The sequence below is a fragment of the Pleuronectes platessa genome, chromosome 13, assembly GCF_947347685.1.
Source record: "Pleuronectes platessa chromosome 13, fPlePla1.1, whole genome shotgun sequence".
NCBI lineage: Eukaryota > Metazoa > Chordata > Actinopteri > Pleuronectiformes > Pleuronectidae > Pleuronectes > Pleuronectes platessa.
In genome coordinates, this window is record NC_070638.1 from 23,184,621 (window position 1) to 23,256,709 (window position 72,089).

General features: G+C 40.1%; 1 protein-coding gene across 1 annotated transcript; it reads right to left on the reverse strand.

The window, feature by feature from the left end:
• Positions 1-6,769: 6,769 nt before the first annotated feature.
• On the reverse strand, positions 6,770-60,212 carry LOC128455201 (cadherin-12). Its single transcript, XM_053438883.1, has 12 exons — positions 59,898-60,212; positions 47,233-47,357; positions 42,639-42,808; positions 36,837-36,956; positions 35,457-35,624; positions 35,157-35,344; positions 23,289-23,542; positions 20,643-20,776; positions 19,342-19,463; positions 18,946-19,060; positions 14,303-14,554; positions 6,770-7,383 (listed from the first exon to the last, which is right to left on the reverse strand). The coding sequence occupies exons 1-12, from the start codon at positions 60,192-60,194 to the stop codon at positions 6,770-6,772; spliced, it is 2,559 nt and encodes an 852-aa protein (XP_053294858.1). The 5' UTR covers positions 60,195-60,212.
• Positions 60,213-72,089: the final 11,877 nt, after the last annotated feature.

Here is a 72,089-nt window from a genome sequence, read left to right on the forward strand (position 1 = left end):
GATGAGTCCGCCTACAGGTGGGAGATTGACCATCTGGTGACCTGGTGCATTACATTGCATATTGCAATCGGACACTGTTTACTGTTTTGCATTTTGCATATCACTTTTTACATCTTTTATCTTTTATATATTTTTACACAGAAATGTTTATGTCGAAATAAATGTTACTTTGTATAGATATTGGAAAAAAGTGAGTAAATAAGAAGTAAACAAAGAGTCAATATATACTGGTTTTCTATTTTTCATTGCTTTCTTATGTATGTTGTATTTATTGCGTTTTTATGTTTCTATGTTAATTGTTAGCACCAATTACCAGAGCAAATTCCTTGTAGGTGTAAACCTACTTGGCAATAAAATACCTCTGATTCTGATTCTGATTCTGATCCTTTGATCCTTTGTCTGTGGTTGTGTGTAGATTCTCCCGGTCGCACTCAGCTTCTGTTTGCGTCAGTGACTCCTCAGAGGACTAGGAACTTCTGAACACTGCTGTTTGTGAAAAACTGCGTGTATTGTTGAAGTCTTTCAGTTTATTTAAAGCTGAGGCTATTTTTGTGCAGTGAACCTCTGCCGCACCGTCTCACTCCACGAGAGAAATTACTCAATAAGCTGAAATCTGAATGCTTGGGAACTTTTTTCAGATCACTTTTTTTTCAGTACCAGAAAACTCACACTTGCATCGACAATACTGCAGTGGTTGTTCTTCGTCATCCACATTTTCCTCCAAGTGCAGCTCAGTGCACTGTGCTTTAGCTGGTTCTCTATTAAGTCAGAAGGGAAATAGATTTGACCATCTTCAATATAAATCCAAAGGCACTTCACACCCCATATATCAATCTTTTCCCCATCCCGGCATGTTCTGATTGGAACGATCATACTGGGGCTATAATTTACCTTCCAAATCAAAATGAGCTCAGGAGTGAATTGACGCCATCCTGCCAAGCTGACTGTTATCCATTGTCACAGCTGAGATCGAGGCTTGATAAAGTGAAGGTCATCCCCACTGTCTGAGGCTATCAGTTACGCCGTAGCAATCAACAAAATCTATTTTCCATCACAGCGGCTGCAGAGGGGAAGATGGATTCGATGCACATAGACAGATATTGATTTGGCAATTTCCAAGGGACAAACAAAATGGCCTCCCAACTGTTTAACTGTTTTCATTTGCCTCAGAGTAATGCCTCGGCCCAGGTGGGAGTTTCATACACTCTTTAATCACAAATTAGTCTTTTGTATGGATTTAGGTTAAATGACAGCGTCAGAGACTGTCAGCTGTAAATTGAGAGACAGGTGATGTCCTGCTGTCGAATCTCTGCAGTCCATATCAGACACAGAGAGTCAGCTACTATATCCTAAGCTTAAAACCGGTAGTTAAACACCAGCTGTCCTTCTTTAAGCTGTATTCCATTTAAGCTTTAGACACCTTTCTACCAATTTAATTTAATAAATTCAACACATCAATACTGTTTATAGCACGTTGCTTTTCTCGATAACCCATCTACAATGTTATCTAGGTGCTGTTTTCCTATTCACTATGAGTGTATGTTGAGTTTGTATTAACAGTAGTAAATGTAATGCATTAAGTTAAACAAGAGCAGTTTAACATGAGTCCTCTGATGTAGAGTTTTGAGTGTATCATATATGATGTTGAGAGAGAAGCTGACTCAGACTTCCTAATGATGATGGAAAACAAAATTCCCTACTTTACCAAATATAAAACACTTTCAATCACTTTGCATGATGGCTGCTGGAAGTCATGTCTGGTTTAGACAGTAGGGGATTCCTGACCATACTGTGCAGTATGGTCAGAATGCCACAGTCGTAGGGGAAGTCATTAGGTCTGAGAGGACATCAATTAAGACATAAAATTGCCTGAGCTCAAGTTTAATACCTTATGAAAAGTGCAGTGATATTAGTTTATCAGTTAAATTAAGTGTGTGGACAGTACACAGTTTTGCATGAGGTAAGAAATGTGTGTGTGTGTGAGTGTGTGTTAATGTGCACGTCTGTGGGAGTAGTAGGGGGTTCATTAGGTTCACCTGTTATCCTATTCAAAGCAAAACGTTACCATTAGCCAGGCTTTAATTCCTAGCTCTTTCTTCTCCCCTGTCAACTCCTTCTTATCGCTTCTTTTTCTAAAGTCTGAATAATTTGCATTTCTAATCTTAATGTTGTTTATATTCTATTCGGCTTAGTTACCATCTGTGACCTCAGCACGCCCTACAAATGTAAAATTAAAAGCTTAAAGGGATCAGTAGAGATAATGTCTGTTGAGTTGTTGGGAGGCTTTCAATGTGAAAATATCAGTACAGCATGTGTTGAGATTCACTTGTAGTAGTTTAACTATTTTAATAATGTCCAAGAAAGCAAGTGCAAATTTAAGCTACAAGCACCTTTGCACACATACACACAATTCAGAACCTTAATTATATCAGAAATCACATGTAGTGTTCACTGATAAATCGTCTTTACAGACAGTGAACTTGCACCATAGTCACAAAGCAAATGACTGGTAGAAATGTAATGCAAAGACCTCAGGGTTTAAAGACTGTGAGGCTAAAACTGATAATCTCCATACTTACTTGCTCTTCTCCCCAGCTGTCTTTGTCTCTTACACACACTCATTTCATAAAATTCTACCACCTAAAGAAAGTACAAGTACAGACTTCTGAGAACCACTGCACAGGTCAGAGGTCAAGAATGAAGAGATGGAGTGTCAGGCACTTCACCATTGAAAGTAGAGATCTGTTGCGTTGAGAAAGAGCCAACGATCATAGAGAATCTGGAGACCTAAAGAGGTTGCAGAAGTGCAGCAACCCTGAAACCCTCAGCGCCACAAAGATTGCAACTCAAGTGACCAACACACACCTCCACATAGATACAAGGCACTGCAGAGGTTCAGGAGGGAGCTACAGGCCACCATGAGATCAGCCAGAAGTATGAAGCTGGCATCATTCCAGTGGGGCAGCAGGCTGACAACCTGAAGTGTCAGCTTGAGAAAGAAGTCAAGTCTCACGCAGAGTATCACAGGACAGGCTCTTGATGCAAATCTTCACAAAAGGCTGCTGAGCAGGAAATGTCTCTGTAGAGATGTGGAGGAGCTGACAACTTGACTCAACATTCGGCTCTCTCTCAAGGATGAGAGAGAGGGCAATTGAGCCGCCTGACGGGAAGTCGCAAAACAACCAGCAGTATTATCCTGACATAAAGCTCTCCCTGCCTCTGAAACTATTGCGACTGAGGTGCCTGAGAAGATCGCCCAGGGCTCAAAAGTTCTGTGTGTAGTGCCGGTTCTAAACCTGCCTGTTTGGGATGGACTGTTTGCTTGGCCTGTGATATCGCTCTGGGGCTATTTTCGAGTTATTTCTTGTCATTAGTGAGCCCTCCTCAAACAGTTCAACAATATACTCGCACTTTTTATTGTTTGTGTGTTGGACGTTGTGTGCAGAGTCTATGGTGCAGAGTAAAGGTAAAGCAATTCTTGTTATTCCTACCTGGTTTATCTGCAGTTACGATTTTGTACTCGTTGTTTTCCATAAAATGAAACAAATGTCTGTTCACATGTGTGGTTAATGTATCAATGATTTACTTCAGAACTTTTCTAATTAAAAGCTCTGTTATTCAGTTCAATATAAAGCAAGGCAGCAACAAAACAAATTATTTTACTTTGAAGATAAATTGCCCCAACAGAAATTGGTTCTGTAAATATTTTTGTCATGATGAAATTCACCACAACATTGGCAAACGTCGTTGGTGTGCGTTTGCTGAAATGAAAAAAAAAAACGACAGAGACTTTTTTCAGAATATATAGGTGGATATAACCGTTAATAGTTCTAGAGCCACAGTCTAAAGCTCTCATTGAACACAAAGTTAATCCCCATCTTATGATAAATGATACAAAGAAATCTGAAAAATACTTAATTTTAGGTATCTCAACAAATTAATTCATTCACTTACCATTTGCAGAGTGAATTACTCTTAAAAGTAATCTTTAGCTGTAGGTGAAATCTTTTGATACAGTGAGACTTTGGTACAGTAATACTCCTAAATTGCTCAGCCCCACCCATTTTATACTGCTCTATTGCTTAGTGATCATTAAGTGAGTGTAGCTGATCAGGATGCAGCTTGACTGGGGATGGTTGGCAGGGACGTCCTAACTGGCCATAAGAAGGTCATCAATATTTACAAACTGTTAGCCAAAAGATGGATTTTCTTTTCAATTAACCAGTTGTGCTTCTTGCAAGCCTCATGGTCCTCTCTCCCCCAACAAGACTGCTTAAAATAGGAATATTCTCAAAATTCTAATTGTTGGATGAAAAAAGTTACATATTTAGAAAAGTAAAAAAGTTTCTCTTTTTATTCCAATTCACCTTTTATAATGTAAACCTTAGTTGAGAAACCTTTTTACCATATACATTGTTTTTCTCTACTGATAGGGGCCCACTGAATAAACAGGTGCCCTAAATATTGTTACACATCTGCCTCTCAGACAGCCTGAGCCCGCCACTGACCCTAGGTCTGGTTTAAACTGGCAATTGGGGCCTCATTTTTATGATGCATAGAATGGAAGACATTTAAATGGTAATTGTGCATAGACTGTATATATAAATGGACGGAGGGTTCGTGACGTCACCCGTTAATATCTGCAGAGTGAGAATGAGGCTAGTAGGAGGCGTTCCCCGGCTTGGATTCCAGTTGTGTCTCATGTTGGACATTCTAGAGGGACATTCAACACAAATACACAGATATGTAAAGTCATACATGTGCCAGGTTAACTCCTTAATAGACTTTAACATGGTAAAAATAAAAGTGTATTACTTCAAAGTTCATCAGATCATAATCATTTCATCTTAGGAAATATGTGGTGGACATCAGCCTCAGGTTCTCTATGAGACTGTCTATTCTAGTAAAGTTACACTTCCTATAATGTATTTATATTTAACAAAATAATTCAGAGAAGTCTGCCTGAGATTAACGATGTAAAAACTCAAGGTAGCAGACAAGTTTAGTTTTCACTGTAACACGTTACAACACATCGACACCAATACTCTGAATAAAGAGCGTTAGGAGACGTAATGCTACTTTAAACAGCTGCTCTTACAATGCAGATATGACTTTAAATACTCAGGTTTCAGTTGACCACAGTAAATCTGTTTCTGCAGAATAATAATCTGTGTAAAGTGTCAAGTCAAATGGTTCGGCGAGTGAAACATCTTTACATAACATTAGATATCTTACGTGGCGGAGCTTATTCTCCGGACACACACAGTCGCCTGTCTCAGTTTAAAAGATTCATCATGAAACTCAAACGCTTCTCTCTGCTGGGCGACCGGCTCATGTCGGTTCATGTCGGTGTGTGTCGGTAATAACTCCTGTTCGCATCGCAATTACTGCTGGTATCTTGCCTCCAGGCTAGCGGTACAGAGACACCGATACCTGCGAATCACTTCTAACACATCTAAATAAAATACTAAACTTGACTTACCACAGAAACGGCAGCGCAGACGTCTTTAACTTGTCCGTCAGGAGAACAAGCAGAACATCAAACCGTGTTATTCATCCGATGTGTGAGTGGAACCGCTCAACGGTCTCAGGTGGTGTTCACTGACCGGGGATTAGCCTGTTAGCTCAGGTGAAGCCGAGCAGGCAGGAGGCTAGGAGTTGCAGTCGTCGCGCTGACTGTGACGTCACGTGAATTTCAAACCTCTATATCGCTTAAACGGGGAAGTTACAAAAAAATTCACCCCCCTCAGAGTTGTCATGAAGGAGGAACCTCGCGATTGAGACTAAAACCACATTTTGAACCATGCTGTAAACAGGTTTAATTCTGCTCTAAAGTCAGCCTTTTTAACATGGGCGTCTATGAGACTTTCTGTTTCTTGGAGCCGGCCCTCTTTGGCCACCCAGTGAACTGCAGCTTTTTTACACTTCCTTATCGGCCTCATCGCTCAGCCCAGGATGTTGCCCCTTGTAATTGTGTTCATTCTGTCATTGAAACCAATAAATATCTGATTGTTTAATTGATATTCTCCAAAGCCTGGGGTCGTAGATTCATTCTTATCTAACACTTGGCTCAACATCTACATGTGACCTGTAACAGAAAAAGAATTCTCCTCTTCCATCCTAATGCGAAGTGAAGTCATTTCCCCAGACTGATGACTCAGAGTTCTTCAAATGCACTCTAGCTCAGATATTTTGAGTTCTGTTTAAATTATCATTCTTTTTTGTCTCGCTTTGCCTCGTGGCTGCCATTTCAAAATATATCCTGAAGAGTCATTGCGACTGTAGAGAAAAGGAAATGAAAAAAGATGGTTCACAAAAGTGGCATGGTTTAAAAAGTAGAATGTATTAAATATGTAATACCGCACCTCAAATAAGAAGATTCATTAAAATAAATAAAATGGTCGACCGCCCAATTGATCAACTGACACTGACACATTAACTGACCTGAGCACAGCCTAAAAAATTTAAACATCAGTTCATGATGTTTTTTATTAAGTAACATGAATCAAAAGACATGTAAACATACAGTACCTCAGGCACTTCGAGGAGCTATCAAGTTCACCTTTTTCATTCACCTGTAGCTAGACTCTCTGCTCTTGAGCAAACTGGCGCTGCCATAATTCTACCTCACATGAACAGTTTTCTATCAGCTCAACATCACCTCAAATCATTCTAGCCAGTGCCTGTCAAAGTAAAAAAAAAACATGTCTAAAAAAGTAAGCTAATTCCCACATGGCTGCTCAGTGTCTCTCCGTTCGTCAACTTCCTCTCAGCTCTCCTTAGACAGAGTGGGCGGCTGTCTGTCCAGGATGCTAGCCAGTGTTTTGAACGGTTGTCCCCAGTCACCAAGATAACTAAAATCCCCTGAACTGTCAATTACCCAAGACTCATCTATGGAGCTGAGTGAACCCGCCACGGAGCCATCGCCCTCGAAGGCGTAGGTTGCTAATGAATCATAGGGCGGAGCGGCATAACCCTTGTGGCTCTCCTCCAACCGGTGTTCGATAAACTCCCGGATCTTCTCCGCATCGCCCTCAGTCACTCTGCCACAGGAAGAGAGCGGGGTCTTTTCATTCACGGCAACAATAACGCTGGCTGTTTGACGATGGATGTCAGGTGACCTGACATCGTCGTTGCGGCTGGTGAGATGCAGCAGAACCCCGTCCCCATAGCCATTTTTTTCTATCTTGGAGACGGCACTGTGGGCTTTGGCTTGCTGTGAGTGTGTGTTGCGCAGGGTGCCCATGTCGAAGGCATGAGTGTCCGCCTCGCCGCCGCCCTCATCGTCGTAGTGAATGACATTGTCACGTATGTCTTCTTTTGATGTCATCAGAGTCTCTTTCTCTTTTTTGCGCCTCTGGCTCATGTACAGCGCTGCCATAACTGCAAGGTACAAATAGAACAAGGTGATGGGTTAGTTCAAAATGATCAGTGCTAGTCTTTTTGTGTTCATTGAGTTCAAATAGATCTTTCAGTCTCCTCAAGCGGTTTTAAGGTGTCAGCACTTGACAACTAGTATGTCCGTTAACAATTTATCTTTGAAACAAACTTTCCCAAATCCAGCTGTTCCATCTTGCATTTTATAAGCTGATGGATCACAGTTGTAAGTTTCCTGATGGCAGGGTCTAATAGGGTTACACTTCACTCCCAGGTCAGATCCAGGGTAATTTGCTCTGCTCTCAGTTGGTGTCTGCATGGGCACATGATGTGAGGGATACAAACTGCCAAAACTGAGCACTAGCAGCTTTGAAGATAGCGAGAGGAGGAAGCCCTGCTGCTCCCACAAATCTCACAACTCCTCTTCCGGGCACAAAACATTGATTACACTCACTCTTGTGTCCTGGACTGCTCTTGGAAGTTCTGCTGTGTTTACTTATCAACCAAAGTACTCTTCCACTTTCTGACATTAGCACACCACATTACAGATAATGTACAACAAAGATTTGTGAGTAACTATCGCTACTTATTCATCTTGTGACTTTAATTCTTCACATAACAATGACTGGCGATCAAAGGAAATACCACTACACCAACATGTTCTCTAGTAGAGGACAATGTTGTTTTGTTTTAGTGTAGTGCTGGGTTAAACAAATGGCAACATTTGTGCCATTGTTTCACAATAGTATGTTGTAGACAGGCAGTGTGAGGAGGAGTATAATGCAATAATGATGCAAGTGATTTTTCAATTTTGGTTTTTTTATTAAACATTTTTTTGCACCCTTTAATCCGTTTATTTTACTCAGAGTGGGTGTGAGGTCAAGGTCAACTGAGTAAGCATGAAGTTGAAAGCACTAGAAAAGATGGTAATTGAACCTTGATTTTAGAATATTTTTGTCAAGCTTTCCCAAATGTCTCTTCTACGTGTCAGGATATTAACTGTCTGTGGTCTATGGTGCAATAAATATTCATTTCATGTTGAATTTCAGCAACATGCCTTCAAAATAAGACAAAAACCTCCACAAACTTAATTACTAATTCTCTCTCTCTCTCTCTCTCTCTCTGCTGCAATTGTCGGATGACGTGTGAATCCTCTTATTGTCCTGTTGCCAGTTTTATATATCAAAGCTATGGTTATGAAAACATGTTTTGTACTTTTTTTTAATGTTTCACCCACACTAATCCATTATTGGTTGACAGATGACACTGGCTTATCGACCTTCAGTCACATAAGAATCAGGTATCACTCTGTCACCTGACATTAAATATTTCAAACAAATTTATTCATAATTTTAGTATTAATAGTAAGATCCAATCAAATAGGTGCCGTTTCCTATCTGGGACGTCTGCTCACCCACTCATCCTTTCCTCACTTTTGATATCAGGAATGTTTGCTCATCCACTGTGTTCCCTTTCATCAGCTTTATGATAGACAAGAAGATATGTGAGTTAAAACTGTGCTGTGAGTCCTCCTCTGCCTGGAAAACGCCACCACTGCTGCTGCTGCTGACTGTCGAGCCTAACTATGCATCACAAGTAAGACAGCCAGCAAGGTGGGTGTCACATATTCAATCTTACACCTGATTGAGAGCTTATATAACTGTTCTCTCTTTGTAACAGTCAAGTGGGCGGCTATGGCACAGGAGGTGGAGAGGGTCATCAACTAACCTGAAGGTCGCTGTTTTGATCCCGGTAAACATATTGAAGTGATGCATGAATGTGTATGTGATTGTTACTAAGTGTCTTGAGTGGTCCAGAAGACTGAAAAATGGCTATATGAATGCAGTCTATTTACATCATGCTATGAACACGGACGCCAAAAGGTATACATACATTTGTGTATAAGAACGGAAAGCTATATTCTGTCATAGCTTGACCTCTCTCCACACTGATCAAGCACAAATATTGATACGATCATCTAATCAAAGACCTCATGATCCATATTTGAGATATTTTCTCTATTTGCCACTAAAAGTCGTCATTGAAAATTACATGCAGATGTGGTGTCACACACCTACACCCCAGCCCCACTACACCCTATTAGAAAAACAATTGTCGGCTCCTTGAGGCACATGAGTGCACACAGAAGGAAAAACAACAACATTCCCTTGGGGTACTGTGCGTGCTATAGAAACTAAACAAGGTCATAGTGTAGACTAGGGGCTGGGCTGATGGGAGCTGCTGACATACACTTGAGTATATTGATGTTTCAGCATGTTCGGCTCTTTGGGAGACTTGATAGAAATAGTCTCATTTCTGCATCGGGTATGCTTCTGGAGAAAACATTATGGTAGAGCTGTGGGTTGTGACACAGCACAGTGATAAGAGTGACACTACAGTCGGAGGGGGCTTTGAATTTGAGGACACACTGTCTGCAACTTCTCTTTGAAACATCCAGCCACTGGAAGCCAAGAGCTCTTTATTGGCTTCTTTTGTGATTCAAGTCAAAACTGAAACACTGATTCCTGGTCCGTCTCATGAGGCAGCTTGGCAAGAGCATGAAAGTAGCACAAAAGTGTCAATATAGGGAAACACACAATCAAATACACAGTACAATAGAAAGAGCAGAATAATGTAAAATCATACAGGGGTGATTCAGCAGGATCAGCAGCAGTGGTGTATTGGGCTGCAGGTGGGAGAATAACACTTTGTTAGCATTACAGGGGGATTTATTTAGTGTTGGGAGAAGAGGAGATGGAGTTGTTGGCCTGTTAAATTACTGAAATCTTTCCAGGGTGTTTTGTAGCAGAGAGCTGTTTTCTGACCTGAGAGACAAACAAACAGCAACCATAGCCCAAATATGTAAATATAGTGTGTTCAAAATTGTCTTTATTGTGACTACATAGAACGACCAAAGTTGATGATTTCACTATCAAAATAGAGAAATGGCATTTTTGTTTAGCAGCTGACTAAGGATTTATTCACACATTTTTTACTCTTATTAAATGCAGTTAAGTTGAAACATTTCACGCATTGCTCAAAATAAAGCCTATGAGCAGCGTGACATACAGAATTCCTCCAATCAAATGACAGGATCTAACTTTCAAAAGTTTTCCTAAAAAAGTGTACTAAGGAATATAAAGAAATCAACACATCTGAACGACGAAGTGTTAGAATGTGTCACAGCACAAGCTGCCGGTTCAACTTGAAATGCCGCAAAAGCTGCTAACTGCATGCGTCAGTGCTATTGTCAGCTTAAATTGTTAAGAGGAAGAAAAACCAACATTCAGAAGAATAGGGTTCGCAAACCAAAAGTTAGATTCACCAAAGGGAAAACAGGTTTACTTGTGCCATTTAGGATTTATTTGGGGTTTAATCAAATAAAGCAGTTTAGATGTTGGTCTGAGGGCTGCTCCTTTCTTGAACTAGATCTCAGAAAAGAATTTGAGTACAAGGTCATAAATGATAGGAATGATGTTAACAAAATTAAAAAATATATACCTGTTGAGGTAAAAAGCTGAACTTTGCCTAAAAAACGTCAAGTCCCATAATGCACCACCAGCAGGCCAGGTCCGGCTGCTCATTACGACTTGAGATGGAACACCTGGGAATGGAAGGTCACTCTCAGCAAACGTCTCAGCAGAGAGAGAGATGCAGGAGAGAGGATTCAACTCATGGTACAACCAAAGAAGCCACTGGTTCTGTAACAAGACTTTTATTTTGATGATTATTTAATATTGGATGTGCTTCTAGCGTCATTAATGTAAGGACGTCCTGTTTGAAGAATTGTAAAATAATAGCCAAGCAGCACATAGCATATCGGCAGCATATCGGCAGCATATCAGTTTGGCTTTTTGTTTAAGTGTAGATAGTTTTTTGTTCAATTTATATTGATGTTTGAATACTGTGCATTCATTCGTTTACGTACACTGTAAAAAACTTATTTACTTGATTCCTTGGATTGAAGTTGTTTGAAATATTTACATATTTGTATAGCTTCTAGTTCTTTTTGTGTTTTGAAGGTTTTCAACCTGATGAACCAACCAGCACACTAATAATTAAGGAAAAATACAGATTGAGTTGTGTTGGAAAGAGTTGTCCCGTGCGTCATTTGGGGTTCATGTACCAGGCCATTGCAAGTTGGGCAGGAGTTGAAGAAAAAACTATGAACTTGACAGAGCCTAAGCTGTAATGACTGATTACCTTCACAGATCTTCAAATATCAGTCTAACGGTGGAAGCACTGGTGAGTTATAGCACCTGCTGATGTCAATCCAGTTAAACGGGACTCGTTTGGGAATGAATAGCCTTTCGAGAAGGTGGTTTTGATCCAGCCCCAAAGAGGAGGTTCTGGTGGGAACAAGACCCGACTTGATCTGACCGAACAACCAGATGTACTCTGCAAATTGACATCAAACAAAGGCTCTGGCAAGATGTGCCTCGATTCTGGGATGGGGCAGATATGGCAGCGTTAAAGCAGATCACAGAATCAGCCAAGGTCTCACTCTGATTTACGTCGATCAAGGGACTGTTCTCCCTTTTTCTACTTTCTTGCTCCCACTCTAGACACAGCAACATTCTCAAGAGGTTAGTGGTGGTGCATTTTGGTCGATGTTTACTCAACACGACTTTGTCGTTCAGTTTGGTGTGAAATCAAACAAGGGGGAAAAGTTGACAGTTCACAAACTGATTATAAGTCATTAAGTTATTAAGTCATATTACATCCAACTAATGCAGATTATAAAACATCTTAGTCTCGTCTGTGTCAATCCTGATGAGGTCATGTGTAACAGCTATTATGTGCAACGCAGTTCCTTACACTTGGGTCCTTATATAATTCAAACAGCTGCTGCAGAAAGAGCTGAGATTTAAACCAAGAAACAGGGTTTTAACCACATTGGCCTCCTGACAACTTAAGCTCTGGTTTTATTGTCTTGCTTTTAGTCCTTGAAAAGCAACGCTTTAGCCACAGAGTTTTAGACCTTTTGAGCCTTTATATGCCTGAAATTCTTGGAGAACATCTTTTCAAGCTGTGTCAGAATTCTGACAGAATATAAAAGGTGAATTAATAAGTGATTTCTTCAGAGCTGCTCTGCTATTACTGCCCCGCTTCAGGAGTCGGGCATCTTTTTGAAAAACCTTTTTTCAATTTCTTTTCTGTCATATTTGGTTTTATTTGTGAACAAGAAGCTCCAGCAATTCCTAAATTGGAAACAAATACCAATTGTCTCAACTTTGGTCTGGTGCTAGAATGAGTTGAACAGATCAAATGACTGAAAGAAAATAAATCAATTGAATAAAAGTTGAAAAATCATTTGTTATTTTACTAAGACACATTGAAAACCCTAGTTTTGTTTACTAGACAAAACAAGCAATTAAGGAGTGATCCGTACATTCATAAATCCTGATCCCAGTTATCATTTGGCGAAAGACTGGTGTTAAATATGGAATTATGATGAGGAATTTTTTAATACTCTGCACATAAATTAGGTAAGCGATATTGCCATTTTCCGACAGATCTTAAATATTCGCTTCGTGGCTTTCTACTTTTTACTTTCTGGTTCTTGTTTTTTTCAAGGTTACTGGCCAGTTTGTTAATTTCATTTTTGGCATATTCCTCCCAAGCTTGCTTGCAGCTGTTGTGCTTCTGCCCTGGAGGTAACAAACCCGAACAGGAACTTAATAAAACAGTAGGAGAAGCCAAGTCAAAGACCATTCCCCAGGGAGGACACAGAGCTGTGTTAATCCTCTGCCATTGTTGTGTTGGTTACCAGCACCAGGAGTTGCTACTTCGCCTTTGTATCTATCAAAGGCAAACCCCTGTCTTTTAAACATGCAATATAAAGATGGTAGCACTTTATAAATTAACTCTCAGTATGGCTTCCTTAACACCTCCCTTCCTCTTCAAAGTGTGATATTACTGCCAGGAAATATACGAGGACATTCCTTCTTTCGGACAGGAGAGAGGAGTGGATATAATGTGTTATCCTCCCTTCCCCTTCTTTGTGTCCTCTTTCAGTCATCCTCTCTCCACAGAGGACACCAATAAAGAAGGCACAATACCCTCAGGAGGCTGCGATTCTTCTCTGACATGCCATTAGTCAGTCCACACACACACACAGAAAGAGAGATATAGGGTGAATCCGATATAAAGGCGGGATAAAGAGCTGCTTTCACACACCTTTCTTTTCATTTCTGCTTTCTGAGTAATGTCTTAATAAAAATACATGCGTACAGACACACACACACACAATGAGAGCTGTCCATGTGTGTTTCTGCTCTGGTTTGACAGGTGGTTATATAAATCTCTGCAACAGACTCAAAAATTAAAGGAGATGATGGAAAAAGGACAAAAAAGCAGTAAATGAGGAATAATTTAGGTCCTCTTAAAACAAACATACCTGATAATTAGAGCTTGTTGTGGGTTGTTGGCACCCTCTAGTGTTACAGCGGGTGCACCAATTCATTGATGTTAAAACACTTGAAAGTACTCTGGATATAAAACATGGTTCTTTACATACCACTAAACTGACAAACATTGTTAAAATACTCATTAAAAAAAGCTTTAGACTATGAACCTTCTAATACAATATTTAAAGTGGTGGGAACAACACAAGAAAAGATCTAAATAAAATGCATTAGTAAAACTCCCAGTTAAGGGACAAATAAAGTCATTTCATTAATTGTTTTTGGGGCCATATGGGGGCAGAAAACAATCCAGAACAAATTACAAGAACCAGGTATTCTCCGATACACTGATATAATCTTAATTTAGTTTTAGCTCCGTTTTGGTCTCCACCACTACTCAAAATGGCTTTTTAGCACCTAAATGCACAATGTTCTGCCAAGCTTGTCTCTGGTTCATATTTGGCTTATGTGTGTGTATGTTGGTGTTTGCATATCCCTGTGTTGTAGGAGGAGCTTACCAATCAACAGAGCTACACACAGCAGAATAGCCATCAGGGCTCCGGTGCTGAGGCCCACAGGCAAGAAGATGGCCTCTGCTGAACAGGTCAGCAGAGAGCCCCCCATCTCGCAGGAGCACACTCGGATGGTGAGGGTGGCTGTGCTGCTCTGAGCAGGGTAACCGCTGTCTTCGACCACCACAGGAAGAACGTAGAAGTCCTGCAGCCGCCGCTGAAAGCCTGAGCGTCTGGTCACAATACCGGCAGTGTTGTCTGGAAGCCAACAGAGGATAATGTCACAACAATATCCTTGATATTTAGTGTTCACTGGCTGGCAGTCATCACACCACCTTCTGAGAATTCTGATCTAACTTGAAGGATTACACGCACAGACGGATGAATGCAAGGTGGCTGCAATGTTTGCCTTGTAGGATATGGCTGGTGTTATTCTATATGTTTTACATTGTCTCAAAATTGGATGAAAAATCTAACCAACAATGTGTTGGTCCCTCTGTTGTTTCCCTGCTCTGCCTAGGTGTGAGTACATGCTACTAGGCTGTTGGTTTCTACTGAAGAAAACAGCCCCCGATCTAACACTAACCCTTACCCTAACTCTTTTTTAAATTTCTATGGTCATTTTTTTAAAGCAGTTGGCCACTTTAGTTTTAAACAAGCATTACTCAAATGAATTAGACACACAAAACTGTTCCATGTGCTCATTTCAGAAGTTGATTAATCCATATTTGGTGCATTAGTGAGTACTAGTTTCTACGGTGTTGTGTGTACAGGTCACCAAGTAGAGCTGTGGCTCACTGATGTGTTTTAATAGTTTTTGGCCAATAGCGATGTTCTATTTCATAGAGATATAAGTATATTAGTCTTATAATATAAATGTAATACCTGTCAGCAGGAAACATTCATTGTTTCCTTGGCTCTGCCACCAGACATATCCTTTAAAACAAATGCTACACGACACAGACTCTAAAGTAAAAAACAGTCATTTCTCTCAGAGGAGAATCTCAAAAAAGAAGAAAAAGAAACTGCATCATTTCAAACCTCAGCAGAGACTTCCTGTAGTCTGTGCCTCCAAATAGTAATGACATTTTTAGATGCACCACATAGCACGGGAGGAGGCTCTGCCACTTCAACCCTGTGCCAGAAATGATATTTCTATACAACTGACCTGCAGCAGGAAAGTTGTACAAAATATAATTAAGTTCAGAGGCAACATTTGTTTGGGTGGATGGTGTGCTCTATATATATATATAAACAGCAGCATGAGGTAACATGTGGTAGTTAGGACGGATGGTGGACATGCAGAGTGCACAACTGTCACACCAGAGACCAGGGCTCGTTCTCTTCTTATCGGGTTAAATCACCATGGTTACTTATGCTGAACAACCAACCTGCTCCAGATCAATTCCTTTGAAACATGACATCAGCGTTCTTAGAGGATCCCGTGGAGCTCAGGGTCAGATTGTTAGAGGGTCTTTGAGGAGGACTTTCAGAGACCCACAAAATCCTTTGACCTACTCTGATGACTATCTTTATGAGAAATATAGATTTTCGTCAGAGGGAATGAAAAACCTTTGTCAGCTGTTGGATCCGAACATAACCAACCTGACACTGAAGGATTAATGTGCTCACATATACAGGTCTTGTTAGTATTATCTCATTCCCACAGGTTATTTTGTTGTGGTCATAAAATATATATTATTTCCAAATGTCATCGGGGGCTCAGTAACCAACACATTCGCACAATTGGAGATTTTTAATGCAAAATACAGCAGTAAATTAGAACTGACGCTACTCTTATGCAGTCATGCAAGTTCAAACTCTGACGTGTGTTTGTATAGGTTTAACTCAGTAAGCAAATCATCTTTGAACAAAATCCAGTTAATAATTGTGATTTTCTTTGAAACATAATCGGGGAAAAATAATGATCCCTATGAAAACAAAACATCGAAGAGTATATGTATATGGTTTGAAGTTAAAATGATTTTTCGGTTGGTAAGTTTTTGTCCCAAACAAGTGGTTTTCAGAGCTGAAGGTCACTGTATCCCAAACTCTCGCACACTGTCACTTACTTTCCACTGGGCTACTTCAGTGTCCGACAACGGCTTTCTCTGTATCTACTCAGCCCAATGCCTTCCCAGCATGCACCACAGCCTCGCTATTTAGGCTAAAGCAGGGTATTTAGATGTCAAGACATGCACTGAGAAAGTGAACTGAACAAAGTGTGGTTAAAAGTTTCGAGGCAAAGTGCTTTTTAAAAATATAATAACACTAAATAACACACTCTCGTTACAGGAGATACAGGGAAACACGAGAGAGAATCATTTGTATTTATTATGATTAAATGTTATTTTCTGAACATGATAGTACTGCAAAGATTTGTGAAAAAAACAGACAGATGATTACATTAAACAAAACCTTTAAACTGCTACACACATAAATATTTTATTTTAGTGATTCCGATATTTTTGGTGCTGCTGATACAGTTTGAAGAAATTAAATCCAGTTTTCAAGGAAAATCTGAAATTGTTTCTCAATTGTAAGAATATGTCTTCAAATTTACTGCAGGGCGGAGACAACCAATAATAAGAGGTAATGGGATCATTTATTTCTTGAACAATTTTTGTGAAATGTATTTTGATGAAAATATTCAAAACAAATAGGTTTGCAGCTGATGTGTGTGTGTGTGTGTGTGTGTGTGCGCATGTTTGTGCGTGTGTTTTTGTGTGTCAGGAAAGATCTGTTCTCCCCTCAGTGGACAGAGATGTAGCTTGACAAGGTAGAGACCATTAAGGCACCTTGTTCCTGTTACACACACACAGACCCCCCCCCCCGCCCCCCCAAACACACACACATGCTCCAGTTCCCCTCTGTGGCTGCAGGCCTGTGTGTCCGACTCTATAAGACGTGATGCTGACAGTATAGGTACAAATATACAAAAAAATACAGCAGTGCGTGTTTGCTTGTTGCTGAGGTGTTGCAGGGGGAAACAGGAAACGTCAGGGGAGAACTTGAGAGGCCAACACCCTCTTCACTCAACAGGGAAGGAAATATATAAAATAGCTTGTTGAAAAGCTGCAATGAAAACTCTGTTAAAAGATTATTAAATCAGAAATAAGCTTATTTTATCCTTCAAGCTGACGTTACGATTCTTTGAGTGGGAAGCCTACCAAAGCGGTGATCCTTGATGCTGCATCAGTGCCTCCTACTGGTTTGTGGTGACTCTTGCACATTAATGAACTGAACTCTGTTAAGCTATTGACTTAAACACTTGTCATTGACAGGTGAGAATGAAAGTGTGTCTCAGAGGAAGCACACATGCGTCTGCAATTAGCCGTGACACTGACTGCAGCACATATGGAAATTGTTATTCCACACCGGGGAAGCAATGGGAGGTTTTGATGAAAATGTGTACAGTGAAGAAGGAGAAAGGGAAGGGGAATTACTGTGTGCACATAATTCTGGGTCTCTGTGCCTACCGGTCCATAAAGTGTGACGTGACAGAGTCTGTATGTTGTGGGATGCTTATATGTTAGAAAACATTGTTTCACATTGACATTTGTCTTCCCATTCAAACATGTTACTCTTGTTTACACTAACCAACACAAAACACAACATCCGACCTCAACCCCCTTGTCTGTGCCAACCACTTAGTGATTGACCGCCTAACCAGCCTGGGTCATTACCACATCGGACTGGCTGCAAAACGTCCATCCATGTAAATTGTTCAGAGGAAAACTGCAGACCAGGTAGGTGTCAGAATAAAAAAAGAGAATGACTTTCCTTTGCTGATTAGCACTATGTTGTCATACTCCAACTGTTTGTAAGGTCTACTCCATCTTATCAACACTCCTTGGAGATGATTGTACAGAAAATGTAGCCCTCTAAATTATATGACATTATTGTCTTTAGCAGAGGAATTATGTCAATGTAAAAACATTTTAAATGTCAGGCAGGTACAGTAGACGGCAGGAAAAACTGTTACATTGAAAGGAAGATGTTTGCTAATCCTTTTAAGATCAGTAATGTTGCTGTTACGACAACAATTGGTGTAGTGTAGAATACGGGGCGGTAAATATACACTATCCATCTATAAGCTATATATCTATCTGAAATAAAACACTTAATCCCCATTGGGATCTCTTTACAATATGACAATTTCTGTGGGGGGTTCTCTGATGTCAGTCAAGGTAACTGCATCTTAGGATGTTACTATGTTAAGTGGTTTCACTGCTTCTTATTCTATATTGCTTGTGTGTTGCCTAAAAAATTAATACAAATACATATGAATGTATTAAACTGTAGATATAGACGTTGCTATTTGAGTTGATGAGGAAACATTTCCAGCTGTTACGGACCAAAATGAACATTCATTTGGAGTTTCAGATTTACTGGTAAATTTGAGTCCAATACTAAAAATGTCTGTAGTTCTAGTTGTTGTTGTCTAACTCCTGAGGGAAATACAGGCCTTTTAAGTTGTTATGTTATAATTTGTCCAGCTGCTTATCACAAAAACTGCACAGTGGGGTTTAAGAATAGGAATAGTATAGTAATAGTAGTAATAGTATAGAAAAGTTGTGGGAATATAATTCTAAGTTGGCAAACCCTCTCACATTGTCATTTCATACTTGCTTCTTCCTCTTACTCACTTCCAAAATCTCGAACAGTGAAGTTTCTGTTGCGGAGCTCTTTGGGGCTCTTGAAGAAGAACCTCTGGCCGACAGGAGGAAGATCCTTGTCCACAGCACTGACAGTCTGGATCACCTGGTCACAGAGCCGACAGAGAGAGAACAATGACTCAGGGAACCCTCGAGAGAAGAGCTGGCAGCTCGTACAGAGAAAATTGCTTGTTCAAGTCAGTTGGCTGGAAGGGAAAATGTCAGGAGGGAAAGTCTTTTCTCTTGTTATGTGACAAACCACTTGGCTAAAAATTATTTCTGTCCTCACTGGTGTTGTACGTAGCTGTGCTTATTATTTAGCAATTGAAATTGTTTCGTATGTTAGGACATGAGACAGACAGACAGAGGCAGCACAGTTCAGTTCACCTGTCCGATTCGGGAGTTCTCACACACAAAGGATTCTGAAGGAACAGCCAGCTCAGGAGGGAACTCGTTCACATCCAGGATGTTGACTGTCACTGACACTTTGGTGGACAGCAGTGGGTTGTCTGTGAGGTGAAGAGAAATCATATATGAATGTAGTGACACACACAGATTCATCGGACACCCCAACAGAAGTGTAATGTGAAACACGTATTCCTAAAGAAGCAACGTTCAGGCTGAGGTAAGGAAACATCCAAAGGTATAATTTATTAATACTTACTTGTAAATCTTAATGGTTGCAAAATTAGTTAATCTTCTTCATAAGGACAATATGGGCGTCTTTTTTACCTAAACTTCACTGTCAGTAACTCCTCCACTTCTTATAGGTCCTTTCCCTGTGTTCCTGGCCTCAGCCGTCACAGAAGCAGCTCTGGCTCAAATGTGCACAGAGGCATTGACTCAGAGTGAATCTGCCTGATCATACTGACACAGAATACCAGCTGAGACCTGCTGCTGCCTCTGAACATGAAGTCAGAGCATCCCTGTATAAATTTTAGCACACATAACTTTATACTTTCACTTTTTATTAGAAATTCATTCATTCATTTGGCCAATAGCACAAAGCTAGCCATTGATGGAAATAATGGAAACTGACAATTGAGTTCATTCCGGTACTTTTTTCTTTTTTTATGTGACTCTTTACATCCATCTGTCAATGGGAGCACATGTCTCTGCATTAAAACAGGCTGTGTTCCTCAGTCTCAAGTACAAATATCCCTGAAACATAAATATCAAAAACAACTTACTGTTTGGCAATAAAACATGTATCAAACACTTATCTAATCAGAGATATGTCTGAAATATTTTCAACAGGTGACATTGTCACAATAAGATACAAACTGTAGAGAAACTAACACTTACTAATCTTACTTGTCATTATTTATCCAAACCCAAATCATGTTGCAGGGTTGGCCACTAGATGGAGTCAGACACATTGGTCTCTCTCTCTCTCTCTCTCTCTCTCTCTCTCTCTCTCTCTCTCTCTCTCTCTCTCTCTCTCTCTCTCTCTCTCTCTCTCTCTCTCTATCTCTCTCTCTCTCTCTCTCTCTCTCTCTCTCTCTCTCTCTCTCTCTCTCTCTCTCTCACTAAGTTTAGTATCCACCACAGTCGCTGCAGCTGCACTCAAAATCACACTGGCCACCATGAAAGAGACATTCTACGGCTACTGTCAAAAAAAAAACAGCCTGAAAATACTATTAAAATCTATAAACTACAAAATCTATAATAATCTATAAAATACTTACTGACTTTGGTTGCCACCACATTGATCTTGTGCTGTACAGCTGTCTCTCTGTCCAGGTATTCATTAGTGGAAATAGTTCCCTCAACAGTGTCAATGTCAAAACAGCTGTCAGCCTCGTTCCATTCCAGCGAGTACCTGCGGAGATGAAAGCAGTCCACATGAGAGGGGAACAGGGTAAAGTGGTGAGCAGGGTGCAAGGTTCTCAAAGGAGTCGCAGAAAACTTCTCATGTAGCAGAGAAAAGTTTTGTCACAGGAGAAACCATTAAAAACCAAAAATATTTTGCTGTTTGACAGAGACATTGAAAGAGAGACAGGAAACAGAGTTATAGAACTGAACAATAACGAGCAGCTTGAGGGGCAATTCGGGGTACAGTATTTTGCTAATGTTTATCAAGTTCTTAACAATGACACCACAGAAGTGTCACTTGAGTGCCAACACAAGAGCACAAACGTTCTAAGAAATGTCCCTCAGAACATTTCCTCCTTTGCTTGCTGAAAGAGTTTTTTTGGGGGGGTGTCGGACCTTGTTAAGCCCTTTGAGACAAACTGCAATTTGTGAATGAGCTATTCAATTATGCAGTGATTTATCCCTCTCATTCCCTCTGGAAAAAAAAGAATTAATAAGGCGCACACCTCACATTAAGATCTTGTCATCATCTTTGACCCTGTGGTGACTCTCAACAAATATACAATCATATATAACACTCTCGCCAAAGGTTGTTACTTTCAACAAAGGAATATTGCAGAGCTTAAACCCTTCCTGTCTTTCAATGACTTCAAGATTGTTTTTAATGCTTTAATCTCAATGAAAATGGATTATTGAAGTGGAGCGACTAGACTTTCTCATATTGGAGGCCCCCTTAGAAATGAGGCTGACGAATGCATCCTTTCAGCCCGACCACCAAGTGGATCCTGCCCGGCCCAACAAATCCCATGATTCACTGGAACTGTTTTTCAAAGACGTAATGGTCGCAGCAAGCGAGATGAAGGTGTCAGATACATTTATTTTAAAATGTACCAAATTAGCAGTTAATGGTACACATGTTTAAAAAACAAATCGTTTGGACGTTTTTAATCAACCGAATGAGTTTTAGTAGATAGTTCAGCCGATGAGGTCTACGCAGCCGAAGAGAATACAGTCTACGATTGTTTTAATTGTTTATAAAGTTTTAAATGGCCTCCATAAATGTACTTTTTGCACTGAAGACCTTCATGATCTCTGAAGCTTTTAACCGTCCTTATTTTGCTCTGTTTTTCACTTGGTCACTTGATCACTTTGGTCAACTATAAGTTTATAAGTTGGCTTTATAAATAAACTGGACTCCAGTTGATAATTACAAGGGTGACATGTTTTATTTCAGGATCTGTCCAGTATTTTTCGTTAGGAAAAAGAAAACATTTTTACTGTTCAGCGATACACTTCAAAACTGGCCAGACAATCAATGCAAAAATAAAAACCCAACACCATAGGAAGTTTAATTAGCACATACATCAACTACCTGGTACAATTACAAAATATGCTCAGGTGAGCAGCATCCACCCTTTAAATCGAGCCACTGTGCAGAGAACAGAGCCCATGCTTCATCAAACATATCCTCCCTTCCGGCCACTCTATAAATAACCCACTCATTTTACTTAACAACACTTTTCATTCGTTAAAGGGGGAGTAGGTGGCAAATTTCCAGAAGCACCCAGTTATCCTGCATCCTGCAGACAGAGCTAAAATGCACCATGGTACAAGTCCAAAGAAATGTACCATGAGATTTTTGACCAAGAAGATAATTATTCTACATAACTTATGCACTACAGTTCCCACCTTCCTGTTACATCTCCAACACATCAATATTTCTCTCTCTTTCTCTATAACCTGGAGGGAATCCAGTGCGATCTATTTTAAATTGAGGAATGAGCGAGAACAACATAATATGAAGAGTTCTTCTAACTTTACTTTTGGAATTTCCTGATCCAGTTGCTTTCCTCAGCTCATTTTTAATATCCAATCTTATTTGGAAGTTCCTGAATCCAAATTGTACCTTGAAACATTTTTTTTACTTGAAACATATCAGAATCTAACTAATATAATTATCCATAATTCTGAGTTACTTAAATAATACATATTATAAACCATTTTATGTCCCTGAACGCATCCTGAGCAAAAACCATCCTGAGGTTTTGGCAACTGTCTGTTGACAAAACCAATATCACCACGTGATCCCTTTAACTGTCCTGGATTTAGATTCTGTGCTCTAACAGCAGGGTGATTATCATCTCTATCACAGGATCACATCTAGCCAAATACAACAGGGCTCTCAGACTAACTACACATGTGTGCTGCTAAATTATTGGTCACATTTATCCATTTTTAAAGATGCCTTACAGCAGCTCATGTTAAATTCATACTTGTGAAATCAAAACTATTGACTTGGTAGAACAATAACATTCCTGGAAGGATTCATAACCTTCCAAAATTGTCTGGAAGTTAAACGCTGGCATCCTTGATCAGTACAGTCACAAAGATTATTGTATGAGGCTGTGAATAAAAGCTGTTAAATATTAACACCAAATCAGCATCAAACTGAGTTGTGTTGTCATGCAGTGCAGGGTGCTGATAATATTATTCCCACAAAATAATGAGGAGTTTACTACCTAACAGCGCTGCTGCTGGCATCCAGGTCATGGGCGGTTACCGAGCCAATGATGGTCCCTAGAGGAGTGTCCTCATACACATCCATGGAGTAAAACGGCTTGGTGAAGACAGGAGGCTCCGCCATGTCCAGGACGGTCACCTTCACCGTCGCAGAGTCCTTGAAGGGCCCTAGGTGGAGAAAACGGGGGTCCAGTTGTGCGTTGGATACCTCGACCTTGAAAATGTATGATTTTTTGGTTTCATAGTCGAGGGTCTGCAGAAACACAAGAAGATAAGAAATGGGTGGACGGAGACAGATCAAGTATTATTATTGTAATATAGCTCAGACTAGTATTCTTATTACCATGTGTACTAGTTAAATTATACATTTTTGTCTCACTTTGATTTAAAATTGTCTACAAAAATAAAAACAATCCTTGTTTTCAAGAATAACTTCAAAAAATTGTCTTTAAAGTTTTTGTAATTCTGCCAATAATTTAGTCTCAAACTTTTAACAAGTTGAATATGTTGAAATCAACATTTACAGAGTTTTTCAATCAATTTCCTAAAGACAGAATACGTCTGTACTTTGAAACAGCAAACTTCTCAGCTCACTGCAAAAGAATACAAATAGAAGATATTTGAAAGTCAATAGTAAGAATCTTGCAAAGAAACGTGGGAATATCTGTTGCTGTCAAAAGTGACTGCAAAACAACTTAAACCCAGCTGTTTCCATAGTTTCCAATGAGGTGGCACACACAGGAACTTATCTCAAGCAGTGTTTTGACTGAATGCTAAAATGTCTTTTTGAATCTAAAATCACCAATGAAAACCAAATACTGTAAAAAAATATATATATCTTTCGTTGAGCTGCTCACTGCACAATTGCCCATATCAAAATAAATTAGGTGTAAGCATAGAACTCAATTAAGATGGTGATCTCAAGATGTGTTTTTCGAAGTGAGATTCACTACCACAGCTGATGCTGTTCAAAGTACAATTACAAGATAAGCTTATCATTATCTTAACACAATTAAAAGATAATAATTATTTTTTCAATTATGCACTTTTATCCACTACAAAACAGTCACAAGGCAAACCAAAATTATGTCTGCAGCAGCTGTAGTCCACATACAGTTAGGTCCATAAGTATTTGGACATTGACACAATATTCATCATTTTGGCTCTGTAAACCACCACAATGGATTTGAAATGAAACAATGATGTGCGTTAAGTGCAGACTTTCAGCTTTAATTTGATGGTATTTATATCCAAATCAGGTGAACGGTATAGGAATTACAACACATTTTATATGTGGCACCCCCTTTTTAAGGGACCAAAAGTTATCGGACAAACTAATATAATCATAAATGTAATTGTCATTTTTAATACTTGGTTGCAAATCCTTTGCAGTCAATGACAGCCTGAAGTCTGGAACCCATAGACATCACCAGACGCTGGGTTTCGTCCCTGGTGATACTCTGCCACTACTGCAACTTTCTTCAGTTCCTGCTTGTTCTTGGGGCATTTTCCCTTCAGTTTTGTCTTCAGCAAGTGAAATGCATGCTCAATTGGATTCAGGTCAGGTGATTGACTTGGCCATTGCAGAACATTCTACTTCTTTTCCTTAAAAAACTCTTTGGTTGCTTTCGCAGTATGCTTTGGGTCATTGTCCATCTGCACTGTGAAGCGACGTCCAATGAGTTCTGAAGCATTTGGCTGAATATGAGCAGATAATATTTCCCGAAACACTTCAGAATTCATCCTACTGCTTTTGTCAGCAGTCACATCATCAATAAATACAAGGGAACCAGTTCCATTGGCAGCCATACATGCCCACGCCATAACACTACCTCTACCATGCTTCACTGATGAGATGGTATGCTTTGGATCATGAGCAGTTACTTCCCTTCTCCATACTCTTCTCTTCCCATCATTCTGGTACAAATTGATCTTTGTCTCATCTGTCCATAGGATGTTGTTCCAGAACTGTACAGGCTCTTTTAGATGTTTTTTGGCAAACTATAATCTGGTCTTCCTGTTTTTGAGGCTCACCAATGGTTTACATCTTGAGGTGAACCCTCTGTATTTACTCTGGTGAAGTCTTCTCTTGATTGTTGACTTTGACACAGACACACCTACCTCCTGGAGAGTGTTCTTGATCTGGCCAACTGTTGTGAAGGGGTTTTTCTTCACCAGGGAAATAATTCTTCTGTCATCCACCACAGTTGTTTTCCGTGGTCTTCCGGGTCTTTTGGTGTTGCTGAGCTCACCAGTGCGTTCTTTCTTTTTAAGAATGTACCAAACAGTTGATTTGGCCAAACTTAATGTTTTTGCTATCTCTCTGATGGGTTTGTTTAGATTTTTCAGCCTAATGATGGCTTGCTTCACTGATAGTGACAGCTCTTTGGACTTCATATTAAGAGTTTACAGCAACAGATTCCAAACACAAATACCTCACTTGAAATGAACTCTGGACCTTTTATCTGCTCCTTGTCAATGAAATAACGAGGGAATAACACACACCTGGCCATGGAACAGCTGGGCAGCCAATTGTCCAATTACTTTTGGTCCCTTAAAAAGGGGGGTGCCACATATAAAATGTGTTGTAATTCCTACACCGTTCACCTGATTTGGATGTAAATACCCTCAAATTAAAGCCGAAAGTCTGCACTTAAAGTAAATCTTGATTGTTTCATTCAAAATCCATTGTGGTGGTGTACAGAGCCAAAATGATGAAAATGTTGTCAATGTCCAAATATTTATGGACCTAACTGTAGATTGAGTTAGACCAACATACATTGCAGCCTGTGTCAAGAGCTGTCAGAGCTCAAGAAGAAGAAGAAGAAGAAGAAGAAGAAGCATCTCCATTAGATATGACAATGAGAGACAGTTCATAGTCATGTTTGTGTCAACGCACTTAGACATGTATGGGCTGTAAATGTAATGTGGCCACCTGGCTGCTACTATTAAATAAACTAGCTTCACCAACCCAACACTTAAGCTGCTAACACGAGCTGCTAGTTAACCTTCTTGAGTGTCTGGTGAGGAGGGTACTACCCAGACATCTCCTCTGCATAAGCAGCAGGATTTCAGAAGCAGACCAATGCAGCTGTATTGGAACCACATTTGAGGGACTTGGTGATATATTACATTGATAAGTAATACTTTTACATCAAGGAAATATGAGCACATGAGCTGTAAAAGCTATCTTCATGTATTTTTCGAAGATTATCTATAAGTGTAACATTAAAGTACTATAAATGTATCATCAACCTGTCTGCACTTATCCCCTAAAGAATTATATTGAGAAAACAGCATATATTGAGTGACAATGTAAGGACACACACACACACAAACATACACAAACACACACACACAGAGCTCAATATATTCCCTTTCATTTTGAGAATGATGCCCGGATGCCCTGCCTTATTGTTGCATAGTAACCATGACTGCATCTTTATACATTAATTCCTCATAGTGGGGACTTCAAAGAGCAGCATGCTTGGTTACCGATGTCCAATCACTCCGATAAATGCCCCACCAACTGATTGATTTGGACACAGAGAAGGGTCGATTTCCGTTCTTCCCCCCACACCTATCTGTTTGTGAACGCACAGGAGAGCGATGCAGGAGACAGACACTTTGATATGGAAATGTAGCCGCAAACTGTACCAAGACAAATTCATATTCATATCAAACTCAGTTTGTCTCATGATGCTGAATCTCAAAGCAGAGAGTAAAGCGTCTTTCAACACACTCGGAGATCCAAACATGTGAACATAATCTCCAACCCACACAAACACACATTTAACTCCTTTGCTTTTATCCATGCACTCCCGCTGACCTTGTGAGAAACAAATATACTGTTGTTTCCCATGAATATTCCTCCATTGATAGATAATGTTGAGATGACATACATGTGTGGATGTGCCTCCTAGTGAGAACATATGTGTGGAAACCCTGAGCACCTGTCTGAACACAACATAAGAGAAAATAATTCAAAAGAAAGTCAATATACAATGGCAATTACACCTTCACATATTCAAACAGCGGCCTGAAAAGAGTTTTCAAGCTGTTGGTGTCGAACTACTCAACATCGAGTGTAACAAATGTAACAATTAATTTCATTTTTTTATGTTGAGTGTTCCTTGTTTATAAATGCAATGACATTAAAAAAAAGCTTAAACTTGCAGGTGGTTTGTGAGCTAAGACACAGCACATGAGCCGTTTTCAGAAGAAGAACTGGGTCCGGACTTTCTCCACAGTCTACTTTTCACACATGCACCTTGAGTTGAAGGTTCTCTACTCTGACAAGTTCAGAGCAGCAACAAATCCTCTGCAGAATTCAGGTGCAGGTTGGCGCAGCCAGGTGCAGCAGGCGGAAGCGTGAAGTAACGTATCAATTCTGCTGCAGAGATCATGTTATTTTTTCATGCACAAACATTTTTGACGGAATCTACCACAAGTATGCCACTGCTTTTTCATCTTGAGATATTTATATTCTTTTTATTCATTCGTTTTTTGGGGATCTGTTGTGTTTGAGAACTTATTTTGAGCTTGAATTCAGTATTGAGCTAGTTTGAAACAGGTTAGCAGACTGCTAATTTAGTTAAGCAATAGCAAAGAGTTATCCAGTGGACAATTTCTTTATATAGATATATTTATGTGGCTTTCTTGTCTTAGAGTAAGATTTTCTGATGTTTTTTTCTTCCACTTTAAAAGCTGAAGTGACTTAACACTGTTAACTGACTTGTCTAACACTGTTATTGTTTTTTTTACAAACTTTGTACATACGTAATGTAGTCACATGATAAGTCAACGTCAACAAATCAGACAAATTTGACTTGGTTTTCTCTGCTCACACTAATTTCTGATAAATAACCTGTTCTCGACAACATTGGCAGAAAGAGAGAAGGACAATACAATTTCCCAAATCTAGTTTTTTTTGTAGTAGATGATCTCTGTATCTGTGACCTGCTGAAGTCATGAAACCATGAACAATAACTGCAATTACAAAAGATATTTAAGATCATATTACTGAGGGTTAAAAATGGTGGATTTCAGGGAGAATTGGACATGGCACACACGCTGATGACTGATGTAGTAGGCTGCCTTTGTGATGAATAAATATTGTTGAAAGGCTGAAACACCCGATGATACAATGGTACATAATTGATGTGTGTTTCTAACATCATGTCCTTTGTTTCTGATTCTGATGGATTCTGGTTCAACAGAGGCCACGTATCAATTTTTTTCCCACAACATACATACAATTTTTGGATTGTTTCTCCTGCTCTGATGTGGTTCACCTGTGCCCAGTTATACCTGCCTCTCTTGTGTATCTAGTCTCTGTGCTCCACAGTCTTATTTGTCAGCACGTCTTTTGTTTCCTCTCCATGTTCCTGAGTTTCTCCTCTGTTTTGCTGCATGAGTTTTGGATATCCTGAGTTTCTTCGTGCCTTCGTTCGTTCTTTATTAGATATTCTTCGTGCACCTACCTACCTTGTCTGACGTCTGCTTTTTGGGTTACAATAAACTACAGCAATTCCCAACTAAAAGAGAGCATGTGAATTTGCGGAGCAACAAGCCACAGTTTGCCAAAATGAAGAGCCCTTTTCCACTTTCACTGATTAGTAAGAAGGGATGACTGTGAACAAAGTGCAGCAACTGCTGAATCAGCATCACTTAAGAAATGATGTATAAGTGATTGTGTTCATTCCCTGTTACCTGACCTACAGTGGAGCACATCCACATTATAGTGACGAGACCTGCATCAAAGGGAGTAGAGGTGAGCAAGAGGAGGGCAAAACAAGTTCTCACGTCAATGAAATTCTCAAATAGCCGAGCTACAGAGGAATTAAGGGTCTCCTTACTGATCTGAATTTGTCTAGTGTCCACCAGCAAGATGATTAAAAAAAGGAAGGGAGAGTTAAAACCTCTCCTGGATCAATAAAGTTCATTGTGTTTCATCGGGCTGACACACAGACTAGTAGGGTTAAGTGAGGGGGAAAAGAAGTGGGCTGATTGGCAGTAAGGGAGCCTGGGAGGATTAAAGTGATTGGAGTCTTTCCACAGAGAGTAGAAAGAAACAGAGCGGAGAGAAGAGAGGTTAGGGTATGATAAAGATGTAATATGCTACTTTCCCCATCAAAGTAATTATATCAGTGTGTCTGCAACCTGTGGGACCTGGTGTCAATTTTCTCTGAATTGTCTGAAGCTCTCTTTTCAGCGGTTTAACAATGTGCCCTCTGCATGGTGCATGGATATGGCCGTTCTTTAACAGAAACATCTCAACAACAAATTGAGGGAGTGAATTTGCTGTGTTTATTACCTTTTAACAACCGATGTGGTTTTAGCGATTCTATCCAATCTTAACCCTAAAAACATAATTTGGTTTTATGATCACAAGTGGGTAACAGGAGAACCACTCTAATGCACAACTGTGAGATGAAGAACCGGCGCTCTCATCAGTTGAAAGGCATGTTAATACCAGGTGTAGGCCGATCCTCTGACTAATCCCTAAATGCCAAACTGTGTTCTCAGGTGATGGCGCATCACAGCTACAGCTAGAAAGAGAGATTATTTTAGTTTATTCCATTTCTTTCTTACATGAGTCATACTTCATTGTAGTATATAGTACATGTATAGAGGGAAATTATAGATTGGGTCGACATTGAAGACAATCTCTCTCTGTGTGGCAGGAGATAACATTCAGTGTGAAAATGCATTGTCATATGCAGTGAACAGGATTGACAGGTCATTCCTAGAGTCCACTTCTGACCCTGACAGAAACACTATATATGTGCAAACTACTAAATACTACTAAATAGGGAAAAGATGCTATTTTGTATCTTTATTGATTGAAATGTATTCCTGAGTAATTGATTGTATTTATATTTATTTTCTAAAGATATCGGAACAAATTGCAAGATAAAGTAAAACCCACAGGAGAATACTGTTGCTCTGTTTCTTTAACATACATTGTTTTAAATTATGAATTACGATTGTTGTCATAGTTTTTTCAAACAGTAACAACAAACATGAAAAGAAAAACAGGGGATACGTAGCTGGAGATTGAATGTCTGAAAAAGTTTGGGAATCACTGACCTAGAGCAATGGCTCTTCTCTGACCTTTTCTCCTGATTTCCAAACCACTCACCCTATCTCTTAGGCTGAGTCCAGCTACCCCACGGGAAAAACTCAGTCTGGTCTCTTTTCTATACGATCTTGTTCTTTCAAAACATGTACGACTGTAGAAAACAATGCAAAACACCAAGCTAACATGTGTCTCGCCTCACTGAACCTCTTTTAACAGTGACTAACCTTTTCCTTCTCAGTTCAAGTTCCTAGGTTTTATATGCACTGAATTTTTTATAAAAAATTTCGGTGCACATAAAACCTTCATGTCCTCATAATGTCACCCCATTGAACTGTAGGCTGGGATAAAGTGTCTTAGGGGGTTCCTTAGATACTGTATGTCCTAAGAACACCTGAATGCTGTGGCTCATTACTGAACCAGTAGGCGGGCACTGAGGGCTAAATCTGATTTGTAAAACAATGAGTGCAGGAGATTAGGGGAAGAAGTCACAGTTATTGCTAGTTGGACATGTGAGGGTATTAGAGATGTTAGGAGAGGAGCTGAATCAGAAGACTTGAGTCTTCCAGAGGTTCTTAAAGATATAAAGAGGACGCTTCTGATCTGATCGCATTTTCAGATTATTTCTTCTACAAGAAACCAAAAACCAGAGCAGACTGGGCTGTGATGGACTTTTGTGCAAGAATGACAGTGTAGGACCGAATCTGAGTCTCTCTTGATATGTTGTTTCCCACATAATATGAATAATTGTAATTGAAATATCCAAGCTGAAACATTTCCTTAAGCTTTATTCACATACATATCTATCTATCTATCTATCTATCTATTAATATTATAGCTTTTAGGGACATCGTTCATGTATCTTACCGCTGTGGCTGAAAGACCTCACCACACTGCAAATAGAGAAACTTGAATATAGAAAATAAAATTGAATACTAAAAATAGTGACGAACTCAGCTGGGACATGCTCATTGGTCAATTTGTGACTTTTGTTGCTGTAAATTAAGCTCAAATCTAAAGCTGTTTCATTTTGACCCCGGCAATTTAACCTCCATAATTATAAACAAAATTGTTATCCAAGTTGCACTTTATATTTCTTTGTTGACTATTTAAATAGCCCTTTAAATAAAACATGACACCAGTTTGACCCCATGAAAACAAAACACAATACAATGTTGTGAATTTCAAAACTATCATCGTCAGAACAACACATAACAGCCCCTTATTTAAAAAAAAAAGAGGTACATTTGAGCATTGGTCGGGTGCAACCAAGTCTTTCCAACTTTACCAATACATGCTCCTCTCCTCTACATTGGTCATTCCGATGCTGAACTGATTTGAAGTGCTCAAATGCTCTGGCATTTGATTGACAGTGTGTCTGGTGGTGCCTGGAACCATTTTGAGGACAATTGCAGGACTATAGCTGTGTCTCAATTCACGGTCTAGAGTGCGTCTGCCAAAACAAAGTGAGATGGTCGGGTCTTTCTTAGTCATAGCCATTGCCTAGCAATAAAGCTGCGGACGAAAACGTTTTACAGTTAAAATGTTGAGATGTAGATTTAAAATAAATCTCCTGATGTTTTCATCTCACTTTTTGACTCCATTACTTCTTAGAAAAACGGTTAGTCACTGAAGTACAATGAATCATGGGATATTGTGGGCCGGGAAGGATCAAATTGACCCCAAAGACCACTGCCTTCAGGACATACAAAATAAATAATCATGTAAACTTGATGTTTACCCAATTGTCCCAATTAACTTAGGAAAAGTCATCAAATCTGAAGCAAAAACCCCACCACAAAACAAAGACTTCTCTCATGCGGGCCATACAAAAACAAACTACGCCATTGCAAATATCAGGGATGTACGGTAAATCGGACTGTGACAACACTCACAAATTTAAACCTTTCTCTATTCTCACAATAATTCCAATATTTTTGATAAGGAGGGAAAGAGTGAACAGAGCAAGATACTAAGTCTCTTGTCTTCATTTTTTGTCCTGTAGACACCGCAAGCACAATAGTTGATGGTATATATTGCTCAGTAAGTGACCATCGGCATACTCATTTTCTCGATGCACTGCGGGATACAATGCTAAGTGGGATAAGGGATATGTATTTGCAGAATTTGTGTTATCTTTGCATTTTTCAGTTCAAATGTTTTTTTTTGCAAAATATCTTTTATATCACTCAATGCTTACACTACGGCACTTAAATTCACCACACTTGTAGAGTGTTCTTGTCTGTATCTTTCTTTTTTCATAAAACATCTGTAGAGCTAATGTTTGCTTACTGAAGAACTGAACTTGAACTGCCACCAGCTGTCTATCACCTTAACAGTATGAAACCAATAGCAAGCCCTGGCATAGCAATCTATCCAATTTGTATTTATAAAATATCATGTTTCCTCAACCAGTCTTTTTTTCATCTGATGTGTTATATATATATTTGGGTCTATAATGTATGCAATTTAAAAAGCCTTTGGAAAGAGTACTCCTCTCTTCCACAGAAAACACTGCTCCTTAAGCCTCATCAGCAGTAATCTGGCACACCACTAACAAAGCCATGTGAAGGGAGAGCGGAGATTGACATTTCCTACAAGCACTGGAATGGTATAGAACAATCACAACACAGTTGGCCATCTGGCCAATTAGAGAAGACTGGGCTTTATTAGTAGAGGGACTTAAAGAGACAGGGGCAAAAACCCAGCATTTCAGACAGAGGCTGAAAAGAGGATCTGCTGCAATAGACAGAATGAGGAAAGTGATAAGCTTTCTGAGCAATAGAGCCTCTTTTCAAGTGATTACCAAAACATAAATAATTAACCTGATAATGAACATAATATATCTCCTTTAAAAATACATTTTTAAATAACTAGTTCATTCTCCTCTTGCGCTTCTGATTCTTTTAAAGGGAGGGATTGGATTACTTCAACCTCTGGAATGTGATCTAAACCAGGGCCAGCATTAAAACAATAACTGATTAAGATGATCCTCTGGTGCCATTTATCCTCGTCTGTGATACGTGACAGGAAGTCAACGTATACTTCAGACCTTGTACTGCTGTAGGTGTGCAATTCAAATCACTGCAAAAAAGTGTCATGCAAACTGTTTCATACGGGTGACTCAGCTTCTTTGAATGCACGACAACTGCATGAAAAGATGAACCTGTAACAAAATGTTGGCACTGAGACACACTGATTTATGTCTTTGTTTATTTCTAAAATAAAAGTCATAGGTGGGAAATGTTATTGCTCAGAAAGAGGCTGTCATGACTGTTGACATTTAGAGGACAGTCTGAAATAACCCCTGTGATGCTAAACTTTTGATGTGATATGACACGGGTGCTGTGTGCTCCTGAGTGTCTTTTCTATGCGTGTGGTTGTTTATGGGAGGGTGACATGAGGTGGTCTCTATGTCTCTAGATGCAGCATTGAACGAATTTAAATTTTTTGAGTCCTTAGATGAGTCCTTTTTAGAAGAGGTTCTCCTCGTCATCTGACTTTATGCCAAAACCTTCATGAAGAGTTGAAATCTAAAACTGAATGCTGTGGTCCGGCAAGAGGAAGTGTCATGTTTTCTAATTAATGTTTTTTGTAAAAAGTCAACTGTTCGACATTGTACCTAAAACGATCCTAAAAGAACACCACCCCCTCATGATTTTATCTATCATCTTGCCTCCTCTTCTTTACCATATCTTCTGCCCGTTACTTTCCATTCTTCCTTTCCTCTCTTATCTCCCATCAGGAGGGGAACCGCATGGCTGACACTGCAAAGTGAAGGGTGTTTTGTGTGCAGCAGTGTGTTAGCATGCCTGTGTGTAAAAGGCATTATCTAGCCTAATAAGCTGGTTCAGTGGAAGGTTAAGAGGCAGATTGATTGGGATCACAGCCCGATCAGCACATTCCTTCCACGCTTGGATCGCTGACAGCACATCACCGGTGAAATGCTGATGACTGTGAAATTTGCCTTTGCTTTTAAAGTATTTTTTATCATGGGGTTGATAGAGTCACAAACTGTACTGTATGCTTATTATTAGCTATTTTACCTGTATGTGTCTGTGTGTCTATGTACAAATTTGGTCCTTGAGACATCATTTGTCTGACTGAAACTCTTTCTGTACATTTTAGTTTTAGTCCAGCTATAGACATTTTGATTTGTTGATGCTGTTTGCTGGATTCAACAGCATCTCCCAGTTGGTAGGTGAGACCAGGCATACTTATTTAGTACAGAAATTAGAAAAATACACACACACACACACACACACACACACACATCTATCAAATTTCATGTAACATTAGCAAAATCTTTATATTTTTCTGTTTAATTAGTCATACTTTAGGCTTGAGCACTGTTAAACGTCACACATTACACTTTAAATACAAACTCACCGCCTATAACCATTTCAAATTAAAAGCTGTCTTGACTGACAGGGCTTTTGTTGTGAAAAATCTGATGGCATAATATATAAAACAACAGATGTGTGGGGTTAAAGAACACATAGCAAAGTGCACCCATACACCCACAGTTGTGGAAATGGGAAAACAAATATTAGAAGAGCAAAGTGTTGAAAACACCCAGATCAATTAATTAATTAAACGGTTAGACATGTACATCTCTCTTAACCAATATTTAGAGACGTTTAGCAGGATTTTATCCACACCCAGGGTTTTTTTCAGTGCCAATTATATCCTTATGCTTTATAGGAGAATCAGCTTTTTATTTTATGGACAATAGGTAATGTATGTCGGCTATCATAAGTGTGTGGGTTGTTGTAAGTGTAGTTACCCTTTTCAAGACTATGACTCCCTCTTGAGTTTGGCCATCAGAGATGATTTCAAACATGTTGCCCTCATCTCCTGGAACAATGTTATAATCCACCTCTGCATTGCTGCCAACATCCAAATCATGTGCCCGAATCCGACCCACCGCCGAGCCAACTGGCGCAGACTCTGGCACCCGTAGGTGGAATATACCTGAGCACATGAGAGACATTATTCATCCATTTCAACAGACAACGCAATCAATGAGCCATCAACCACTCCTAACAATCCAACCAATCAAATGTTACTGCTGAGACGATCTTACTCTTAGCAAAGCGGGGCGGGTTGTCGTTGACATCTCTGAGGGTGATGTTGATGGTGGTGGTGGACGCCAGCCCCCCCAGCTGACCTCCCATGTCTTTGGCCTGGAGAAGAACCTGGTACTCCTCTTTCACCTCACGGTCCATGTTGGCCAGTGCTGTCCTGATAACTCCTAAAGGAGGTGGAGTAGCAGAGACCAGTAGAGACATGGTTTAAAAAGATATTTATCTGAATTTATATAACTTATATGAGGATGACTCTAGTGTTGCAGTCCCAAATTTCTATAGTGTGGACACTAGAAACACACACGTGACAGAATAATTACTCCAAGGCATCACCAACTCATCAGTCAGTGAACCTCAGTGGTGCTGTTGACAGTATTTGTTACAATCTGTTTAGCAGTAGTTTGAGCATATTTGCATTTAAATGTGTTAAACATCAATGTCTGTATAAACACAGTTTATACAGATTTTTGCATATATCATTGTGGCACTATGGCAATCCAGTAAATGCTGCCTTCTTATCAATATTAGTAGCAGTCTGTAAGAAGACTTTCTAGAAAGTATGTTATCAGGGTATTTTCATCTTACTTTGTGCACAATGATGTTCATAACCACTGGTTTTGTTTTGTTGAGTTGTAGATCTACAATCTGAGCTGTGTTGTTGGGCTACCCAATACTATACATGTTGGTGTCCTATGCATGTACAGTTTTTAAGTTTATTCATGAAAACTACTGTTGGGCCGCCCTCTGCTCTACTCAGAATGGGTCAACATGGCATTATAGTTATTGTAGTTTCCATCCATTTACTACATCTTAATGAAGCAATTATTATTTTAATGCCTCTCTGGTGCGAAACAAACATTAAAGTGGACAAGATTCATGGCTTGTTAAGGTCCCAACTGTAAAGGGAAACTGGTCCCAGTGGCTGATGTCTCTGTAGATTATTTTCCAAGTTTGAAACTTTTCCCAGTGACACCACCTTTGTTTGAAGACTCTGGGGTTGATGCAGCCTGCGTATATGAAGAGACTTGATAGAAATGCATGCTGCTCCTCAGGGGGAAAATCAAACATGACAGTCCATGTTCAGAGCAATTACTGCTCCACTGAGATTTCTGTTAAAGGACTGAAAATGTCCCTTTCAATCCCTCTTTTAGAGACCAGCAGCATGGACCAGAGAGGAGCTAACTCTCAGAACCACTCACTGTGTCCTGACCGGTTGAATTTCATGCTTTTGTTAGGAGGGAGCACAGCTGGGGGTCTGAGCGGTAGGTTCATGGAGAAGTCACAGATCTGTTATACAACTGGGTGAGTAACTTTTGGTTTATTTTGGAAGTTTTAATGGAAAAGTTATAAAACGGTTGATGTGATGCTGCTGTCCTCACCTGTCTTAGGGTCCACAGAGAAGTAGGGCTGTCCGTGAAGGATACTGTAGACGATGCGTGCGCTGTTGCCATATGTGGGATCGTCTGCATCTGTGGCAGTCACCTGTGTCACATAGGTTCCTAGACAAAAACACACACAAATGTTCCCATTTATTGTCTTCAGCAATCATCTTATTACAAAACAATTGGAGCAAAGGAGTAGGTCAGGTGACATAGCATAAAGAGCAACAAAATCTGTGTCAAGAGATACAAGATACATTTATTGACACACACACGACATGCAAGGAGGGAAATTTGTTTTCTGTTATGATCCATCTGATGTACACAGTAGGACACACAGAGCAGTGGGCAGCCATGCACGGCATCCCGGGGAGCAGGTGTTAGGGGAGTAAGGTGCCTTGCTCAGGGGCACTTAGACAGTGGGGTGGGGTAGGCACTTTGACAGTGTGAAACCGATCCAGGTGTTGTCCAGGTGTTGTCCGTCCAGGTATGCTGTTTTTGTTGTCACTCCGTGGATTCGAACCAGAGACCACCATCGGATTTTCTGCCCACAGTCAATCAATCATCAAGTTGTTTCGCTCCTCCATGACTGTTCCGCAACATTTACTGCATGTTCATTATTATGACCATGATGATGAAGTACCACTAACATAATCGAAATCCTGAACCTAACCGTAATTTTGCCAATGGATTTGAACACCTGCATATGTGACTTCAGTTGAATCAGATGGTGTTTTAACATCATCGTCAGAACACACGATTTGGCCGGAACGTACGACCTCACACTTGCTGTTTGTGGGACTTTTTTTCACAGTGCTCATTGCAGAGACATGAGATCCCAAAGAAACTCACGTGATCAAATGTGGCTTCAGAAGACAAACTAACATGGTGGAGGATCAAAACCATCAGCTCGCTGCACTTGCATCTGTTCTGTTTGCATCGAGATTTAAAAAAAGGGGGAAAAATGAATGGTGTTATTGTAAATAAAGCCGAATAAGCGAGCTGGAGGTGACTTTTAAATGTATTGTGGTTGCTATTATAAGCTAAACAAACATGCAACATCCGGTTGGTGCAGTTCCTGGTCAGCTCGCTTTCATTGCCAATTGCGAGTTTGGTTAGTAGTCTATCTTAGCCAATTATCGTAGAGATCAAACATATTTGATATTTTGACATCAAGATAGGGGCTGGCTCCAAAACAATCTGTTGCATTAAGATTATTTTTTTAAACCCTCACACTTCAGGATTACATAATCGGCTCCAACTGGCCACTAATCTGGAAAGTCCCAAATAGTCAGAAGGGGCGATTCAGGTCTAAAATCTGCCCGATTAACCTTAAGTGTGCACCAGCTATTAGTGTGATTCATTCAACATATGTGAACAGAGTAATTGCACTCTGTTGATGACCAAAATAGTCACACCTGTAGAGGAGGCAGTCTCAAACAAACAAAAACAGTGCGTTGTTTGCTGTTGGGACATGATCCAAACTTTACCTGACCCAATGTACAGGTGTACACTACAAGTATAAGCTAAACGGCCCCTGCAGCAGGAGCCGTTTCCTGAAGAATACACCAACTGTAGCAGCCTGTGTAGTAATAGCTCCATGTTAAATTGTAGAGCAGAGCGAACCATCTCACATGGTTTGTAGTGATGTATCTTGGTGAACCTTTCTCTATATTTCTCTCTAACTCAGCAACTACTGGATAGATAGCCAACTTCAGTTTATTATGAGATACCAGCAGAAACTGATGTTATTCCCATCAGCTGTACTTTATGTTCAGTACTAAAACTAACAAATGTTGAACATTGTAAACATAACATTATACTGTGCGATCAGGATTAAAATAAGGACACATGATGAATGAACAACAACTGTAAACATGTAATTGAGTGTGTAAATAATGCCTATTTCAAGCCACTTCTTAACAACAGCAATTTCAAATCCTTTTTCTTATAGTCTCTCAATAAAAAGTACACAGGCCTTTACAGCAGAAAAAAGAACAATACAACCAACACGTCTTTGCCTTTCAGTAAGCTACATGGGGATTTATTCTTGATTCTCTTTTATTCTATTGTCTTTGGTATTGATGGACATTCTTTTAAATTTGAATTATATGGCTATTTAACTGATCCAGACTGGACTATTGTAATTCATTATTATCAGGCTCCAGTAGTAAGTCGTTAAAGACTCTACAGCTTGTCCAAAATGCCGCAGCACGTGTCCTGACGAGAACAAAGAGAAGAGAGCACATTTCTCCAGTATTAGCATCGCTACACTGGCTTCCAGGCATTGGGCACGGGCGGTGGACCAGGACCGCGGTGGTGGCTCGTGATGGGTCCTGCTGGGCGGCGGTGGACGGTGACTGAGGACTGGAGTGGCGTCTGGTCTGGATGGTGGATCGTGGTCTGGATGGTTGCTAACCATGGACTGTGATTGCAGCGGGACTGCTTGGCATATCAAGCTGGGGTTGTCCTTCGGGATGCTTACCCTCATCAAATGCTGCTAGAGACTTTGATTATTGATTATGTTTTCCTGCACGTGGCATCTATTGCACTTTTGTCCGTCCTGGTAGAGGGATCCCTCACATGTGGCTCTCTCTGAGGTTTCTACCTATTTTTACCCTGTTAAAAGGGTTTTTAGTAGTTTTTCCTTACTCTTGCTGAGGGTTAAGGACAGAGGATGTCACACCCTGTTAAAGCCCTATGAGATGAATTGTAATTTGTGAATATGGGCTATACAAATAAAATTTGATTGATTGATTGATCCAGGAAGATCAATCAGTATGTTTCAATGGACCAGCAGGGAATGCAGATATTTTGGAGCGAACATTCACACCTCCACTGCACAATTTTGGCAAATGAATTCTGCAAATTGCTGACTAAAATAAATGATGAATGTATTTATCTCTTAAATGGGAGGTATCATACGATCATACGAAGTACGTATCATACGGAAATAAGTTATGACATACTCCACTATTAAAGCGGCATTAAAGCTAGGGTTGGTAATCCTCGAAGAATTTAGAGGCTACACTTTCAAAAACAAGTGTAGGTGCACTGCCTGACAACTGCTAAAAGTCAGCATTTCCTTTACTCACTTGCTGACTTCTGGCCATTGTCTGTGCTTCAGGGGTTTATGTCTTTCCAGCTGAGGACTCCAGGCATTCACAGTGAGAGCACGGGCAGAGGGCACGAAGGGAGCCATGTCTGTTAGTGACAGATGGGTAAGCCTTAACACTCATTTCGATCAGACTGAATGGCAAAACCAAAAACTTTATTTATTGATGCAATTGGGATGTTAAGAGGACTTCAACAAATAAGATAGAACGTGCTGTAGAAACAAATGACCAACCCTAACTCCAGCATTGGACAGAAATGATTAATATGGTGTAAATATCTGATCTCGGAGAGGAAAATAAACAGGCACCACTTGAACAGGCTATGCCAGAACAAGGCATCTTTGATGATTTGTTTTACTCTTTTTTCCATTTTAATATATTGTTTTATAATATTTTATAGTGTATACGGCTTTTATAGTTAAGCCTAAAACATGTGCAGTATGAGGCAAATGTACAGGGTATATCAGGAACTCTATGACAAGTCATAAACTTCACAGAAAATTGTAATATGTTTGAGAAAACAACTCTTCTTAGCAGTGGACTTCTCATAGACAGGATTATGTTTTATTATATGGGTGCTTGTGCTGTTTGCTCCCATAGCTAATCTGCTACACCGTTTGTTGCTGTATTTCAGTGTAACAGAGACACACTGGGGTCAAGCTTCTCTCAGAGCACTTTGGTCCTCAGCTGAAGCATTAACAGCTTAAGGCATAAAGACCTTGACTGTTAAATTACCTCTCAGTAATGGTATTTAGCAGACAGATGGGCCACTAAGTCTGGCTTAGTGAGTGTGTGTGTGTGTGTGCGCGCGCGCGCCACAACAACTACAACTTAATATGTCCGGGCACATTGCAAAGTGAAACTTAACAGGAAAGCTGAATTAAAAAGCCTAGTGAATAACACATATGTCCTCTTCCTATGGATTTCAGAAATTTAAATTTAGCACAATGCATCAAACCATACAAACGAAAAATTATTTTAACTTGCTTTTAAATGCATGCAACAAGGAGAGTGGTTACAGGCAGAATCTTAAAAAGATTTTCATTGTTTATATTTCCACCTCTACTGATTTATGTCTCAGCCCATTTCCTGTCATATTCCACCAGTCCACCAGATGTCTCCATACATAGTTCCTGTTCCTATTTTGACCTGTTCAACTGTTTCCTATTCCAAACCACTTGACCTCACTTACACATCCATATTTGTATTTCCCTTCGTTTCCTCCCTTGTATTTATACCAACTCCTAATATTCCAAGTTAGTAACCAGACAATTACCTTCTCCAAGTACGTTTAGTTCTTGTCTGTTTGTTTGTATGTCTCTCTTTCTTTTAGTTATGACAAAACAACAAAAGGATTACCAAGAAACTCATAGGAAGGACGTCAGCCTTTTGTATCATTTTTGTAAATTTTTCATAGATCTTGATGATAAATATCAGGTAGGTTTAAGAATCTGATATTTGAGAGTGTCTGTTATTCAGTGCAGATCCAAATAACAAAACCGTAAATTTACTGTAAATTGTGGACTGTTGGGCCTTGGTGAAGGCATAGACGCTACTGTCTCCCTTTCTGCTGATGATGATGTTTACCGCCATTCTTATAACCTTGCCTGCTGCCGGTATTTTGCTTCATGTTGTCTTCACCTACCTATCTGCACGTCTGCCTGTCTACCTGTGAGCCCAGTCCTCATCACTAGTTCCATTTAAGGGCTGTGGCTGTGGCTGAGGGGTAGAGCGGTCGTCCTTCAACCTGAAGGTCGGCAGTTCAATCCCTGGTCTTCCCCATCTGCATGCCAAAGTGTCTTTGGCCAAGATGCTGAACCCCGAATGGCCCCCCATAGACTAACAAAGTGCTGCGAATAGATGCACTGCATGAATGTGTGTGTTAATGGGTGAATGTAGAACTCTACTGTAAAGAGCTTTGAGTGGTCATCAAGACTAGAAAAGCGCTATATAAATACAAAGCCATTTACCATTGGCATATTCACAAATCACAACTTGTCTCATAGGGCTTTAACATTGTGAGACATCCTCTGTCCTTAACCCTCAGCAAGAGTAAGGAAAAACCAGAAACCTCAGAGAGAGCCACATGTGAGGGATCCCTCTCCCAGGACGGACAGAAGTGCAATAGATGTCAAATGTAGGAAAACAGGATTGTGGATTATGGTGACATTTGATTATGGAGACAGCTGATCGTGTACTTATTATTATTATTATTAACAAGACTGCTTGATAAACAATAGAGGATGTCGCATCCTGTTAAGCCCTATGAGACAAATTGTGATTTGTGAATATGGGCTATACAAATACAATTTTGATTGATTGAGATGACCTCTTCATGTGCTGTTCAGGTCATTATTCTCTCTTACATCCTGCAAAGTAATCCATTAAAGCAATCTGCCTGATATTCTAATGTGTTATCTAGAATGACCACTGTACAATTATCAAGGAAAGTTCCAATTAATGTTGCAGCTTCTTACTTGTTTTCAAAAGCATCAACCAATTTGTCCTGGATAGTTCACTATTTGATCCTATTCATTCACTGTGACCTCATTGTTCTTCTATTTGGGAATTGAATCAGGTCATTAAATATTTATTCAATGTAGAATATAATGGGACATACAGTATATTTAGAAAGGCTTCATGTATTCTGTTCACCTCTCCTCTAAGACGCTGGCAGCCTTCTTACCTGTTGGGGACATCTCCAGGACACTGCCGCTGTACGGTCCATCTAGGAATCGTGGCTCATTGTCGTTGATGTCCTGCACCTTGATGATGAACTCAGACTCTGGTTCCAGAGGAAGGCCTGTGTTGATGTCAACAACCTGGGCCCTCAGTGTGAAGAAGGACTTTTCCTCCCTGAAAAACATGTATAAGTATAACACACACTGATGGAAATATTTTCGACTTAGAAAAACTGAAGTCAGCCTGTATCTGTAACGTGATTTTCTGTTGACCACGTGCTTTTTTGAGCTTGTGCTCACACCAACATTGGGTTTTAGCGAACAATACACACACATGTCACTCACATAGACCTCAGATTATGTATAAGTTGTCAGTGGATTTGGGTCAAGGGAGTCAAGACACTGGGGGCTTGAGTAAATGTCCTAGAATCTTATTGTCATGGCAACACATCACCTTTTCACTTCACTCCTCTTTTACCTTTGACTCTAAGACGTCTCTGCAGCTTTGGATACTATTAATTTGAAATTCTGCTTTTTTAGTGTTCACCATTTCAGTGGTAGGAAATATGACTGTATATGCTTAATAGGAAGCATAGTTGTATTGCTATTCAAGAATAAACAGTATCATAACTAATGATCACATACCATCATGCATTGAGGCAGAGTGAATACAAATTTGGTTTAAACACTTCTGGATTAGAAGAATGACACAGGTATTACTGCAAATCTCAGACATCATAGCAGCACAAAACATGAAGTTAGACTTCAAGACCTATATCAAGAAATGCACTTGGATGAAGTTGATGCTCTTTCTTATTGGCGTTTTCTCCGGCAGCCTCTGATGTCTTATGCGAGAGATGTTTATGTAGACTTGGTGCATCAAGGAGACCAGAAGGTGGAACAATATACAAACGCTAACAGCGTAACAAGAGCAATTGTCAACCCCAAGTTGACAATTGCCAACCCCAACCCCAAGACGAACCTGGATTGATCTGTCCAAAAATCCAAGAGTCTCCCTACCCTGTCTAGTGCCCCTGAGCAAGGCACCTTACTCCCCCAACATCTGCTCCCCGAGCGCCTGTACGCGGCTGCTCACTGCTCTGTGTGTACTGCACAAGATGGGTCAAAAGCAGAGATTAAATTTCCCTACCTGCATGAGTGTGCCTTTGCATGACTGTGCATGTGTTTGGGATGAATAAATGCATCTATCTTAGAAGATTTCTCCCACAGCTTCCCCATATACACTCCTGATCAAAATCTTAAGACCAGTTAAAAAATTGCATAAATTTGCATTTTGCACTGTTGGATCTTTTTGGCAGGTTCTAAGTAGAGCTTCAAAATGCAAAAAGAAGAAATGGGAACAAGAGACCAAAAGTTGTGAGCAGGCAATTTATTGAAAACAACAATTTAACTGAAATAGGCTGTTCATCAGCTGATCAAAAGTTTAAGACCACAGCCTTTAAAAGCCAAAATCTGTGCAAAAATTTGGATTCCATGTCATTTCCTGTAAAGTAATCACAATGTGAAGATCTCTTGATGGCAAAGGCAAAAAAGCTCACCGTCTTTGAACGTGGTAGGATTGTTGAACTGCATAAACAAGGCCTCTCACAACGTGCCATCGCTGCTGAGGTTGGACGCAGTAAGACAGTCATTTTGCATTTCTTAAAAGATCCTCAGGGTTATGGAACAAAAAAATCAAGTGGTAGACCCCAAAAAATCTCACCGGCGCTGAGCCGGAGGATCCGAATGGCTGTCCGTCAAGACACGGGACGATCCTCGTCCCAAATTAAGGCCATTACTGGTGCTGACTGCAGCCCAATAACCATCAGACGGCATCTGCGAAGGAAGGGCTTCAAAAACAAGAAACGTCTTCAAAGGCCACGTTTTCTTCAACGCCACAAAATTGCCCGTTTAGACTTTGCAAGGGAGCACCAAACATGGGACATTCAAAGGTGGAAGAAAGTTTTATTATCTGACGAGAAAAAATGTAACCTTGATGGTCCTGATGGCTTCCAACGTTACTGGCATGACAAGGAGATGCCACCTGAGATGTTTTCTATGCGGCACAGTGGAGGGGGCGCCATCATGATCTGGGGTGCTTTTTCCTTCAATGGAACAATGGAGCTCCAGGTTGTGCAGGGGCGTCAAACAGCAGCTGGCTATGTGGAGATGTTGCAGCGGGCATCCCTCATGACTGAGGGCCCTCGTCTGTGTGGTAACGACTGGGTTTTTCAGCAGGACAACGCTCCAATTCACAATGCCCGTCTGACCAAGACTTTTTTCCAGGAGAATAACATTACTCTTTTGGACCATCCTGCGTGTTCCCCTGATCTTAATCCAATTGAGAACATTTGGGGATGGATGGCAAGGGAAGTTTACAAAAATGGACTTCAGTTCCAGACAGTGGATGCCCTTCGTGAAGCCATCTTCACCACTTGGTGCAACATTCGCACTAGCCTTTTGGAAACACTTGCATCAAGCATGCCAAAACGAATTTTTGAAGTGATCAACAATAATGGTGGAGCTACTCATTACTGAGTCAGTTTTTGACACTTTAATTTCTGTTTTAGGAGGGTTTTTTTTATTTTTTAGCTGTGGTCTTAAACTTTTGATCAGCTGATGAATGCCTACTTCAGTTAAATTGTTGTTTTCAATAAATTGCCTGCTCACAACTTTTGGGCTCTTGTTCCCATTTTTTCTTTTTGCATTTTGAAACTCTACTTAGAACCTTCCTAAGATTCAACAGTGCAAAATGCAAATTCATGCAATTTTTGTGACCCATTCTAAGAGCACATCCATGAAGTTCTAGAATTGCTGTCACTCTCTATGTTACCTTTAGGTGTTTGCATCCTACTGGATAGTTAAGCTAAATTATGCATACTAAATCACATTGTGTCCTTCAGCTTACCATTGATAAAATACATAAAAGAGTTGAAGGTGGTGTCTCTCTGTCTGTCGCGTCTGAGTTAGATATGAAAGTAGACACTACAATGTACTGTTGGTTTGCCTTTTATCTATAACCTGACCTTGGGTACTGCTTAGAGAGAGAAGGGAGTATCTGTGGAACTAAACAGGCGCTATTCTCCTGTACAGATATAATGTTTAATATACAAAAACATTAGTGTACATAATATACACATTTTACTAAAGAAATGTTGTTTGTAGAAAAATGTACTTGAGAAAAATGTACTTGAGAAAAATGCAGTAGCATAGGATGATTGTACGATGGTGAATACTGTATGTGTGTTAGCATAAGGATATATTGAAATATACACTACTACAAAAGGCTATTATGGTTCGGGCTTTTTGGATGCACATGCATACATCTTTGGGGCTGTTGTAAGTTTACCACCTCTGCTCCTCACTTGTGACAGCCTGCCATGTAACCTCCCCTCACCTGTTTACCATTAGCTCACTGCTTTGGCTTATTAGTTTGTTAATCAGAAAATGATGCAGCATCTGTCAGGAGGGAATCGCATCAATAAAACACCATTAACATACTAACATACTATGCACATTATTAAGCTAAAGCTCGAGCTACCTTTGTGAACGAGACAGTGAGAAAAGATGGGGCAATAACTTGGAATAGTTTTTGCACATGTCCAGTATAAGACCTTAAAGTGGAGACTTTATGCTTACAATAAAGCAAACTAAATGCATTCTATGATAACTTAGTGCTATACAGAGGTAACGGAGCATGGTGATGCAAAAATACAGATCATATCAATTGTCAATTGGTCCAGATGTAATTACAGTTTTCATATTCAATAAAGATGCCTCAATGGACTTTGGCTGGAAACAGCACTGCATTAAAAACAACAAGAGGCTGCGTCACTTGGGCCTTTTGCTTTGTGTAGTGGTGATACAGTGATATATGATCCAGAATATGTATATGTATTTACAGTTTTGTGTCTTATCAGATCACTTACAGAATACATACTATTAGTGGGATATCTGTGTTTTATAACTCTGTTTTTGCTGTGACAGTCACTAAGTAAAGCTAATGAATATAAATATGTCATTCATGTCACAAGGGCTATGTTAGGGGGGGCTATGTTTTATCACACGGAGAAACGTCATAGGTCAGCTTGGCCTTACTGAGTCCAAGTTCTGTTTCAAAATCCCTATCAATTTGTATCACTTTAATGCTGACGCTCACTAACAAGTAAGAGCACTTGAAAAGTGAATTTCATGGGTTGTTATCCCTGAAAGGTTTTTATTTTCCTCACTCATCATCATTGTATATTAATCCTCATAGCTCATAGAGGGTTGTTGATATAGCACTGTTAAGCTTCTCTGCTGCTTTCCTAGACCAGTAAAGTAACATTATCTTAATGTTGTCCTAGATAATACCAAAACATTGTGTCTTCTTTGCCTAGTCAATAAAATACCCACTAACTTTTAAGCTGGCGTAGGCGTGTTGTAATATTTTTGACAGAATTGCTTAGGTACATTCAAAGACCAAGAGCGTCATGTGATATACTACATAATATATTTACAATGTAGATCATTCCTAGTTAATTACTGCAGATGCCAGTAATGTCTGTATTAGAAACAAACAATATTACCGTATTGTAATTCTTATTTATGAGTACTGACCTGTCAAGTCCCACCAGTGCATGAATATCTCCTGTAATTTGATCGATGGTGAAAGTGGACCCGGCTCCTTCGCCTGACAGAGTGTACTTCACCGCACTGTCTCCATGGTCCATGTCTGTGTGGAGCTGCAGGAGGAAGAAACATACACATATGGCTCCAACTGCAGCAGCAATCAGTCATAATAAAACACAATTTATTGCCAAGGTCAATGTCATTTATAATTATATGTAAATGATTGTGTAAAACAGATCCTGTGCTGTTTACTGAGAGCTTGCATGAAAATAAAAAGACGAAAGATGATAACAAATTATATTTACACGGTATGTTTCTGATTTATATCTATATATCTATCTATATCTATATATAGATATTTTGACTAATTTCACTCAATAGCTTGGCAAAGAACCACAATTTACACAAGCAAAAAAAAAAAAAAAAAAAGTCTGATTTACGAAGAGGGTGGAGAGTAATCATTGTTTGACTTCCACAAGCTTCACTGCATGTTTGATATATCATAACCATGACAACATGACCATGGTCTTTCCTAAATCTAACCAAACCTGTAACTTATGTAATCTTTTTGGTTACAGTCCCGTGGCTGCATGTGTTGGTTCATTCAATATACCATCCACTTTACTTCTCGCCATGTTAGGCGTCTGATGCCCCTCTGCCAGTCATCGTATTGAACCCATCAGGTCGCTGGGTGGACAAAAGCTTGCTGAATGGTCTTTTTCTATGCTTATTCCCAGATTACCACCTACCAGTTACCCAAGACTTATGAAATACTAGTAGTGGTGTCTTCCACTGTCCCAGCATTTAAGTACATACAAGTATTTGACTGGTACCTGATTCATTAAATGTTATTACACAGCACATTGCAAGATGTATCATAAAGTGTTACCAGAATTTATTCTGATGTTTAGCCCCTAGTTTGAAAAAAGAGAGCCTACACACCAAAAAGCAACTGGATAAGTCTTGAGACTCTTTTTCAACCTGCAGACTTTGTTGAAATGTGTTCATGCCCAAACAGAAATAACCCTGATGACATTTGAATGGTATCATCAAGGTTATTTTCTCAAAGCTCCTTCAGAGCCTCAGAAGACATAATACAACGGTGTTCACCGGCTTAGTAGTTCCTCTTGTGACTAGCAAACTGACTTTGACATGTAGAAGTGGGGTTCGTCTTTTAAGCGTGCTGGGGCCTGGGCTTCAATATAAACTGAGTGAATGCCCGCTCCCACAGCACCTGAGTAGAAACATGACTGATAGATGAATCATAAAATGCAGGGCACTCTAATCTAAGAGGTGCTACCAACTATACAGTTGGATGTGAGCGGACACATGCCGTATGATAAAGAAATACTCTGTCTTATAGACTCTAGCTTTTTAATGTGAGGTCATACCATTACAGAGTGGAAATGATTCAAAGTCAGTGTGTGCTTCTCTCCACTGTCTACCCAGGAGCTGAATCCACAAGAATCATCAGCACGTCCACACTCCAATTACATGATTTATCAAGGCAATGCCTCAGCCAGACGCCATTTCCCAGCATGCAAACCGGCCAATGTGTAATCAATGTGAAGGCTGTCCTGCTGGTAAATTTCTACACTGGTCTCGGTCTAAAAAGAGCAAAGAAACCACTCTTCCTCCTGCTATATAGCCGACCTTAGAAACTTTAAATAATGTAATATCTCATATTGTTGAAGTTATTAACCATGATAAATGCATTGCTTAATCCACAAAAGAATCTCTACCAGATGCAGTCATTTTGAAACCACATACATTTTCAAGAGGAGAAGAATTGCTTACCAACAGTGAATTAATTATATTTCGCAAAAAAGGGATCCAAACACTGATGTGAAAGGTAACAACTAACCAGCCAAGACCCAGTTGGCTCCAAACACTAATGTGAAAGGACCTGAATACTGATGTAATTTAATTATAATCTGGCATAGCTGCACGTTGATGTGAACACTAATAAGGACCAGAGGAAGCCCAACTGCAGGACTAACACACAACATGAGACATTACACAGTCCTCCATATGAGGTCAGTGCACAGCAGATCTGCTGTGAAATCACAGTGACATATAGGCTTACATTAGCTCATAGCCTTTGAAATATTTATTGTTTAATGCATATTTGAAATGGTAATGCAAATGTCTGGGACAAGGAGCAGTGAGGGTTGAGAACAAGTTTTGTCATGTACACAATTATTTTTAATGCAAGTGGGTTTAGCACAGCTTGACGCTTCCTGTGAAAGGAGTTCATGTGCATACGATATAGGCTACAGCAGAAATCTTTTAAGGGTGAAGCCTGTGCCGTCACAAACAATACAGAAAAAGTTATTATTTGAAGTTCAGCATTGACTGTGGACTATAGTGGATCCGATCGGGATGGCGGATCATGATCCTGCTGGTTGCTGACCATAGACTATGATTGCAGCAGGACTGCTTGACATATAGTGTTGAAGTTATCCTTCAAAATGTTTACCCTCATCAATGCTGTTAAAAACTTTAATCTTGATGATTTTTTCCTACACCTGACATCTATTGCACTTCTGTCCGTCCTGGGAGAGGGATTCCTCACATGTGGCTCTCTTTGAGGTTTCTACATATTTTTACCCTGTTAAAAGGGTTTTTAGTAGTTTTTCCTTACTCTTGTTGAGGGTTAAGTACAGAGGATGTCACACCATGTTAAAGCCCTATGAGACAAATTGTGATTTGTGAATATGGGCTATACAAATAAAATTTGATTGATTGATTGATTAGTGGCCCTTTGAGCCTAAATCTTTACTGTGTTAAAACAGGGGAAGCTCTTTGGGGTTATAGTTTCAGAGACATGTAAAATACAATCGTGGAAAGATTGATGGTATCTGAGACGCCTTCAAATGTACAGATCTGTCATTCACATTCGAGACAGTATTTTTAGATTCTGGAAAGCTATCAAAGTCAACAGTAGGAATATTAGGTTGATGTAAAAAGAATATCCGGGAATGGATGTTTGCATGTGCATCATCAGCCAATGCAGCGAACTGCCAAGTGATGTGCATTGCAGCAAATGATGAGCCAGGTTTAATTTTTTTTATGGAGCCTTCTGCATTGGGACCCCTGATGTGTTGCTAGACTGGCCTCATTCAAATAAAATGAGGAGGCTGGTTTTTTTCATGTCAGGGCTAATCATGGTGTGAAGGTTTCTCAGTTTAACCATCCAAATCAAAACAAGGTTTTATAGAGGAGCAAAAAAGCAAGTAAAGTGCTGACCGTCCTGCTACCTCTGTTTCCCTGTGATTCACAATTCCCCAATGAAACATTTATCCAATTACACTGAGTCGAAATTAGCCAGTTGGTTAGGGAGTATACAAGCAACTCAAATGTGTTGGTAGCCTCTTATACTGCAGTAAAGGACAGATCAGAGGCCTTGTTCAGAAAGTGGGTCCTAAGAAACACGCACACACACATGCATGCAACAATTAATTCCACAGTTGATTTTAGTGCAAAAAGATCTTGGCCTTGTCTAAACTCTTTTGGCTTAAATGTCACTTTACTTGATGTGTTTTCATTTCCTCATGTCATCTAATCAAACCAAGCATGGTTTGAGATTTAATTCAGGAGCAATGTCTCTTTTTTTCTGCCTTCAAAGTTAACATAAAAGGTTATGAACTTAAAATCCTTTTGGTTCTTCACACTTGACATTTACTTTGAAGTAAGTGTTTTCAGCACAACAGTCAGCTTTAAGAAACTTTTAATCGCATTTGCATGCACTTGCTCTTTACTTCTGCTTTGGGAAGCACATGCGGAAAGTAAAGACATTTCACATAATTGCTCGTAACTTTTAAGAGTAATCTTTCAAGGAAAGAAGGCCCAGGTCTGTTCTTTGACAAACAAACGTTTCAGCATTGCACTGTAGGCTGATATGTTGCCATAGAGTGACATAATCTATTTGTTTATCCTTCATTAAATTAAATTGATGGACACTAATGATTCATTCAGTTCAATTTGATTGCATCTTAATCTACATACATACAGTATTATTATACCAATCACATGTGTGTGGGACCTTCTGAACTGTTTGTAACCCCATGCTATATTTATACACGCCAACTAAAAGACAAGAATCAAACATTTCTTTAAGGACCATCTGTCTAAAAGGCCCTCCTCTGTTCTTCTTCCTCTGTTACCAAAGGACCTTGATTATAAATGGCCTGCTTACATTTCAATGAGGCGAATCCAAGTCATTAGTGAACTACCATCCAATGGAACATTGGATTAGAATATGTGGGTATTATCTGTAGAGAAATCATAAATAGAGACAGTTCATGCAATACTGCATTTGTTTTGTTTTTGTGAAAAACAATCCACTTGAATACAATTTGACAGATTGTTTTATGTCAGTGAGCAGAAATCCAAGCAGTGTTGAAACAAGTTCATAGAAGACACATATTAGCTATGCTGCTTATCCCTTGAGGGTCACTAGGTTAATGGAGCCAATCCCAGCTAATACTAGGCAGGAGGCAGGGAGCAGGTCCCACAGCCTACCACAGAGCTCAGACATACTAATTAACCGGCACGTCTTTGGACTGTGGGAGGAGGCTGCAGCACAGACACAAGGAGAACATGCAAACGCCAACCAGTGAGGCCCCAGCTGGCAGGTTTGAATACAGCACTTTTTTTTAGAGGGTACTCTTTAGTAGGTATAGGGAGCATGAATGAGCCTCAACAGTACTTTACCACTGTGTTGCCCTTTATAAAAGACGTTTCCAAGATATTACAATGAAATAATGTTGTACTTATTAATGTATGAATAATATAAGTACTGTTATAATAAGTACAGTATTGTTCTTCTTTAAGTGATTAACTGGGGTTGTAATAAATACATCAATTTGTCTATGTATCAAAGATCCTGGTTTTAACTGAGCTATTCCATTATGTTCTGATACTTTTGTGGTTTGACTAGCTGCATCCATTTCTCTCTTAATATAAATGCTGCTGTTATAAGTTCCTCACCCAAATACTGTGGGGCCAAAAGAGTCATGCTTGCTACTTATGTAAGCTGAAGACCAGACAATATGCTCCAGAGTGGTCATCTGGTCTTATACCATGACAGATGGAGGTGTCACTGCAAAGGGCAGGCAGCCATACTGTATGTAATGAGGGCAATGAGGTGATAGATCATCACAACCCCAAAAGGCCATAAGAGATGCATACACATCAGGTCTGTACATCTTGCCTGCAGCAACCCAACCCTCTCTGCAATGTCATGAACAGAAGGTTTAATAGGAAGATAGTGGACTGATGGTGTGACATTTCAGAAATTTGCATTTCTCTTTATGTTACAAACATACTTACATATTATCCAGTAAACATAACTGATAATTCATCTCGAACTAGCTTGAGGTCATGGTTTAACCTACTTATCTCATCACAAGCTAAATTGTGAATATGTGCTATAAAAATCACATTTTATGACTCGATTAATGTTTGCGAGTAATTTAGTTAGCATATACTCTGGTGGAAGGGAGGTAGACCTAACCCTAACCCTCTACCAATCGTAATGATCACAATTAATGACATTTAATGGGTCGATAACTAAGCAGGCACTTAATTCCCACATGGCAATCATTGTCACTCTATTCATTGGTTAATCTGTGTCAGGAAGCAAACATAGGATGGAGAAGGTCCTATCTGTTCAAATATCAAGTCACAATCATGTACTTGGTTGCTTGTCCAATTCGGACCTCAAATCATTCTCTGGCTGAGAGAGGAAATTTATCACACACATACAGAGTACTGCTGGGCTTGCACTCTGGAATAAACAACCTTATTTGTCACAGATGACCAGTGAAGAGAGAAGTCCTAGGAGATTCCACCTCAATCTATACCCAAGATGAATTCAGCTGCGTGTCAGACTACGTGAGCGTGCCACATGACTTATCCACGGATAGAATTCTGTCTCAGTAGAATGAATCTGTTTGGGCCTAGATGACAAAAAAAGCCTTCCTCTAGAGGTGTTTATGCAATGGAAGAACAACCCTATGAGTAGCATAGCCCTTCTCACTTTGTCACTACTCGCCATTCTTCATCCTTCTCTCGTGTTGGATTTCACCTGCCTGTGATTTAAAGCAGTTCTGTAAGTAAAAGTGAAAGCTCTTCCCAATAAGTCAACAATAGTTTAGGTTTTGACATAATAATATTCACCTACAGAGCTTTCATTTTGGAAAACCTAATTATTTATGTAATTATCCAATCTACCATCCTCATGTGGCAGCAATGGCATGTAGATGATGCAGATGCAGGCCAGGAGCTGCAGGTTATGTACACAAACTTCAAAATAGAGAAAGAAATGTGATCTCAGTTACTTTGACCATGACAAGATTTTATGCGTCAGACAGGCCGGTGTGAGTACTTCTGAAACTGCTGATCCCCTGAGATTTTCATGTATGACTTTTAACTCAGAATGGAGCCAAAAACCACAGAAACTGTCCACTTAGCAGCACTTATGTTGACAGAAACACCTGGTTGATGAGGTCAGAGGAAAATGGTCCAGCTGGACAGAATGAACAATTCTTCCAACCTTGAGGTGGATGATCTACAACAGTAGAGACAATATCAGCTTCCACTCCTCTCAGCCAAGAACAGAAATGTGAGGCTGCAGTGACAAAGACTCATCAACCATGGATAGTTGAAGACTGAAAAATACAGCCTGGTCTGATGAATGTAGATTTTTGCTGAGGCTGCAGATGGTAGAGTCACAATCTGTAGTCACCAGCATGAATCATGGAGCCAACCTGCTTTCTGTCGACAGCCCAGGTTGCTGCACGATGTGCGATGGTGTGAGGAAAGTTTTTTGACTTCGGGCCTTAACACCGAATAATTATGATTTCTATCTACTTTCTATAAGTGTTGCTTACCATGCTCATCCCTGTATGGCTTACTTCTAATGGCTTCTTCCAGCAGGATAATAGTCCATGTCAAAAGTCTAAACCTGTCTTATGAACATGACAGTGAGTTCTTTGAACTTCAGTGATCTCCTCAGCCACCAAATATGAATCCAGTAAAACCACTTTGGGAACAGGATTGAATTTCCTGTTATGTCAATGTGGAGCAGAATACATAATGATGATTTTAGGAATGAATGCCAAGAACAACTGAGACCGTTATGGAGGGAGGGGGACGGTCCACCCAGTATTAGTACACTGCAGCATCATAGACTGGAAAAAACTGTGCTGAATTGTGTGAGCTGCGTTGTACCAAGGAAAGTTAAATGTGCAAAAACTTTGTGCACTGGTCAGGTTTTGCTCCTTCAGCGGGTGTGGCGCTTTGCTGGTAATGGTATTGTTAACAGGACAGTTTGGGTGTAGCAGCTCAGACACCCCTGCTGGTGAAGAGGAGAAATGCAAATTTGCTGCAAGTTTAACATCAGCATCTCGAGTGTGTGTGATGAATTTGAGGTTGATAGTCCAGCTGTGCTGTGGGAATAAGCCAAGCAGTAGCAGAGGTAGCTAGGTTCTTTTTCGCCTCCGCTCCTTCAGTATTTTGTTACACCACAAAATATAGGTGTAAATATAATATAGGTAAAAAATAAACATTCTGACTCATGACTGTGGCTAGTATACAATAAACTTTGATGAGGTTAATGGAAAGATGGATTTGGTTTGTGTCTGAAGTCAGGGTGAAGTATTTCTGTATCAAACCAGACCATGACCTTTCACGAGATGCTATGGGATTCTGAACTTAACCACAAAAAGTGTGTAAAACTCACTACAACTGGACATGGTGCTACTTAATCAGATGTATTTGGTGAGAATTTTTTTTTCACTTTGCATCTTGCAAAATATGTAAGTTAACAACAAATTATCAATATAAAACAGTTTACGAGACTGAACTGTCCCAGGTTCTAGAAATCAAATGTGAAACCATTTTGTTTCTGTACAATATGAAAGTTTATTAGAAATCCTTAGTCCTTCACTGATGCTTTTAGTAATGCCCAACCAAAACATTGATGAATGTGTTTACCTAAGTTTGTTGTCTGTTTGTTTGTGTGTTTTAAGCCTGATACATATTATTCCTCTGTGCCACGCAGCTCCATTGTTTCCAAAATCTATTAAAACACATCACTGAGACACACTGTTGACCAGGGAGACGACAGTGTATTTGTTGACAGGAATTAAAAATGTATTAAAGCCTGCTTTATCCTTTAAGATTGCATTCTCATTTGTGACAGCTACAGTAATGTTTTATAATATGAATAAATATACACATTAACTGTAGCATTTTCACTTGTCAGTGATGCAACATTTTATAAAGTATAATAATAATTAGGTCAAACTTAATGGCTTAAAACTAAAGTGTTAAGAGTCAATCGATTTTCATGCCAAACTATTCATAAGATGAATTCATATCAGGAAGTATGTAACCAGAGCAGTTTCAACTCTTTACATGGAGACGTGATGTGCCTGCCAAACAAATCCCTCCAATTCAGCTTGGTTACCTTTTCTCTGTATATAAGTCTTTAGAAGATGTGATTTCAGAAAACAAGCCAGAATAAACTCCTGACCTTCGACCATGCAAGACTTTATATAACTTAATTATCCAATGATATAGCCCAGCATGTGGCCTATTCACAGTCTGTGCTTGATGCAGTTCACAGTGTTATGAGGGATAACAGGTCTTTTAGGACAATAGTACTGTCTCAATTGAAGATTTGTCTTTATTTGTGCAGCCTGTTTGCCTCTCAGAAGTAAATTGGTAACTGGAGAGTTGTGTTAGCCTATCACGTTTACTTATGTTATATTTAGACTCTTGTTAACCTCTGACCTCTATATCTATACAGTAAATTCCTAGACTTGATGACCTCTACGACCCTTACAGTACAGTTTTACCTTTCATTTATTCACACGTGCAGAACTTTGGAATTCCCCATCTTGCTTTAGGACACTTAGATACGCAGGTTAGGGGAGATAGGGATAGAACTGCCAACCTTCTGGTTAATGGAGAACCCACTCTACCTCCTAATCCACAGCCACCTAACAGAGTAGGGCTGTCAGGACTGGGTTGATCTTAACGACAACAATCACAATCGACAGCTAGCTTTCCATGCAATGCTGAGGTGAAGCACATGGGAAATAAACTTCACAACAAGATGAATTCACACCAGCTGATTTCCTCTCTCCAAGCTCATTCTGGTGTTTGATGAAATTCTTGTGAACATGATTTGACTGGCTGATGTTTGTGGTGCAGCTTTAAAAGTTAGGCTTTTCTGAACTTAATGCAACTTCAATGCACTTTGACCAGGTTGATGTATGTTATGTTACATGATATAAACCTTTTCAAAGTGCATTACCATCCATATGAACCTAAACAAATAATCCTGTCTTCAGTAAAATATAACGTAGCTTTTAATGAGACAACATTTTCAATAAACAATGTCCAGTTGTGATTCGTATAAGTAATACCACTCCCTTTAGTAATTAGATTAATATGGCTTTCTGGATGTGATTTATGTAATATCTTAACTTTTGGTTCATATTTAATGTTGATATAGTTACAGTTATTGTCATTGCTGCCATCTCATCTTAGTCTCAGCGTAGGTATTGGAGGAAATAAAGGTCACGGATTAACATGCTTGGTCATAGTTTTTATTTATGAAATTGGTACTAATGAGACCTGCGTGTGTCTGCTTGCAGCTACTCTGATCCTGACAGGACTCCCGCTTTGCCTCAAGCCGATAAACCTGCCTGCCTCCACAGGTCCAGCCAGAAGTTTTATCACTTAAAGCTCTGCCTAAAACTCCAAGTGGTATAAGGTCATCTGATTCCCTCTGCCCCCCTCCTTCCTCACAGCCTCCTCCTGTGATAATAAAGCTGTAACCCTCCTATTAGCACCAACAACAGATTAATCAGGAGCCCCTGGGCACGAGACCTCTCTGGCTGGGCATGATTAGAGCCTGGTTTATTTAGCCTGACTGCCTCTTTAACTCCTGCACGTGTTCTCCCAACTGCCGGTAGTTGGGCCAACAGAAGACTACAGGGCTTAGAGAAGTTGCTTGTAAGTGCACTCTCTATGTTTGCAACTACCACAAAGGTATCCTGGAGCGAAACACCATTGTTGTAGATGACCACTGTCATCCACAGTCATCTACACTTATCAGCCTAAAGAGACCATATTTGTGCGTCATGGTCGATGTGTAGGTAGTGATGCAGGTCAGGGTGCCAGCTCAGCTTAGAGGCTAGTGGGTTTAGACTTTGTAGGCCTTTCAAATAAGTATCCTATCAAGCTGAATGCAGATCATTTGTCATGTACTACATTATGTAAGTATACACTTTCTGGTTTTTGATTGATCATAGGGTGTGACGTGTTGCACAACTTCACCATGCTGTCTGTGCTTCATTTTCTGTTTGCTTTAATACACTTGTTTACTGCAAGGGCTGTCTTTTAATATATATTATATCCCCAATGCAGCAGCAGAACCACTCTGAAGGTTTGCGAGCAGATGGCACGGCTACAGAATGGACACACGATTGGGTTTCACACTCCAGCACTGATATAGAGCATGTACCAGATGATACAGATGATCTAAATCACTTAATTTTGATGAGTATCAGTTTTATTTATTTGAAATCTGAAAAGCCAATAATTATCCCTCAGTGAAGATCTGTTATCGATGTTTTCAATTACCATTCTGCGTAACAATTTGCCCGTTCACCTTCATTTTCTCTTCCATTTTCCTTTCAGCTGAAGTCTTTTTCCAACCTATCTAATCATCTGACTGCTCGCATTTCTCGACGTCTTGCACCTACTCTCAGCAATGGCGAAACTTAAATATAAAACCCCACTGATGCAGCAGCAACTGTTCACTCTCTTACATTCACCTGATGTATTTAACGTTGGTTAGATACATCACGTACTAAATACAAATATAAAACCAGAAGGACTCATTCATTTCTGGTGTGAGTCTTCATAAGCTCCCTTGCATGCAACAGCACAACTTTTGCATTTGCAATGACCATAGCAGATAATGGAACAAGTGAAGTCAAATATTTGAAGCATATGATTTCATCATTGATTCATAGTTTTGGTAAATGTGCATTTAAGTATTAACCATTACTATCACATCAAACGTGTGAGATGAAAACATGATGACCAATCCCCACAGAATCATGGGGATTGGTCAATTAAGCACATTTATGATTATTATGATTCATGTGATCTCTTGCACACCCTAGCTTACCTGCTCATTGTTTCTCTGTCCAATTGGCAGGGACAGGGATATTGTTTTTCTCTGCGTATTCAAATGCCAGTTCACGGCACTTAACTGGAACAAGGCCATGGAACTGGTCAGCTAGTTGTTTCAACTGTTTGGCAAGCTCCTCCTCCATCTCATCTGTGAATATTCTCTTTGCCTCAGCTACTACACCCCAGGCTACTGATTTTACTTCCCCTTCCTCTTTATGAATCTTTTGAGGGTTGTCTTGTCAATATTTCTATCCCTTCCATCTTTTCTTAAGGACTTCTTTCCTTGCATGACCTCAGAGACTGCACTCTCCATCTCTGCGAGGGGTGTTTTGCCGCAGTCTTCCTGGTGTATAGTTTCTTGGCATGATGGCTTTTCTACAATGTTTATGACATTAAAAATAAAACATATAATGTAAATATAACACTAAAATATGTTTAAGACTAAACTTAACTTGTGCCACAGCCACCGTTTTAGAAAAAACAACATCTCTCATCTCAAACCAGGCTAATCTTCAGCTAGCATCAATCACATAGTTTTATATGTTGAAAGTTCACCAACATGTATGATATAAGTTTTTCTACCTGGTTCAATTTGTTTTGACACAACAGTTGATTAAGTTCAAAGCAAGAAAAAAACTACTTTCCACAGCACCAGCACCAACTTCTCCTTCATGACAAGGGGGGAATGGGAGGGGCTTGAAAACATAATGGTCAAATGACCACAAATATGTTCCGTTGCCTAGATACAAGGGGTATCTCACATTACCTGATGTCCCACATTACCCCGCTCTCCCCTAACACGTATGAATATGGAACGAGGGGGCATCGCTGTTCTACCTTTAAACAAAGAATCCACTTAACAACAATATTTCAGGATCTCTGTATAAAAGGCTATTGTTAAATTAGCAATGAAAAAATACAGCATGTAGGAAAGAGGTTGTGGTAACAAGCATTAGTGGTTCTATATTTCCAAGTAATTGTGAGAAGATTCTGATCTATATGACCCCTCTGTGTGACTATGAATATGATGGACGATAGATGCTAGTACAATATCAGTGAAATTAGCCTGTTACTGTTCATTGATTGAGCATGATCAGCTAATGCAAGTACTCTACTGAATGAGCACTATGCTACATTATAATAACACTAACAATACATTAATTGAATTATGGTGTTTGCACAACTAAATTAACTATTTTAAATATAAACTAAAAACATGAAATATTCAATATATTCATAAACTGGGGACTTTTATTTCTGGAATTACATTTTCTTCGTACTCTTTTATGGGCTCTGAATACTGTAATAGAAAAAACATTGTACACAATTACCCATGCAAAGTAAAAATACAAACTAAAAACACAAACTTGGTTATTTTGTGAATATGGGATATAGCATGCTTGGATATTGAATTTAATATTTAGGCTTCTTACCTTTCCAACATATTGCGGTTCAGATCCCATATACTCCTCCAGGACGAAGAACTGGTTCCACACCCATCCTCTTTTAATACGTTGGGCCCTTGACCTTCCATGTCTCCTATGCCTCGTCCTACCCTCCATTGACGTCACTTCGCCGACAGACTCCCTCATGGTTTTGGGTCCAGTGGCCCCCCTGTCTATCATTACCGCACCCTTAGTTCTGCTCTGGAGCTGAGCACTTTGGGAGCTGTAGTCCAGCAGGAAACAAGAGCCCACCAAAACAAGAGTGACATATTCCCTTGTGATCATCAGGGAGTGTTGATGTGAAAGAAAAAAAATATGCTACTGTAAACTTTAGAAAGATGGCTTCTTCCAGGGTGGAAATGAAAATTCATCCACGACTGGATCCGAATCCCAATATTCCAGTATGATCCAAGATTATAACAGGGAACAATGTTAATGTTGTGTCCTCGCTGTAATTTGCAAGTCACGAAAGAACATTATGGTGGGTGAAGAAGTCACCCATTTAGTTTAATTTCAGCTAGCAGTCCCTCAAAGAACCTGTTCAGAGTAAAGCTGGCTGTTGCGTGCTGATATTTGAAGTCCTCTGTTCAATTTGTCTTTGTCCTGTTAGTCCTCAGCTTCGACACCTGCAGGAAAAAAATGTAGATAATAATCTTGAGTGTGAAAGTTCTTGACCTTAAAGACAGTGAAGAAAAACAAAACAAAGGAGTCTTATCTCAAGCAGCTAAAGTTTGTTCTGTTGCCATACGTTTGACTATCTGACCAAATTTTCATACTAGTGTCCCATTATAACAGTTGTGGTATTTCTATGACAAATTGAAAGTTTCCCATAACAAAAATGGTGTTACGGTTTGAGGGAGGAGATGGACCCAGGATGCAGAGGTTACAAACAAAAGGTATTTAATATAAAAAGAGTCTTTAAACAAGACAACAAACATTAACACTAACAGGTAGACTTCTGGCGACAAGGCGCACGGAGAACAAGGAACGAGGAAGCAGGAGAAGCTGGTCGACACAGCAGGAACAGACAAACCATATCTCACGACATGTGGACACGAGTAGGAGAAACAACTAACGAACCGACACCAGACAAGGGGAAACAGAGGCTTAAATACACAGAAGGAAGGCTGGGGCAATTACACACAGGTGAAACACATGAGGATTGGAGATGACAATCAAAGACAGGAAGTGAGACACCGAGAAGCTGGAACAAGACACAGTGAAAGCGAGGCTACAAAATAAAACAGGAAATAGAAAACACAACGAGACAGAAAACCATAAACATAAATGACTGAGCGTCACAAATAGGTATCAGGTTGACTTAGTGAACTACAAACTGTCAATAGTAAGAAGCTTTGCTGGCTCTGTTTAATAATTGGAGTACATAGTGGCCATAAGTGGATGTATCAGTTGAAAGTTAATGTGGACATCCACATGATGTCCTTAGGGTTAGTGGTAATTATATACCATGCATGAAAAACCCTTGTTACAGCACCTATCACAGACATTTATTAATGTTTGTAATTGTATGCAAGACATCTGAAAGATGACGTGAAGTGTTTACTCAGGCTGTGTCAGTCACTGCAGCCATTGTCAACAACATATCAGGCCAAGGACCAAGGAAAGGATCTCAAATCAGATCAGAGGGCTCTAATTAGAAAAAGGCTTTAGCATGCAAGGTTGGCAGCCTTGCTTGATTAGTCTGACAGCTGATGCATGGCACTTGCACGTGCAGAAGGGGCTGTTGGCTAATGCAGGGCAATGTTAGAAAGCCTCATTAGTCGTTTCATCTATAATGAGATAAGATTGCTCTGTCTTGAAATGCAACATACCAGGGGCTTTTCAAAGTGTGGAACTCATCAGAACATATGGAGGACTGTACAGCAGAGTGTATAAACAGCAGTTGAGTCGCCATGGGCTTATTGGGGTGTATGATGGGTGTAAGTGTATGACTGTCACACCACAGGCCAAGCCTCACCTCTGGAGTAACAGCCTCTGGTTGGGTTGAGGCAAACTATGTGCTTTTGGTTAAGATCAGGGAAAGATGGTTGTTTTGCTTGCATGGTAATAAACAAGATGTGCCTGAGGTCACAGTGCTTTTTTCCTGTATTGAACCCGAACTGGATCTTTTAATAATCTTAACCAAGTATTTGATAATTCTGTAGTCAGTAAAAGTGGATATACTACAAGTGCAAGATCCATTATATTTTGCTGTTGCAGTTGAGTTTAAGGACCACAACATCATTTATTTTACCTGTAACCTTCTGGTTTGTGGACGACTCGCTCTACCTCCTGAGCCGCAGCCGCCCTGGAGCAGTAAAAACAATGATATCTTTGCAAAGTGTCAATCTCACTCAAGCTATAAATTTACAGAGTCTCCAAAAGATGTGTTCAACTTCACTGTTTCGAAAACTCTTTTAACACTGGTCTCTTTTTTTCAAGTGTCAGTTCTCAAAGAACTACTCCTTTCAGTACAGGCAACTTTGCATTCAACCGCCACACTGTTGAGTGTTAAAAGAGAGGCACATTCACCACAAATAGGGACAATGCTGGAGTCTAAAGACATCATAATTCCTTCCTCTCAGTACTGTAAGGTTCTGCTGTTCTTGAGAAATCTATTCCATTTCTTGTGCCATGCATGCATGAGCCACAAGTTGGTCTGAGTTACTGTCTTTTGCTTTCTCTAGCAGCTGTTCACTATGTGAACTCCTTTCTGTGCTTTAGCGTTTGACTGGGCATAGAAGGACTTGAAGTTACATGTCGAAGGTCATACTCTGCAGCGAAGCTCTGGAACTCTTTGCAGCTGTAACATGGTCCATGGTCACCGCGTAGACAATCTGGAGAATTCCATGTCACATGAATTCGTGGGAGTGATCACACAGGTGGCAGAAATGCTGGGGAGGAACACCATCTTTGGATAGTTAGAAAAATAATCAATCACCAGAAGGTAATTCTTTTCATCCAAGTAGAATATGTCAGTCCCAACTTTCTGCCATGGCTCATGTAATCATCATAGGCTTTTTTGGCAGTTTAGCTTGATGCTTTAGACAGAATTCACAGCTTGACACGATCCAGTTAATTAGTTACTGGCCAATAAACGGCTGTTCTGGCCCTCCTCTTATATTTTTCTACCAAGGTGCCCCTCGTGCTTTCTTTTCAGCATCTCTGGTCTCAGTGACTGATGGATGACGATTCTGTCCCTCTTAGTAGAAGGCCGTTAACAACACTCAGCTCTACTCTGATGTTGTAATACTGTTGACAGTCACCTCTAGGCCGACCCACATTCAGATTTTTGATTGACTCTCTGTAGGCGTGTGTCTTTCTTTGTTTTAGCTGCTATCTGCTTGAATTTCATGGCAGACACAGACAGTGACTCAGTTATCAGGTTGACATGGAGATTCACATCAGTTTCTGTGGAACTCTTGCTGTGTGCTTCACTTTGTGTTGTTGCCCTGGTGGAGCAGCACCAAGCACAATGTGCTTACCAGGTGTGTAGATCAGGTCGAAATCATAGCGCTGTAGCTTCATCATCAGTCTTTGGATTTTTGGTGACATATCGCAGTTTTTTTTTTGTTATGATGGCTATTAAAGGCTTGTTGTGTGTCTCTGTCGTGAATGTCATTACATCATTAATGTTGTAATGATGTGACATATTCTCTCTTTATGTTGGCATTCAGATCTTTAGGATCCATGCATACACATTGGTCCTCTTTAGGTCTTCTCTGTGACACACACCATCAATTTCACCCACTCTGTTGGCCCCTCCACTTTTTTGATGACTCACCAGTGATTTCAAAGCTCTCTTCAGGCTGCTGCAGGCATGGACAAAGCACATATCATAAAGGTTTTGTTTTCTTGTCCTTATCATCCACATCCGCACACACAGACGTCTTGAATATCTCCACTGCTTGGGGTCCTCCGAGGGTCTGGTTTAGTATCTAGCCCGATAGCCTGCAGGTACAGCATAAAATGGTGCTTGAATTACCTAAACTCACAGTCCACATTTCCAGTCCAATTCACAGCCTAAGGTGGTTTAAGAATTCCACTCTCTTCTACATCTATTGGTGTTAACATTGATCTAAATTATAGATCAATGTATAATTCAGCTATATGGGCCCACTATGGGCAGTATATGCACTGCCCTATTCACACCAGGATCTCTACTGGACCCTGATTAGTACAGCTGTCTGTAAGTTATGGAACAGAAACAAGTTGTCTACCGGTTTAATGGCTATTGGCCATTAATATCTGCCAAGTCCAATAAACTCTCTAAAGACATCTGTTATTTCAAATACAAGAGACATAGATCAGGCCAATGTTTAAAACATTTTCTAAAGCGTTGAGAGTTCCCAGTTGAACACTGGCCTGGCCTGAATTGTGAAATGGAAGTAGTTTGTCTAAATAGAAGAGCTGGGCAGAAAGACACTTGGTCAGGGAGGTTACTAAGAAACACCAACAGATTCAGAAGTGCTTAGCAGAGATGAAAGAACCGGCCTTTTATAATGAATGTTTGTATGCAATTAAGATTATTGGATGGCTAGCAACTGACTTCAGTTAAACACACATAAGACATAAACTCATATAATTGATCCTGAAATGTTAATCTCAAATACCCAGCAGTATATTGCTGACCTCATTCTCACTTATATGGCCAATCAGCCTCTTAGATCATGTTAACAAAAATTACTGGCTGTTCTCTGAACCCGCTATAAAACCTGAGGTTACCATGTTTTTCAAGCTGTAACACCTAATTTATGGGATGCTTTCCCCAATACTACCCAACACTCCTGTTATGTATTTATGAAGCAGTTGAAAATTCCAAATGTCTTATGGTGATTCTCTGATTGCGTTTCCCTGACTTTTCCTCTGTGTTCAGGACTGTTTTTGTGGCTCCGTCCTCATTTCTTTGTTGTGAATTTGAAGTGTATTTTTTACTGATGTATTGCACTTTGTGGTTTTTGTATGTGTGAAAGACAAATACACTTAATACTTTCAGAATTGTTTTTACCTCTTTAAGAAAACAACATAACTTCCAATGTTAACATTAAGTGGACTGGCTTTGTATAATATCTGCATGTGGCAGCTCGAGTAGGGTTGAGGTTAGCAAGAGGACTTGAAGATAATAACCACCTCCACATAAAGTAAAGGTCTGACATTCTACATCCTAACACTCTTTTTCGTCTCATTACATGAAGGACAAATTTGCAGAGAAATTATCTTATAAGTGATTTTAAAATACATAAATATTGACTGGATTGAGATGCAGTGCAATCATGTCTACAACCAACCCTGTGATGACTATAGACACTTGGATCCCTCTGACTATCAAACAAGTATTAATGTATATAAAATCTAAGTATTAAAAGCATCTCTGTATATGAAAGTGATATAATTTGGTTAGTTTCTCTCTAGACTTGGAGAGCTGCTTTGTCACCACCAAAAACTGTGCAAACTGCCATGAATATGTAACCCTTGTACAACTGCTTTCACACTGTCAGAGGTCACAAGATGTGTTGGGGTAAATTACATCGATTAGTTTTAACATTGATGATTGATCTGTTATGTATGGCGTATTTATAGAAAACTGCCCACTTCACACCAGGACCTCTACTGGACATAGATTAGTACAGTTGTCTGTAAGTTCAGGAAAACAAGATGTTTTGTTCTGCACCAAATGCCCAGTGACGTTGTCTACAAACTAAAAATAACTGAACTGAACAAACAAAGATTTTTTGATATACAATAATGTCTCTTAAGCCCTGGCATTTGATACATTTTTATAATTTGTAATAATATGGAAAATTTAAACAGATGTATATGTTGATTTTATTTTGTCTTGAAGTGATCATGAGGAGATTCTATCATATTTCATTCAAACAGTTTACAGGCCAAAACCCTTAACGCCAGCTTTGTCTCTGTTAACCGAAGACCAACTGCTGCAGGGCGTGGATCTATCAGACTCCAGCTCTGCCACAGAGATTCACTTGCTTCCAGTGCAGTGGCTGTGTACAGCACAGCTTTTCTGTTACAGCTGAGAGGACGTGGGAGCTATGAGGCTTTCTCTTCATTCCCTTCTATTCTCCTAATGCACAATCAGTGTTGTAGCTGCACTGCAGAGTTAAATTGAACTGACAAAGTAAAATCAAAGATAAGTACAGAATATTGTCATGTGGAACAATACTGTTACCCAAGCAATCCCTATTCTTGTTTAGGTCATGAGACGTTTCTGTGCTCCAATGCCCCTTCCATCATCATACGACCATGCTGTCATGGATCAGTGCTCCCTGAAACAGGAGATGGTAAAAATGCCTCTTAGGGGAGGTTTTGTGCGGGTGTGTGTTTGTGTGCATGTGTGTGTTCTCCAGAGAGCCTTTAGCCCAGTCAGGCACATTACCTCAAACAGTATTAGAATAATTTTTATAGTAAAATGAAAGTGGAGGGCTACTTCAGAGCAGATAACCTAGTTGCAGCTCTAAGTGACATGGAATTTTCAGGCTTGTTACACAATTGGCTTCCACTACGGTCACTGAAAATATTTTTCACTTGGTCAAAACCTGTAGTTTTCTTTTGTGTTTTTATGGAAGATCCTTGAAGCTTTATGAATATCAATCTGCCGCATCAAGAACCAAGTGTGTTGATAAAATCAAACCTGCCACGTTTTGCCTGTTGACTGATGCCTCTGTGCCACTAACTGCCACTGCAGTCCCACTCTCCCAGTATGTAAGTGCTCACCCATTCCTATAGTGTTTTTACTCATGATTACACTGCTTCTGGGCTGATGATGGGGACATGTTCACCACTGAGGACTGAGTAATCCACACCTGTGTTGCCAGGTGCCAAAAACACAAACACATACAAAGAGTCCAGGATTATTGTGTGTGTAGCCAACTTGTTGTCAGATCCATACGCTGTAATTAAAATGCGTGAATGATTTGAGACGACAGTTTATATTATCTGTTCAAGCTTGGATGCACACTGAACAAAAGATGTAAAAAAGAGGTAGTGAGTGCCGACAGTGGTCTGTCTCAAAAGATCTTAATGTGGTTGCATGTATATGGTAGCCTGGATGCCAGACGAACTTAGCCCCGCCCACAACATTTTTGGTCGGGCAGTTCGGTCTGGAGTCGCTCCGTTGGGAAAAAATTATGCCCGACCGGGCCAATCAGATTGTCAGGGCGGGCTTTATAAGATGATTGACAGATGATCAACGGTAACGTAATCAACCACGTCATCAAAGTGCCCTTGGGTTGAATTTGTTTTCAACAAACATGCCTGCCGCTGGCGAGCTGAGATGTGTAGATGCTGCCATTGAGTCTGTTTTAGAAGACATCGACAGCGCATTCATTTTGAAAGAGGAACACAGAACGTGGAGGCGACGCCAGAGCACCGCGCTAATCCCTATCGCCCCGGCGCTTGGCTGTTCACACCGGACACTGAAGCGACGCTGAACCGCCGGGCAGCGCTAATAATATCACCCGTTGATCCAGTAGATCGCTGCACGGCTTTGTGCCAGTCACACCGGAGGCTGAAGCACCGCGCTGCGCCAAGGCTGCCTCGCGGTGCTTCAGCCTCCGGTGTGACCGGCACAAAGTTTTAACATGGGAGTGGATGGGAGCCAGCTGTTATTTAAGGCTTGGCGCTGCGCTGAAGCGTCCGGTGTGAACCCGGGTTAGTAAATAACTCACAATGCGTTGCTTAGCATACGTCACATACTACGTTGCTCTGATTGGTTGTAGGTCTATCCAATTGAGCGAAGAAGAATTTGACTTCCTGGTCAGTTGAAACACGCCCCATAATCACAGCCCAATGGAGCGGTCTCAGACTCACATTCTGACTAGAATTGTGAGTCTGACAACGTCAGGCTATGTATATGGCATATCCATGGTCAGTTTTCAATAATATATTCCGGATATACTCACTCTTTCACACAGCAACAAGTGTAATCCACCTGATGTGCAGCTATGTTTATTAAATCATAAACCTTCCAATATCATTTATGTTTGCAAGTCATTAGTGGTTTTGCATTAAAATAATTAAATTCAATGTTGGATTGGAAGTGCAAAGGGGAAGTGAACCACGATAATTGCCACCTAAGTCTTGAAAAAAGGGGCAACTCCCAGTTTGTATGAATTTAATTAATCGTTCACAACATAAATACCCCAAGGCCACGAGTGCTGTAGCTCCTAACTGGATGATTTAAGAGAAACGCGTGGGAAAAAAAGGGGGCCTGTCAGTTCACCAGCAAAAACAAACACTGGAGACAGTTTACACAGCTGGAGACTATCTCTAATTCTACTAAAGGCCTCAGTATGCTTCTCCGAGTCCGTTTCGGAATGACGGACGGACGGATCGGACGGACCCTTTTTGATTTATAGTTCTACGAGCCTTTTTGTTGTGAAAACAATTCACCGCCAGAACAGTAGATGGCGAAACGGAAGTCGAGCTTAGACAAGCCTACCTCATGAGGTATATAGAAGAAGTCCACGCTGGTTTATTTACGTCCTCCCGGCTCCTCACACACAGTGAACGATGGCAACTAACAGAAAAAGGATGTTGATGACGCGACAGTTTTTGCTGAATAAAGTGACACCCAGCGGGTCAAAATGCTTTTGTTACACACACACACACACTCATATATATATATATAAACACTGAAGGACAAGAGGTAATACACAGTTCATTAAGAACAAACAAAGGGATTATGTAATTTGCTATCTTATTTGCTATTATGTATTTTTGCTTGTTGTCACTGATGTTTTTAATTCTTGTTTCACTGTTTTGACATGTGTTAAACACATTAAGTCATTATTATTATTAGCAGTAGTAATAGAAGTAGAAGTTGTACTATACCTTTCCTGTCTTGTTCAGTTTCTATATGTACTCCTTTTCCATCAAATAATTGTTTTATTATGGAACATTTTTAATAATGTACATTTTGTGTCCTGTGTTGTTTATATGAATTACAACATCTACTATCAACCGCGCAGCGGTTCCCCGGTCTTGTTTCCAAACTGCGTTGCTAATTCAACAGCTGCAACAGCTTGAAGCTACACGGAGGCAGCTAGCTTCCCCCCAGCTTCCACACACAGTCAGCACAGACACCCGATACTAACTACTACCAAGTGTTTGCTTCTAACCTGACGGTGTTTGAGAAACAGTGTCATGAGAGCCGTGGGATTAAAGTCAGCGGGTTTTTGCGCTGTTCCCACCGCAGTTAGCATGGTGGCTAGCCCGCTACCCCCGTTATCAAAGTTCGTTATAACCGTATGTGACCGTACACACATGCTGTAAGTGCTCTAACCAGCCACCGTCAGCCGGACAACGCCGCTGGCTTAACACACTTGTCACATTAATCATAGAGTCGCAGAGCTGCCAACTTTTCAAAAAACCTTGGAGTGAGATTTTGTTGGGGGTGACCAACATTTTGCCGCGCACACAGCCACACATGTTGGTGGCACAAATATCAGGGAATTGTTGGAATTTGGCGTTGTATCCATGTTGTTCGCTGCATTCTGGTGGCCTTTGGGGCCCGAAGTCGTTGATAGGAGCGGCCGACTGGAGATGGACGACATTGGTTACATTCTGTGACGCAAAGACATAGCTGAAGGTCCACCCCCAGGAAATGTTGGTTTAAGTAGATGTTGTTTCCTGCATTCTAGTGGATTTTTGGGTGGTATGCTAAAGATGTGCAATACCTGAACTTCTTCTGATTCATGTTCCTCTGATCATGACTTGTAGGGCCTTCTAGCCTTGAGCTGAACATTCAACCAGAAAACTATTGTTGTGCCTCAATGACCACAATATAGCCTAATTAATAGACCTTTGTTTAAGATTTGACCAAGGTAGGTTGATTGACATTTTGATTACAATGGTTTTCAACTAATTCTGAACTGAAACCTAACCTATATTTTAAATAATTGTATTCTTAAGAGCAGTTAATGATTTATGTTCGCCTCCCACCACACTTTCCATCAGACAAAAAAGTGCAACAAATAAAGTGCTTAAACAGTAGCCTTTTTAAGCAACACAATGGACCCTCTTCCCCAAAATAAAATTTGTCTGGAGCCGCAAAATATATTTGATAACAAAGCTAATAAAGTTTTATATAGAGTTATACTATACTAAACTATGGTTTGTTGCATTTATGAAATTATCGAACAACAATAAAGAAAACTGTTGACATTTGATTGATATTTTTACCTGTTACAACAAAGGAAAAACCAAACGCTTATGAAGAGAAGAAAATACACAGGCAAGTGTTGGCCTACTTTGAAATAAATTAAACACAGACCTTTGTAGGGTTATTTGAGTCCTCCCCGTATTTGTGGAAAATGTATGAAATAAGAAGTACCCTATTTTTAAATAAATAAAAACATATAGCTGCAGCCTAATAGCTTAAAAATATATATTTTAGTTGGCGAAATATTTAAACGAAAAGTGAGAGCAGGTCAGGCTGGAGGCGGACACAGAAACTGCAGCTCGGTAGAAACCAACTGCAGCTTCTGCTCTGATCAAGATGCTGAGCTCCGATCAGCTGAGACCAGAGAAACTCTGTGTTTTCACTGTTTCCACTGAGCAGCCGGTGAGTCAGTGACCAGCTCCTTCACGTGAAGGAGCTCTGGTCTTGTGTCTCTGAGCGAGTGCACGGGGCGGGGGGCGGAGCCTCGGGACCGGTGCGCTATCTGGGGCACACACACACACACACACACACTCGCCCGCTCCTGGTACTTCATGACGGCCTGATACGATGATGTTTTAAAAAATGATCGTGACTTAGTCAACCACCAACATTTTCGTCTTGTCTCGTCAACAAGTTAAAATAGATTTAGTCATGCGCTTCAATTAAAAGATCCAGGTTTTTTTTGGCGTGAGAAATTGGATGTGTGGCGTGAGTGCGTGTGAAAACATGCAAAAGCGTGTGTCACACGGCGGAAGCGTGAGAGTTGGCAGCTCTGGAGTCGTAGTTGTGATTTTGGTTTATTGTGATGTAGGGAATGGAACAGGAAGTTTCCATTCCGAAATGCTGGCGTTAGCGGACCAATCACAGCCAAGTGCTATCCGTGGGCTGTCCGTCATTTCGACGTGTAGTTAGAAAAATGAGAGCTGCACGAAAAGCTCTCCGAGGAGCCTCGGAGAGGCACGGAGAGGGCGTTCCACGTTGGAGAGGGCGGTCCTATCTGTCCGTGTCCGTCAAAACAGAGAAGCATACATTGGCCTTTAGTCCTCACACTCCACTTGACAAATATTTCATTTCAGGCTCTCTGAACCCTCGTCTGTCAAAGAGCAATCGTTGTGGACATAGTGAGGAGCCCCGGCCCTTCTCTGGGCTGCCATTCATCCTCACTAGCAGCAGCCCTTCGGCAGCTTTGTGAAAAGCTCTTAAGAGCCAACTCTCAGGCTACGTCCACACTCATTTCTTTGATTTATCTGGCGTCCACACTATTTTGGGAAATGCAGGTGGCCCCGTTTTAGGTGGAAACTCTGGGGTTGCGGTTTAGACGAGACTGACAGAAGCTGAGACTATTGGAAATAATAATGTTGATGCCAGCTTCCTGATCGGTTCTTATCCATGACTCAACGACTAGTTTTGCTTTGGCCCAGATTTGGTCCACACTGTCACACAGCCACACTGTCATCTGCCCCACATACAGCATGGCATGATAGCACTTGGGTGTTTGCCTGTTTGCCAGATCTGGGCAACAAGTAAGCCATAGCAATACTGCATGTCAACCAAATGTGCCAAAGGTGACCCAAATTAGTTTTGTGGTATTTGGACCCTTTACGTCATTTACAACATGAGCCACTTTAGGTTTGCATCCAGATTACACCTTGACTATAGCACACATCCAATTTGTCCAGGCCACAAGAAGACCAGTAGTGCCGCATCAATGCCTGAAGTGCTGTGTGTCATTGCTGTTTCTCACTGTAACACTTCCTGAAACTCAGCAAACAGAGGGCAAACTGCCTTTTGTTTACACCTTTATGTGCATGACTAGCGCAAATTGATATGAGTTTCCAGGTCTGTTAATATGGTAAATGGATTTGTATTTATATTTATATAGTGCTTGTCTAGTCTTGATGACCACTCAAAGCGCTTTACAGTACAGTTTCACATTCACCCATTCACACACACATTCATACAGTGCATCTACTTGCAGCACTTTTGTTATTCTATGGGGG

Coding starts and splice junctions, on each gene's coding strand:
- LOC128455201 (XM_053438883.1), bottom strand. CDS start 60,194: ATGATCACAAGGGAATATGTCACTCTTGTTTTGGTGGGCTCTTGTTTC. Junction 23,543..35,156: donor GAGTCATAGTCTTGAAAAGG/GTAACTACACTT, acceptor GTGTTTCTGCAG/ACCCTCGACTATGAAACCAA. Junction 19,464..20,642: donor TGTGGTGGCAACCAAAGTCA/GTAAGTATTTTA, acceptor TTCACCTCACAG/ACAACCCACTGCTGTCCACC.